The sequence below is a fragment of the Lutjanus erythropterus genome, chromosome 12, assembly GCF_056507025.1.
Source record: "Lutjanus erythropterus isolate fLutEry1 chromosome 12, fLutEry1.hap2, whole genome shotgun sequence".
Taxonomy (NCBI): domain Eukaryota; kingdom Metazoa; phylum Chordata; class Actinopteri; order Lutjaniformes; family Lutjanidae; genus Lutjanus; species Lutjanus erythropterus.
Genome location: NC_139328.1, coordinates 20169772 through 20240849, shown reverse-complemented (window position 1 = coordinate 20240849; position 71078 = coordinate 20169772). Strand labels below are relative to the sequence as shown.

The window sequence follows — 71078 nt, the reverse complement described above, 5'->3', positions numbered from 1 at the left end:
CTTTGTTTGTATACAGACTCTCATTGTTGGATGCGTATGTGGGTATGTTGTTGCTCTATGTAAATGTTCTTGAAACACATAGCCCAAGAGAAATGATCTAGCTATGTGTGAAAAAGAAGTGGCCACACTTCAGGAATTCACTTGCTTGGCATTGTTGTGTAGAACATATTAAGGCTGTCAGGTAGAGTGCATTCAGTGCACTGAAACTAACTTAATTAATGTTGAGATTAAAGTGCAGTTATTTTCCCCATCAACCAATCAACTGGTTGACCAAGATTTTCTTTGGCTGATTACAGCTGTAGAAAAATTCAAATCATGCTGTATATCAGAAGACTTGAAACTAGTGATTGAAATCATAAACTTTACAGGTAACTTCTTACTGAGGTCATAAATCAGTTGAGAAGTAGAATCATTTTCTCATACATTTACATACATTCAGACTTCTTTTTGCAGCCAGTGGAGTCGCCCCCTGCTGAAAGACTGCAGGTTAAAGGCACTTCTGCATTGGCTTCACTTTTCAGACCCAGAGGCTCCGTCCACTTTTTCTTCTATTGTCTACGGTTATGCAATGCAAATTAATGTCTTTGCTTGCCTCAGCAGAGTGAAGTTTTGCTCAACTGCTGAGGTGAAATCACTTGAACCTAGACAATGATAGAGTAGGAATGACAGGAGTTGCAAAGGACAAAGAGGGGGAGGGATTGGTGGGAGGAGATAGGTAGAAAAAAAGCAGATAAAGGAAAAAAAAATGTTCCTCTCATACAAAGGCAGTGACTCTCTCCTTGACTCAGAGTGCTGTCTACTCCCTCGTCTGTGTATGTTAGAAACCCCACCTCCCCTAGTGCTTCTCTCCTCCCCTCCTCCCCTCCTGTCCTCTCTCAGTCTTCAGCCAAGGAATCCCAGGCAGCGTTTAATTGCAGAGTGCAAGGGCTTTAGTTTGGGCTAATGAGCCCAGCACTCTTTCACGCACTCCCTGACAGACAGAGACACGTATGGAGTCCTTTACCGAAGGAGCCTCAGAAGGCGGCTAGAGAAGGAATTCATAAATTCAGGTACTGCAGCCGGAGTATGTGAGAGAATATACCAGAGGCAAGAGACTGAGTAAGAGGTGGAGAAAGAGAGAGGAGAGCGGGAGAGGGGAGGGGAGGGGAGGAAACGGGAAATACACAGCCAGAAAGAGAGAGAGAGAGAGAGAGAGAGAGAGAGAGAGAGAGAGAGAGAGAGAGAGAGAGAGAGAGAGGGAGAGACTAGAAGCCTGCAGCAGCAAATGAGACAGAACAACGAGGCGGGAGAGGTAGAAAGAGAGACAGAGAGGGAGGGAGGTGGAGAGGGGCCCCCGTGTAGGAGAGAGGGCTGGAAGAAGAAGGAGTGGAGAAAAAGTTAGGAGAAGTACAGGAAAGAGGGGAAGAACGGGAAATTAAGAACTACAAGAGTGAAGGAGAAGAAGAAGAAGAGGCAGAAGAAGAAGGGAAACAACAGACAGGAAGGAAGGGGAGGGCAAAGTCTTGGGTAGAGAGGAGGAGGAGAAAAAAAGAGCTGAAGAAAAGTTTTCTTGTGGGAAGACGCAGATGAGGAAAACAGAGCGAGTGAATGACTGGGCCGGAGAGAGCAGGGACGGGAGGAAACCAGTTGTTTTCTAAGGCGTTTTCCACCTCTGGACCTCTTTGGACATGTACACAGAAGGCGCACAAACAACGGGACACCACCGCTTTCTTCAACACATCAACACATCCACCTCCTCCCCCTGCCCCTGCCAGCACTGTGTCCACTATGAGCAACCGCCAGCGTATGGACATCACAGCGGGCCAGCCAGACAGACAGACCACCCATCTCTGAGAGACATCGAGCCTCCTCGGGTTAAAGACGTAGGAGGGCGAGCATTCGTTGGTCATCGCAGCCCACAGAGAAGGCCTGTGTTCGCAGGGCCAGGCCCAAGTGACTTGAGCCAAGTTTGCCCCTGGGAGTTGAACCCTGCCCAGTGGAGCTACCCACTGGAGCCTGGGGTGAGACACTACCCATCTGTCAGGGAACAGTGTGGCTGTGTGGTGCGAGGCGACACCAGAGCGCTCCCCTTCAATGTACCACATCCCCTCCCTCATCTTCAGGTCAAAGGTCAAGGGTACAGGCACAGGAGGACTGTCAGGTATGTCTCCGTGGATGAGGAGGAGGAAGGATGTGGATGCACCCCTGAGAGCTATCATTTGGAGTCCCACAATCCCCACACAGGTCGTCTGCACATGCCAAATGGCCACTGTGGACCAGGGCCTGTGTTCTTTGAGGGAGGGGAGGAAAGAGATAGCCATCAGGACTACCGGGGCAGACTGAAGGGTGGATCAGAGGACGGCTGTAATGGACGTGGAGGCTCTCACAAAGCTTTCTTCCCCACCGAAGTCCCACAAAAACACTTGAACCAAAGCAGACAGAAGGGGCCCCGTGGCGTCCCTCCCCCCGGCATCACTACTGGTCCAGAGGCTTCGAAACCGACAACCAACGATGACCACCAGCGGCAGCAGGGTTCGGTGGAGGTGGTGAAGCAGAAGAGGAGGCAGGATTTGGTGAGGGATCAGATCAGACAAGTGGTGACAGATCTGGAGGACGTGTTGGGGGGTTTGAAGCAAGTTCACGTGGAGATGAAAGAGGTAGGAGGGTCTATTGTAATAGATGTTTACTCTTTGTGTGTGCACATCAGGTATCTGCGTCAGGTGCAGCCTTTTATCAGTGCTCCCCTGGATACTCTGACATTTAACATGATTAACACAAAAGTGCAGATCAGTTTGACACGGGTTGTGCATCTGGGGGTGCATTATCATACGAGTACATCAATATGTGTGTGCATGCTCACTGTATTGTTTGTGACTCTCTCATCATTTCTTACCAAAGCGGTGATTGAGAACGATTTGCACTGACCTTTTGCAGAATGCTGTCGAAATTGGCAGCGTTCCGCCCAGCACATTAAAAAACCTGGCTTGAGACTGTTACTAAATTATGCCTTGCTCTTACAGTATCCATTTTGCATGCGGCTGTAAAATAGCATTGATTCATGGCTGAATGCATATGTGCACAGCCGTTGCTGAAGCAACATTACAAGTATAAAATCCTCATGATTGTGAGTCGAGACAGTTGGAAACAGAAGGACAACAAGATGCACCAGCTTTGATTCGAGTGATAGCTCGGATTGTTGATTGTTGCTTCAGTCAGAGACAAACTCGTGGCTATAAATGTAGTTTGGCAGTGTTGGTAGAAGTGCTCAGATTCTTTACATAATAGTAAAATGTAGAAATACCCAATTCCAACTAAAAATCCTGCATTTAAATACTACTTACTGTACGTAACAGTACAGAAGTGTTATAAAAGTGTCAAAAATGAAAATACTCATTCATGGAAAAAGAAAATACGTGACATCATTAGATTATTGTTACTGATGAATCAATTCACAATCAGCATTTTTCTGTTGTACCTGATTGAGGTGGAGCTAAGTTAAATTTATTTATATAGCAGCCATTCATAACAGAAATTATCTAACGGCACTTTTCATTTAGAGCATGTCTAGACTGTAGTCTTTATAAGATGATACAGGGATGTGACAATGTCTTAAATAATCATAGTCAATGATGACCTACACATGCGCACAAAATTGGCATGGACGGGCAATGAATGCTTTAGCTATGTCTGCACAACTCCAAAACAAATACACTTCAGCAGTCAGTAGCAGTCCTTTTATAAAATGTCAAATAAAATACTACACTATAATGTATTATTACTGCAGATATCATCACAGTCTGTGATATTCAATATATTGTTACATCACTGTTATTTACAGAGACCCAACAATTCCCACCAAGAACAAGCACTAAGGCAACAGATCCAAAGAGAAAAACATTAAAGCATCACAAAATAAATCTGAGTTGTCGTCGGGCCTCAATATAAGCATCGCCTGGTAATCGCCTTTATTATCATATTAAACTGAGTATCTTTGGGTTTTGGAGTTTCAAAACAAGACATTTAAAGACATCACCTTTTAATTTGAGGAACTGGGATGGAAGTTTTTCACTATATATTCTGACATTTTTTAGAGATTATAGCAACATGACAGTTAACTTAAATCGTTGTTGTTGTTTGATAGCTGCCAATAAATAAGACATGTACAGTGGGACACAAACATTGACTTGGGGAAAGTAAGTTTCTGACCTGACCAGACAAGTGAAAATCTTTTTGAATATTGGAATATCTTTTGGAACATTGTCTTTTTTATCAATTTTTTGTGAAATATTGGCGAGCTTTACCATCTGAACTATCTGAGAAGTTTGAACTGTAGAAGAATAAAGTGGAATTCAATGGAAATATGCAAATGAAGTGCTTTTCTTCCCACCACTGCAGTTTGGACAATCGCTGACCCCCTTTATTGTCATTCAGGTGGTCAAGCAGATTGATCGTCTCACAGCCAGTATCGACCTTGGTGAGGAGGCGCCCTGCATCACTCAGAGCTCGTCCACTAACTTTCATGGCTCAGTTCATTCAGGTGACCTCAGGTTGGCCCCGCTGGCCAATCACAAGCCTGCTCCAGTTCAGGCGTCGCAACACGTCGATGAAGACCGCATCATCTTAAGAACTAACTCTCCCTCTCCTGTCTACATGGCGTCAGTTGTCAAAACCAGCCGCTTTATCCCACCCAACCACAGTAAGGACATCAACCATGAGAGGCCGGGTGTGAACGGCCACCCGCCTCACCTGTATACCCCAAGAGACTCCAACCACATCGGCCAAACTCATCCTGAGCCCCACCCACAGAGTCTGGACCCTAAAGTTATTATCGGCAACAGCACCTCCAATTCAAGAACTCAGAAGCCTCCTCTGTACCCTCAAAATGGGCGGTGTGGGAAGGGCCCGTACCCGCCTCCCAAGCCTGTGAGGACCCCTGCCTACTCCGGGAGAGGCCGCCAGAACACCAGCATGGTGTGAAGGAGGGGGGCGGTGGTCTGCCCCGATGCCATGGGGGCCTGAAACATGAGACCCTGCTGCAGCGAGTGGAGGTCAGAGTGGGAGAAGGCAGGGGAACAACTCATGGTACGTTCAGATACAAGAGCACTTGTTTTCTCTTTCTTTTACTGTGTTGATGTTTCCGTCAGCGCTCACAGCTGATGACGTTTGCTGTGTTTACTGGCAGCGTACTTTTCAAAGTCAAGTAAATGAATTGCAGTGTTCCTCCCTACTACAAAAAAGGTTTATGTGTGTGTTTGATGTGTGTCTGTGTGTCTGTGTGTGGGCGGTGGCGGTGAAGGGGGCGTAATGCGTCTGCTTTTGTTGATGTCACATGATTTCCCAGCCTTCACTACACTGCAAAATGTGCCTGTCTTGGCAAGTGGAATGAGAAACGAGTGTTTATTTTTAAGTTTGGTTACACATGTGGTCAGAATCAACCAGGGGATGAAAAAAAAATCACTTGCTGAAGTAAAATTCATCCTTTTTGGGCATTTGAGGAATTTCTGGTCGTACAAAACAAAACGAACCATTAAGTAAGTGAGTCAAGTTTTAGTTAAGCAGCTGAAAAACTCTTGATTTTGATATATTTTCTGACTTTGAAGGAATTTTAGATGTAATGTGGAATTGTGTAAGGTACTTAGCAATGAGTGATAACCAATGAACTGTGTACAGGGCAATAACACAAATTTTAACCAATTAAAAAAGTTTCACTTAAAAAAAAACATTATCAGTTTAAGTGTATGCTATACTTAGAATATTTTCACTGCTTTGCTTTGCTGTCAGACAGCTTTTTCTGCTGGGAAATTCCCATTATATAAGCTACATATCCCTCTCTCCAAACCAACTAAACTCCATAGGTGAAATCAGTAATTTTACCTTGCAGGAAACAGGAGTTGCTAATTTATCACTTTAGTTTGTCTGTGTTATTGTGTGACTTCAGTGATTCCAAACTATCCTTTTAAAACACCAAAGTCACAGAGTAACACAAATTTATTAACAGATTGAAGCAGCGGTAGACCATCAGTAGACCTGTGTTCTGCAAGGTAAAATTACTAATTTTGTCTATGGAGTTTGGTTGGTTTGGAGAGAGCAATATTTGGCTTATATATAATATATATTTCAGAAAAGGATGTTTGACGGCAAGGTAAATCCATGAAAATTCAATTGATATTGAGGTTTTTAGGTGGACCTTTTTATAACTGGCTAAAATATGTTTTGCTGCTGATCCTGTCCACAGCAGCTCATTGCTAAGCTTCGCACTGGTGCCCTTCTGCTCCAAAATTGGGCCATGCTGACTGCCATCTACTGTTGCTAATACACTGACAATCGATAAGTAACTCCACTTCAACTAACTAACTAACCAAATCAAACTATCCCTTTAAAGTCACAAAAAATCTGCTGAACCAAAACCCTTTTATATTTTAAGAGTTGTCTTTTAAAATGTGTAGTAATAATCAATGACTACTTTGATCAGAAATTCCTCAGATCTTCACAAAAAAACATCTTATACAACTTAACTTCAAAAAATCCAAACTATCCCTTTAATCACTTGAATCCGAAGGCAGACAGGAGGACAAAGTGTTAAGACAGACATCTTTTTGCAGTGCAACTTAGTCACCACTTCGAGGGAACTGAGACTTGGCAGGAGCGCAGATGTTTTTGGCTGAGGAAGACCCCACAGCCGCTCGAGTCCAATCATATGACACAAAAGAGGCGTCATTATATTTACAGGATGATCATAGCTCTGACTCAGAATTGGCATGATTTACTGCTCGGGGTTGATGAGGAGGAACTAACCCTTTCTTCTTGTGCCACAGTCAGATGTATCATTACTGACTGTGAACTCGAAGCAGACTTAATAACAAGACGACATCTGTGAAAAAGTCCCTCCAGCAGAGGGGAAAATTAAACACATACAGTGAAGTATTCCTTCCAAGAAGTCCACCTTTACAGACGCTGCAGAGACAGACAGACGTGCATGTTTCTGTACTTCCCTCTTGTGCAGAGTATGCGTAACTGCAATCTATTTTTCTGGCCGCTCCGAGTTGGGCAAGCACAATCTGGTTTTAATCATAAAACCCCTTGGCCACGTGCCAGAACGGAGTGAGGCAAACTCTTGGTATATTTGTGACGTCCATATAAACATAAGCACCGCTGCACAGCCAAGCAGCTCTCCACATTATGCTGCAGGCAGGGAGAGACGTGTCTCCAAGGCTGCAGCTTCAGGTTGAGGTTGGCAGCCAGTGGGATGGGTCAGAAAAGGGCATCAGCTTGAGCTTTAATTTTTATAGGCAGGAAAAAAATGTTTAATCACTTATAAGTGTATTGTAGCTTTTCTGTCCAACTCTGTCCTTTCTTTTCACTTTCAAAGCCTTTCAAAGCACTGGTGCTGATGACATTTTAAAGGCCTGAATCATCTGAATTAGTCACCCAGAGCAGGTTCAATGTTAAAATGGCTAGCACAACAGATTTCCTGCTAAGCAACCCAGCTGTCTACACAGACAGCTTTAACCATTTTCTCATACTTATTGAATTCTTGTGCCTTTGTCACATCTCAGCCCGAGACATATTTTAGCTCAAGTGAAGATCTTAAAATGTTCTTTCATTGTCTCACTGCACTGATTTTAAATTTGTCTTAAATAATCAGCTCTTGAGAGAACAGTGAGATCTAAAAGAAAACCTCAGTTATATTAAATGAGATCTCAGATTTGTCTCTGTGGTCAAACTGTTGCTCTTACTCTTGTTGCTCCAAACACTCATCAAGGAGAAATCTCTGAGACACCTATGAGCTCAGCAAAAGATCCCCTGCTTTTCTTTTAATCCTTTTTTCTCCTCAGGGGTAGTTCAGGAGAAACAGACGAGACATCAGCGAGCTCAAATTAAGAATCTCATTTATTTCTTATAAGACAAAGAAAAGAAACTTGTGAGAAACAAAATTTGCTTTTGGGTCTGTTTAAAATATAACAACTTAAACAAGATTGCAAGATATTGTAAGACACTATAATGTTAATGATTAAAGTAGATATTAGAAATTGTAAATAATGCTACTCTGACATGTGCCTCAACAATTGTTCCCTAGTCTCTACTTAAACATCTTCCCTCATCCCTCAGTCAAACACTTTACTCAGCATCACTTCAGTTGTACCTCCATGTAGCAAGATGAGATTTCAGACTCAGGTTGAGATAATTTCCTGTGAAGTAGTTTGGATGCAGTTAAACTTTTTTTCAGTAGTTTCAGTCGACTAGTTTTATTTTAACAAGATAAATATTTTAGAGTAGTTAAAATGCAGTTTAACTATGGTTCATTGTGAAGAAGCTAACGGTTTGGTAAACTACAGTTTCAAAGTCGTTTCCTCTGCTCTGCTGATCTAACATTCACTCTAAACGTCTTCCATTAAACAAGCCTTTTGTTTTCTGTTCAAATGATTCCCACCGGCTTCCTCTAATGTGGCTGCCAGTCGTCATTGATGAGCACACAAATAACATGAGACAAAAATCTGCACGTTAGCATCAACATTAATAAAAAGTAAAAGAAAGAAGGATGGAGTTACAGTGGGAATATGAAAAATTAAAGAAGGAATGATTAAAATTTTAACACGACTGCACAGCCCAGAGAGAAATAAACATTACCTTCAAGGTCTAAACTAACATCTTCACAAAGCTGTACAAGACACACAAGCAGGTACACACACACACACACACACACACACACATCTGTACCTCTACACCTGATTCTCACTGATATGTTACAACCCTAACCCGTTTTAATCCACAAACAGCACATCATTTATTTTTTACTTTTACTTAAAGTTTATAATTCATATTACAAAACAAAACCCTTTACACAAGACTTCTGTATAATCGAGTGGGAAATAGAAGAGGCAGGTCTAAAAAGATGATTACAAATTTGGATGTTTATATCTGAACAAAGGCTAGTACTGACCATCCTGTAATGCAAACTGGGCAACTGTCCTGTACACCCCCACACAGTGTGTGTTTATTTATTTATATCAACAGAAATGACAATGAGTCCTGTCTCAAAAATCAGTTTGTACTGTGCTTTGATGGTACACATTCCTAAATAAACAAGTCTTTAATCACATTACCACAAACTAATTGGCACACAGCAAACTTGAGGTTGGATAATATTGCTGTGTAGGAGTCGCGCTCGTTTCTGCGGCTCTTGGCAACTTTTAACTGGCATGTGTTTTCATGTCTGTACTCGATGAAAAGGAAACATTACAACAACAACATTGTTACATTCACCATATGCAAGGATAAAACACAGGGTAGCCTATATAAACAAATTCAGCTAACAAAAACAGCTAACATTAGCCACTTCCTAGCTAGCATTGTTAGTGCTAGACTGTACAATAGGAAAGGCGTAAATTAAATCTTCTGTCGATATTTCAGGATAAATTTATGCCTTTCCTACAGTATTGTGTGACACTACCAAACAATGTTATGTAGTAGCTAGGAGTTGGTTAATGTTAGCATTAGCTTTGGCTCATGGTAGCTAATGGGTTAACAGATATGTCAATTTTGTTTGAAATATGGCTTGATATCTCCTCAGGTTAGAATCAGTGAAATTATAACAATTTGTTAGATTTTGTGTGTTTATACGACTTGCTCCCTGGAACGCATCAGTACAACATTTGAGCTTCCAACCCTGAGTGCGACATCAGAGGAAAATGGCTGCTATTTTTTCTCCTGTGATCTGATTGGCTGTGAGTGCCAGTGTAAACTGGCACTTGAAAGTTAAGTAAGTTAATTAAGGTGGTTGTGGGATGAACTGATCAAAAAAAGGACTTTCACCCTGGAGCCTGGTGTTTTTGTGTCTTGTGTGAAGCTAAATGTCACTTTTAACTTTTTTAGGCTTAGTTTACTTGTTAGTTTCAGTCTTCTGTCACAGTTTGGTTAAGTTGAGGAAAGAAAAGGACTTGGGTACATTTAGGCACAAGACTGCTTTGGTAGGTTTAGAAAAAAATCATGGTTTATGCTTTAAAAGAGACCCTTTCACAACATTTTGAAAGGCTCCGTGGCAATCACACTGACACAGTGTTGTAGTAACAAGAACTAGCCAATCACAGTTCAGTAGTTGTAGCCAATCACAGCACAGTTGGGCAGGGTAGGTGGAACAGTCTTGGGGCAAAAAAATAACATGGTGAATACAAAATATCCATCACATTATTTTATGATTTTATACTTTTATTCTAGTAACTCAACGTTTTTTTAAACAGTTTTAACTTTTATAGTGTGTTTTTCACTGTCTACCTCATATTTGTTTATATTATTTGTGTTTTATCCTGTGCTTCTGTTGCAAGTTGCCTTTTGATTGAAAAATGGGGCAGTCATTAAGGGACCACAGCTCATTCTTCACCCTTCTGGTTTAATCCAGCCATGATTAGAAGTATATTTCAATTGCAAAGCCGAGGACTAGCTTAAATGTCCCCACTCTCGAGTACGAAAGATAACATTGACCTTCATAAAAACAGCGTTGCACGAACACACACACACACACACACACACACACACACACGCACTGACCTACAGCTTTTGCCACAGCAAAACTTAATAAAACCTGGTTTATAGTGGTCCTCCACAGGCGAGGCAGCATGACTCACAAGGATACAGACAAACACACTCCTTCACCTTCAGTAGAGATTACCACTCTTTTTCAGTGGTTCCATCGATGAATGAATGATGAAAATCCTTGAGATGAAGCACTGTTTGCTCGTACAGTAGTTTGATTGTGGAGGATTGGTGAGTTTGGGAACATTGAGCTGCTGATTTCTGAATTTAAATGATTTTTTTCCTCCTGTTTTTTTTGTCATGATGTTTCCAGCAGGAGCTGATGCCGCAGAGACAAGCTGTCAGCCGGTGGAAACAGAGCACGGCCTGAAGGTGGGGGTATTTCCAAAGGGAAAACTCCCCCCAAGAGTTGACGCATGACTGTGTACCATGCAAGCGCAGAAGCATGGAGGAGTGAAACCTCTCTGAGGATTTATGGTTTGCTGTTACCAGTGATGTAGTGGCAAATAATGAGAAGAATAAACTGTGAACTGCTGCTCAACAACCACACATAGAAACATAAAAAGATATGTTTTCATGACAATGTTAATTTATTTGTACTATTTTTATTGCAAAGAAATCTATTTTCAGGCAGCTTACACCAGTTTGGATACTACCTAACCTAATGTATGCTACATTAAAATTTATATCCTCTAAACTAATGTACACATATTTTACAAATAAAGAATTTAGGCTGTTTGTCTCATTTCTACATGGTTGTTACAGGATGTAAGAAGAATAATAAATAAAAAGTTGGAAAGCCAGTCCTGAGATTAAAGGGATAGTTCACATTATTTGATGTGGGGTTTATGAGGTACTTTTAAGTGCCAGTTTAAGTATGCTATATTTCGATTCTTTTCATGTAGAGTATTTTCAACACTCAATCTGCTGTCAGACACACTTTTCTGACGGGAAACTGCCATTGTAAAAACAAAATATTACTCTCTCCAAACCAACCAAACTCCATGGGCAAAATCAGCAATTTAACATCTCAGAACACAGGAGCTTCTGGTCTACCACTGTTATGGTTTACTTAGGAGGACCCAAATGCAGAAACAGGAGGCAGAGGGTAGAGTTCAAAAGATATTTAATGCTGCAGACCAAAAACAAAACTTAGAAGAGTGACGAGGGAGAATCCAAAAAACAGGTAGGGAGGAACAAAACCAAAAATCCATAAATCCAAAAACACAGAAAGACACTGACCAACACGGACACGAGACGAGAGAGAGTGAATGAACCAACAAAGGAAGAAGACAAGACACAGGATTAAATACACTAGGAAGGGGAAGGAAAACAAGACACAGGTGAGGGCAGCCAGAGACAGGTGAAAATCATTAGTGAACACAAAGGGCGGGAAAACAGAACAAAGACAGGAAGTAAAAACAGGACACAAGAGGGAGAGCCAAGACTACAAAATAAAACAGGAAGTGTCCAAAATCCAAAACCATGACAACCACTGCCTCAGTCGGTTAACTTGTGTGTGCTATTGTGTGACGTGGTGTTTTAAAATGTTGGTTTAGATTCACCAAAGTCAACAATGATATAAACAAACTAACAAAATTACTGATTTTACCCGTGGAGTTTGGTTGGTTTTGAGAGAACAATATTTGGCATATATAATGGCGGCTTCCTTTTGGAAAAGGCTGCCTGACGATGAAGTGAAGTAAATAGATATAATGTACACTTTAACTGATATTCATTGTTCTAGGTGGTGGTGTTTTTAAGTACCAGAAGTCACACAATAACACAAATAAACTAACAGACTGAGGCAGTGGTAGACCAGCAACTTCCATGTTCTTTAAGGTAAACTTACTGGTCTTACAGTCTGGTGGATTCAGCTCCCTATCAGAAAAGGCAGTCTGATGGCAAGGTAAATCAGTAAGAATATTCTAAATATAGTGTACATGTAAATTGATACTTTTGTATATAGGTGGCTGAGGTACGTTTTGCTGCTGCCCACAGCAGCGTATTTCTGAGCTTCCTACACTGGGACTCCAGAGGGAGACATCAATCAAATGCCTGCACAGTCTGGAGGAAGCAGCAAAATCAGCTGCTTTTTGAATTACGTTTTCTATTAGTTATGAAAGTTTATTTTCACGTTTTGTGGATATCTATCAAGACACTCAACTTTGATATCATATATACATTTTCCAGAGGTTTTAATCACAATGTAAGGTTTAGAATTTGGTAATATCTTATATACTGCAGAATAAAAAATAAAAAATCTGATGGAGTTGACAGAAATCTGGGAGAAAATTTTAAAGGGCATTTGAAAAAAAGTTAGTATTAAAACCCTTTATTACAGCCTTTTTTTGTGGGTGTGACGTAATAATCGTTGCACACCTGGATTTGAAGACGTTCTGCCATTCCTCTCTTCAGATCTGTCAGGTTGGATGGGGCCCAATGATGGAGTTGACATCCATTTTTAGATTACTAAAAACAGATTAGCGTCCATGCTGGTACTCCCATCTGCTTCTCCAAACTGGGGGTGTGCTGACGTCCTGGTAGGTAATACACTGACTATCGATAAATACCATAAAACCTCATATCAAATAATCCAAACTATCCCTTTTAATTGCAATACAATAATTCTTCTCATTCAAATCAATATGACATCTCAGATATCCAACTCTGGAGATGTTACATTGACTGCTCAATGTCCCACATTGGAATAATCTGAAATAAAAGGATTTCATTGCCCCCGACTCTGGAGAATGATTTATGCATTTACTGGGTCTGATGGAAGTTTCCTAAATGGTTGAGAAAGTTTTAGAAATACTTCTCAGGCTGATCTGGAGATGGCAGTATGTGATCTCTCTTGGCCTTATTCTGTCAGGATGCCGGCAGCAGTGTTCCAGGCCAGGCAGGCCAGCGTCTGTGTCTCTGTTTGTTTAAGTCTTGTCTGAGACTTTCACCACTCTGCCCTTACAAGCTCCTGCTACTATCAGAGCTCACCGCTTCACTCTGACAACCAGTTTAATACATCCACCCAACTAAACATCTCTCTCACTCTGTCTGTCTAACTGAAGGAGAGCTGTGGTGACAGATGGAGGAAAACACATGCAAAATGTTAAGAGTCCTGACAAATTTGTCATTTGCTGTCTGCGTGTGTAGCCTACAGCAATTGGCGAGTGAGAGGTGAGGTCACGTAGAGTCGACAAACTGCTGAAGGTTAGATCAATGGCCAAGGTCAAGTGCCAGAAACCATATTACTTGTCAAGAGCACTGACAACATGAAATCTCTCCAAAATGAAACTAAAACATCTTGTTTGCCCGCTGGTGTCTGGCTGCAGTATTGGTCAGGTATATGCAGATGATGGTTTCTATCATTTTACGCAGTTCTTATCACGCTGTTGTATATTAAAGTGTTAATTTCTCTGATGAGGTTTGTTTTAATTAGTTATTTTATTAGTTATTTGATTAATAACTGAAAGAAAGTTGGTTTAATGTCATGATAAACAGCACCATTGATTAGCCCATACGTACAGGCAGGACCTCAGTGCTGCACCTCAAACCCTGATCGCTACTGCACAAACCAAATTATGTCACCAGCGCAAGATGGCAGCTTTCATATCCAGGATATTTTGTTTTCCTTTTTGTACAGTGGAATGAAGTGGCCCATCTTTGTCAATGGTCAAGAGGAACATTCAAAATCAAAAATGTAAATTTTAGGAGGACTGGACATAATTCCAAAATGTCCCTTCGTCTTTTGAATGTCCCTTAGCTGAACACAAACACCAATTGCTCTGTTAATACACACCCTGAAATTTTATTGCCACAGGCAAATTTCCAATGCTGGGAAATGTTGGAAAATCATAAGAGTTTTACCACAGTTTGTGCACACCCCCGCCACCCAAGTCATTAGATGGGCTAGCGTTACGGTTACCAACTGCAGGGAGAATGTGTATTTGCAGAGCGTTTGTTTTTGGGATAGCAGGTTGTCTGACAAATAGGCTTTCAGTCCACAGGACATTTCTTCTACTACTGTTTTGAAATAATGAGCCATAGGAAAAATGGCATGGCACCACTTCTTTGGCCCCATGAACACCTAATTGTATCAGGATTTAAGGATTATTTTAATTATCAATAATCAGTCCATTACTTTTTTGAGTCATCATTTATAGAGTTATATCAGGAAATATATGTGACATCAAATACCTCAAATCAGGACCCTATACAGTAGCTAGCACTGACAGTCCTGCCCCCTACTGTTGCTACATCTGTCAAGCTTTCAAATTTAGCACTGCATCAAAGATGCTCAGTAAACATGACGCATTACAAACTGTGGCAATGGCATGAAATGATATACACTTCCTGTCTCCTACTGTATTATTTACCTGTCTGCATCCTTTGGAAAAGAAAAGACAGATGACTTGTTCCTGTTATTAGGTCGCAGCCTATTGCTGCACAAAGTTTGGAAGTTTTACTGATTACTGATGGACTAAGCTTGTCCACGGCAAAACAATATAACAGAAGAGGACAGTACAAATTTAATTTAATGCCTTATTTTACTGCTTGTTTTTATCCCCTCTATATTGTTATAGAGCATCTTTGAAAGAGATATCTCACAAGAGGTTGTTGCTGAGACACAGGTCTCCAACAAAGTTATTCTATTTCAATGTCAGAATGTTCTTGTTCTTGATATATGGCTTGTGAAAAATAGGCCTACAGTGGTGTGAAAGAATCATTCGTAATCTGTGTTCACATTTACTTCTTCCATTCAGATGAACAGACTCAGGACCTGCCACTTGTCTCCTTAAGGGGCGGGGCGCTAGCAAAACCCATGTGACATAGATACAACAGATGACTCCAATCGTTCCATTTGAACTGGAAATTGGAATTTCCAAGTTCTCAGGAAATTTTAGCTGGCACACTCGCTGAAGTTTCACGTAATTTCTGATTACGATAATCAGACGATCCGCACCAACTCTGATCTTTTTGACTTTTATCTGTTGTGTCTTATTAAATCAGATGTACACACAGTCCTGTCTGACTTCTATCTGTGGACATGCTGCTGCGGTGTGCACAAAATACAGTGTGACGTGTTGTTACCAAGCACAACAAAGATATTCCTGAAGGTGTCCATCTTTGTCTATCTATCTGAACCATCTCTGACTGTTTGTATAGCAGACAGTTAACGGTAACAGATACAGATACACTACTAAAAATTCATTGTGGTTTTTGAAACAATTCTCCCTTGAGTTCAGACATGGGTAGACAAAAGAAGTCTTGTCATTTATAACCAGCAACTCTCGATTTTTGCTGCTTAAATGATAAGCGTTACAAATTTTACACATATTTCCATATTTCCCCCAGGAGGTGAGACCAAAAATGTGAAAGAGAGACAAAATTGTACTTACATTTGGTAGGTGCATAGATACCATATAAATGATGGTGCTCCTTAACTGCTGGATGTATAAATTGATTATTTAAACTATATCAACTTAAAAAGTGATGAGTGTCAATGTGCTCACAGCATGTTTCCAAATCTGTTATTGCAGGTGACAGCTACAACATGATATGCTGTAAGATTGACGATAAATGTTATCATGCTAAAATCTGCAGTATTTTAGTAGTCTCAGGGTGAGGACTGTGTCAGACTGTCTGACACATTATTACATCTTAGACAATGAGTTTGGAGTGTTAGCTTCCCCAAATTTATAAGAAGAAGGACAAAGCTGCTGATATTGCTCTAAACTATGACACTAGTTAGCCGAGCATATTAAGATTTGTAGCTTAAAGCAGATACATGTAGGGCTACCACCTGTCCTGTATAATAAAGGATCGTCCCATATTGAATAATAAAATGCACTGTCCCTTACTGAATGGGATTGAATATTTTTGTGCACACCCTATTCTGATGCATAGTCTATTTACTTGGAATGAACAGAAATAATAAGACCAAAACAGTTTCACATTATATTGTAGAGAAGAATGAAATCTGAATGTTAGACTTGGATGGCGGTATTTATGTAATTATGTCAGCAAGCACCCCCAGATCAAGGCCCATAACCTAGATAAATTAGCAATTAATTTGTTTCTCCACATTTCCCTCACTCTGGAACAGGCTGACCTTTATTTTAATGCGTACATCCATGGGAGTTGTTCTGATAAGTTTGACAGAGAAAAAGGGAACTTATTAGCATGTTGTTAGTCATTCACCATAATGGTCTCTGTGGTCTACCAGGTCATTTGCTATTCTCAGCTTTATTATTGGGTTGCTTCTCTTTGACAGACCCAAAATTTTGCCCATGTCTATGACCTGATGTTTTAATTCCTTAATATAAATGATGCAACAGTGCTTTAGGCTACTCTTATTGACTATATATTCACGGTGAGAGTACCAGAGAGGACTTTGAAATTAACGCATAAAAAGCATAAACTGGTGCATTAAAATTCACCAGAATGCAGGAAATGTAGTGTCTGATGCTCAAAATCTCATGGCGGTAACCCCCAGATGCCCCACTTGTTTTGCTTCCCCCTCGCATGGGATTGCTGGCAAGGTGTCCCTTATTTAACCATATTGAAGGTGGAAGCATAGAGACATGTAAAATGCACAGTTAAATCCAGTTACTGTTTAATCTTTGTTTTGAATAAGCTAATATAAGACACCAACCTCCAAACTCTTTATATGATTCATAGCTCTACACCCCCTCAAGAAATCAGAATTTTGACCTTTGACCTTTGTCAAATTGCTGTCAAAATAAAATACATAAGCTGATGCTGGCACTCTTCCCATTAATTTAAGTGACTTGGTCATGTTCATTCGGTCAAATTTATAGTTTTAAATGCATGGCTTCTTTCTATGTGTGCTTTTTTTAGTTTGCAGATGAATCATGAATTCAGTATTGTACCTCCTAAATCGTGTTTCCTTGCAGGAGCAAAGACTAAATATTTTTATGACTTAGTCATATGTCAGAATATGTTCCTTATTCCAGTTACAGCATCACTCTGCTTGCTATTCATAGGAGATGTCTGTTTTGGCAGTGAGATAAAAGTGTGTTCTTTAAAAGACCTTTCTTTTGACGATTTGACTAAAATCTAACTTTTAAAACAAGTATCTCATGATAACATGCTGTGTGAATACTAAGTTGATGTTGCAAAACCCCCATCCATCCTCAGAGTGATTGCTTAAAGGTCTTTAAGCCTGGATCTCAGATAATGTCTGCTGCACCTAAAGCCTGGTGGACTTTGAGAAAGGCCACGTCTTAGCCTGCTGTCCAAGCCAATGAATCTTGTCAGACTGAAGGCACACTGGCAGAGCTGCAGGAGTAACTCTGCAATGTCAGACAGAGATTCAGCCCAAGAACAACATCATCTCATCTACCCATAACTAATACATGAGTAGGATGCTGTTAATACCACAGGTGCTCTGTCTAGTGGAGTAATGTTTCATGGTCTGTTACATGTCTGGACGGGAAACTACAACTACAGCACACACAACAACAATGGCAGGCTCAGAGGCTGCTGCCTGATCCTGAGCAACGGCAAGGCGCTAAGGGATCCAAGCAGTAAGAAAAATAAGAAGGAGAGTTGCTTCCACTTTTAAACAGCAAAAGTCCAAGTAACAAAACTGCAGAGGTGGCAAAATACACACATTCTTCATTCAAGTAGAGTTACTACTGTTAAAAAACAAAACAAAACAAAACAAAACAAAACAAAACAAAACAAAACAAACAAACAAAAAACAGGTCAAGTTAAAGTACAGTAGCGCTCATTTCTACCAGCTGTTTCGGTTCAAAATTAACTGAACCTCGCATCATTTTAATATCATTTGAAGACTATTAAACTTTAACTATTCCAACATCAAATAAAATGAAAAACAATATATTCATTGAGGCCAAGGATGGGAAATTTCTTGCTTTTCTGAATCTGCTCTGTCATCGTCTGCAGTGTTGCCTGGTTTACCTTAAATCATGTCACCAGTTGACAGATGCACTAGACACCTTTTCTCCCTCTCTTGTCTGTTTCATTTTGTCTGTTGCAGGTGATAGGAACTGATGGATACACCAAGGAATGGAGGGAATGTGTTACTGTCCCATTCATTTGTTGCTGGAAAGGCAGCACGCAATAATCCAAAATAAAAATAATCAGTAATTTCTCTCAAATGCACTGAAGCCTCTGCAAAATCAAATCCACAATAGCCTTATAACTATGTAATTTAGGGCCTCATGTCCATAATAATAAGCACTTACAAGGTATTAGGAATTAGTTTGAAATACTGTCATTTAAGTTTTTGTTCCCTGTCCTGTATTGGGTTTGAATTTGGCGTGCTTGAGCTCAGACATTTATTAGAAAAATTATGCAGTTAATAAGTCAGTTGCTGAGTTGTTCCACTGAAACAGGTGCAACAAAGAGTCTGAGCCAACTTAACAAAGGTGAGCTGAAGCTATTATATAGCTCCAGACTCCTCTGCTGAAAAACAGCAGCTGTAATTATTTATTTATTTATTTATTTTTACTTTGTTTAAAAAAAAAAAAAAACCTTGCAGAAATCAATTTCAGTTTAACCTAAAGATCTTTGTTTAAATTTAGACTTGTTCATTTTTATAAACTAGTCTTCAAACAGGGGCGGCACGGTGGTTGCACGTATTTTCTACAGGCAATTACTGTTGCTAGAAAAATAATTACTCAAGTTAAGTACAAATACCTGAAATCTACTTAAGTACAGTGATTAAGTATTTGTACTTTATAACTTCCCACCTCTGCACAAGTGCAATTCACTTTCTATGATTTAGGGATTGTCAGTTTTCTCTTTCTTGTCAATAGAACTTCAATTTTTAAAAGACAGTCAAACAAGGAATTAATTTGTTGCTACAAAACGACAAAGTTGCTATCAAAACAGTTTTGCTTTGTCCATTTGGGAGAACAAAACAGATCAGTTCAGAGAAAAATTAATACAAGTGTTTGAAGTAAGAGCTTACAGAAAGACAGAACAGTGGATCATCAATCAAAGAATAGCAAATCCTCTGAGCCGTCCCTCCACATACCACCCAAGTCACAATACCACCCAGCTTGAAACAGAATTCATCATCACATGAAGATAACTCCTCTGTGTTTTGTCTCAGCGCACTGTATAGTTTTCTCTCGGTAAATTTACTGCAGTGTGTCTGCTGATTGTGTAAGTGACCCGGGTGAGGAAGTGGCCCAGTGTGTCTGCCCTACATGCCCTTGCTGGTCTATGGCTGACCTCAGCAGTCCTCTTAATGACAGAACTGCTGAGGAATTTCTCTGCTCCGTGCCTAAACCAACCTGTCAAGATGCTCTCTTTAGGCTGAGCAAGTTCCTCTGTTACACTCTCACGTGGCCCCGCTTTGTTGAAATATGACCTGCAAATACCAATCCCTGGCCTTGGTAACCTCTCCGAACACTGTCCACCTACGTGCAGATGCATCCGGAAAATGTCTCTCTTTGCCACAGTATGTTCAGTGTCGGCTGCAGGCAGATGGCAAAAACCCATCCCCTCCTCACCTTACCATCCTATATGCAGGATTGTGTTTGTTAAGGCCAAATGAGAGGTGCCAGCCTGCCTTTTTTTGGCCTCTGCCTGTTCTGTGCTTGTGTAAGGCTAACGAGAGACTGTGTCCAGATGTTGGTGTGAAGCTCCACAGCTGAGCAAACAGTCGCTGTCTTCTCTACAGCATGACATGTTTAAAATGACATACTGGTCCAAAAAGGAGGAGACCAGCTGAGTTCTGAGGAACTCAGCAAGCTGAACACTCAGCATCTGATTGGACAGCTTAAAGTTCAACATCCCTTGAATTTTCATTGGCTCTGAGGATGGCAATTCTGGTTTGGACTTATAAGTGGGCAAAACAAACAATGTCAGTGAAAAAGTACAAAGTAAGTAATAATCAAAATATTAACACCAAATAGCATGAAAAACAAAGAAATCCTGCAGCATCTTTGCTTCCATACAGCGGGTATTGACTTTAGCAGAAGGGATCTTCTTGGTCTGTGTTTATTTGTCATTTTGTACCCATTGAACATTGTTTGGGCAGATGGCAGCCAAAATGGAAGTTCTTCCTTGCTCGGTTTGCCTTAGTGTTTGTTCTTGATGGGAACTATTGGATTTATAAAGAGTATGGTGCCCTGAGATAACTCTGTTATGGTTTGACACTATACAAATAAAATTTACTTGACTTTTTTAAAAACTGTGATAGGAGCATGATGTTAGGGGTAGCAGTATCTGTCAGTTGGTCTGGGCCGACATATCTCAACAATTAGCATTGCTAATTACTTCTGGGGGTCATTCCTATGTTCTTAGGGTCCTGTGTTCCCCAGATTAAATTTTATGTCATTTACAACCCTGAGAATATAGCATGTGAAAATAGATATTCTACCAAAGTTTTTGCAGATACAAATGGTCACATCATTAGGCTGACAGTTTAGTTATTTATTGTCTTTATGTATTGAATGGATCACCATAAAATTAGATATTAATCTTAATATATGCACTGTATATTTATGCCCCCCTCAGGATGAATAGCTACAACTTTGTAATCCATTAACTTTTCATATAGCGCCACCATCAGAACAATTTTGTCCGTTTATAACTAAATAGCAATGATCTTTCAATTAGCTTCAGCTGTACTTTGTTTTTTTATCACTAACTAGCAAATGTTATCATGTTAACATGCTAAAGTAAGCCATGAACATGGTAAAAAAAAATATGTATGCACGTCAATGCTGTGACTGTGATAGGGTGATCATATTTTCAAACCTCCAAACTGCATGAGTGCGTTTATGCATGAACCATAGGATATTTTGTCAGCATGGGGGACAATTATTATAGCACTTAGTGTAATTACAGAGCCTGCCTTTAAATATCATGGAAAGTCAATGAAGTACTTTTGTTGCCTGGAGCTCAAAAGACTGCTTTTCTATTTAACATGACAGATATCCATTAGTATACTGACAGGTTTTGTCAGAAAGAGCCTGTTAGACTCTTAGGCTAGCAACAGCCTTGACATTGACACATTGATTGACACATGTAGACAAATCAGTGATGAATTTAGATGTGTGGTACATTGTTTTTATATTGGATTAGGTAATAATGAACATGTTAAACATCTATATAAGCACTGTAAAAAAAAGGATAATATAACCATTATAGTTGTGGTGAAAACTGGGACAATTTGGTACTGAATGTTGAAAACTGTGACATTTTAGTGTTTTGCAGATATTGTTCAGGACTTGGAACAGCCAGCTTGAAACAGGACAATCCCAGACAAACTGGGATGTCCGGTCACTGAACATGGGGGGGTGTGCTGGCATATTAATGTTAGCACTTTGCTCAAAGCACTCACAGAGCTGCTTGCAGGGCTGTAGACTCTTCGTTGTTTTACTTCTGTTCAGATCTAGACTTAAACCCTCTGGCACAGCGAGCCTTTGCTGAAATAGTCACTGTCTGTAAATATTGTCCTGAAAATCCTAGACAGACAGGAACGGAGTCGACTGAAATGGAGTCGGTGGGATTTTCCAGACATTCTCAATAACATAGACAATCTATTCTGGCAGGGAGGCACCTTGGCGACTTCCAACGTAAACCATTTCAATTGCGCTTAATCTCCCTGGTTCACTGCTTTCTTAAGCTGAGACTAAGCTGTGCTTCATTGTAAATACCCAACATCTGTGCATTAAACAGTGCTTATATTGTCTGGAGTCTGCATGTTTTCCAGCACATCATTCATAATATATATGGCTTGTTTGAGAGAGTGATCTGTCTGAGGTAAAAACATCTTTGACTCAGGTGAAGCACCACACACTGAATACAATTTTTGCAGGTTTTATCTCGTCAATCTTTTGATGTTTGAAACAGTCTAGTGCTTACTTGAAAAACACATTTGTCCTTGGTGAAAACGTCTTTGAACAACTCTCTGGCGAGTTGTGTGTCAGTCCTCCCACTCAGACAAAATGTCCCAGTGCTATTAAAATGCCTGACTTCTTAGAGACAATCCCCAGTGGATGTCAATGAATCCACGATGCGGTGAATTTGAGGCCAGGAGAGACTCTTCTCTTTACATGCTCAGAGGAGGAGACTGTGAGAATAGGCCTCCATTCATCATTGCTCTGGCTGTGTTTTAGAAGATATGGCACGGCTGTATAAGATCCTGCGGATTGTGTTTTCACAGAGGCCTGTCAGCAAACATGCCGGCAGCATCTGCCTGCTGGCCTGTTTGTCTCTCAGACTGCAATCTGCATGCATCAGTCAAAGTAAAGCTCTTCCATTCAACTGGACGAGGGCAAAATACTGATTGATCAAGCTGCTTCTGTCCACCAAGGAAATAGGATACTCTATTTTTAATGGTCCCTGATATCTTTATGAAAAAGCATCATTGTGCAGGTAAAATCCAGACAGAAAGCTTCAGAGATCATTAAAAAAAACTGGAACAATGTTGATATTTTAGAAGATTAAACTGATGCCTGTGGTTATCGTTCAAAAAAGATTCAGGAGGAATTGTTATAATAATAAACTCTTCTCTCCTCATCATCTTTATTGCATTAAATCAAACATACCAACAGAAAATAATAAATTTTAAGCAGTATTACCAGTTTTACATAACAGTTTTACACATTTTTCATTTGATCATACACACAAACACACAGCTGTAAAAACATATTCCAACATTAACCCTTACTATTTAACATAAAATGCAATATCCTCTAACGTGACCACTGAGTGGTTAAAGGATAATCCTGGTGATATTCCGTATTTTTTCTGTCGCCAACAAATTCCATGAAAAGACCAAAACCAGCAATTTATTTATACTGACTGTGTATCCAGGGCCTGATATATCTTATCCCTCTGTGCCATACAGCTCTATTGATGCTCAAAAATTATTGAGCCACATCATTTCAAAAACAGCATAAAGCAGCATTTTAACACATACAACAAGTATTTTAACACCATTTCAGAAATAATCTCCATCTGAAAATGCATAACATGACCACTACTACTCTAGTCTTTGGTTGGTTGCATAGTTGCAGAAAACACTATAAAGAGCAATGGTGAAAATACTAGAGATTAATTTGCTTTGACCGACGACAAGGAGGAGGAGAACTGTTTTTGAAAAATAACTCATAGACAACAAGGGCAGCAATCCCTGTAATTCATTATCCATGTTGAATTAACCGCTGAGGTTGTTTGTTTTCTTCTGAAAAAGGGTTGTGATTGTGGTGTGACGAATTAGGAAAGGACATGTTGTGCCTGATGAGACCCAGTTAGGGTCTTTGGGGTGGCCCCTGACATGCCAAAGCTGTGTGCCTACCACTAAGGAAAATGGGTCAGAGCCTTGTTTCTGGTAAGGCATGTCCTTAAAAAAATGTAAGGGGCATAGATTTGTAAGCACTTGTTCTTGCCACTGTTCAAGCAAATACATTAGGAAATCCCCAGACAATCTTCAGTTGTCTGGTGTTGGAAGACTACTGTTGAAGGGATTTGAAAAAGAGTGAGTTTTAAAAATGTGTTTTAAAACAAACACATATTATAGTGCGGATGTAACGTGCACTGTAGTTTATTTCAAATATATACCATATACTGTACACCATCTAAAAATACTCACTTGCACATGCAAATCTGCAACTGAAATTTTGCAGAAGGCTACAGGGCTCAGCTGCTTTAGAAAATGATTTAGTCTTTATCAGCTGACCTGCTTTTAAAGATTTGTGTAGAAAACAATGGGCTGGGCACTGAGAGTCACAGACAGGGAAGGGGAAGGAAGCATGAAAGTGTTGAGAGACACACTGTTGATTTTGGGCCTAATCCCAATACCGCCTCTAAGCCTTAAACCCTGAACCCTCACTGATTGTAGCTGATATCATCTGGTAGTGCTTGAGTGTGAGAGGCTGCAATGGTTTGAAATGATTTAATGAGAATGGGACAGCACTTTGCAAAATATCAAGTTACCTCGACCATGCCAAAACATTTTCCATACAATTGTGGGTTTGGGACTTTTTATTCTGTTCATTCAATGATTCTATGTTTTTTAAACTTCCTTCAAGGCCAAAACACTTAAGGGACTGACTGCCTGATTTGAGCATCTTCCATGATCTTTCCTTACAGAGTGGACAAGAGGTAATTGTCAAATCGTTGTATTTTTTATACTCTTCTTTTGCAATTTACCCTTCGCTAAGTCCCACCTCCAAACAGCAACTGTCCAATCATAGCTTAGCAACTGTAACTAGAGCTGTCAAGCTTGCCATCTGTCTATATGTTGAAGTGGTGCAGGAGGCCCTGAGAAGAGTGATACTTAATGTTTCATGAGTCTGGACAGTGACATGTTTTTTGAAGTCCCTCAAAGACGTGAAACACAAGAGCACGTGTGGTGAATGGATTAAATTAAAAAAACATAAGCTACAAATGTTAGCATGTCTGGCTAACAAATGCTAGCTTACTAGCTGCAGCAACTTTACCTCCAGCCAAACTTGTTAGATACCACTGCATCTGCATTTGTTCTGTGGGGGTTTGAGGAGGAGGAGGATGCGGGCTGATGCAGAATCAAAGTCGGGTGATGACAATGCATCTCATTCTGGCTCACTGTCTCTGGTCTAAGCAGGGGTTACCTTAGCTCTTATCTCGGCTATCTTCCACAGTTGCAGTCTGGCTGGTCTGGCTGGTCTGGCTGGGTGACCCATCTCAAAGTCTGCTGCACTAATTGACTCCCTGTGCTTCATTTTCCCATGTCAATGAGTGTATTTCTGTCATCTATCATGTAGATATACCTGCCATCTTTCACAATCTGACCACTGTTTGGTGAGATGTGAGCTAGCTTTAGCCTCTCTAGTCTTTTAGCATTAACATTTTATCATATATGCAGCTGTCAGATAACTTTATATTTACACATTGTCAGGGTTCTTGTTTGAAAACGTGTCAGATGGAGACGTTAAAATGTCAGCTGGAGATGGACTTCTTGGCCAACTCAAGGAGTTAGCAGTAGCTTACATCAGCCAGGTACACTTCTGAAATCTGCTTGTGAGTGATTATTTTAGCCAACAAAATCCACCATCATCAGCTAGAAATGGAAAACTGATTTTGTTTATGTCTCTAAGGACTTAAAGACCTCATGTTTCAACAATTACTCTGAATTTCGATGTTAAATCTGCCACTGTTGTCTCTGTAAACTGCAAATTCAGTGTCAGACTGGAAGGTCTGGCAGGCCAGGCAATAGTAACTCGGGAGGGCGGGGCTTAGCAGACTAAACAGGGATGTGTCTCAAAATTGGGCCTTGGTTTTTTTCATGAGATTTTTTGACGATGACAAAAATAAAGATTTAGCCGTCCTTTAAATAACTTTTAATTGTAAAATCTAATGACGTGCACATAACAATAAGACAAAGCAGAAAAAAAACAAGACAAAGACAACACATGGCAACAAAACATTTCAAGCAGTAAACCAGCATTCAAGAAACAAATTTATATGAACTCGTTACTCGTTAAAGCAAAAAACATATCTTTACGTTATGAATCAAAGCACATTTGTAGACATATAATCAAGTTAATTTGATGATGTCACCAGTTTAATGTTCAAAGTCGGTGTAAACTTTTGCATTTATTTCCAGTAAATGCAACACAAGACTACGTAGCACACGGTTGTAATTAAACATTTTACCAATTGCACTTTTTGTTGATGTTGTTGTACAGTACAGGAAGAGATGTTTCCTGTAAAACACCTGCAGATTGCACTTGGAAAGGAAGATTTCAATGTCTGAAAAAGAGAATAAAAAGAGATGAAAATACAGGCATTCACATTGTACATGCACAAGACATCAGTCTATTTTGCCCCTTTTTCTCATATTTTTATATCCTTTATATAACCTATTAATTCTACGTTTATCTCAATAAAGTATATGAATGTTTAAAATGAAAATACAACATGTGCAACAGAAATACTTGTGCAGTACCTTGCTCGTCGACAGTTACGTGTCTGGACATAGGTTCCTGTGTATCTGATATCACATCTCACTACATTGTTGGTGAAGTCTGACTCCCGGACGAGGAAATTGGGATTGACAGTAACCTGAAAACAATCATAAATAAAAAGCTCTTGAGCAGCTCTGCAGGCAGCTTAGTCCAATAATCTCCATGATATAAAATCAGTGTGACACGTGTTACCTTCAAGATGTAGTTTCCTGGACGCACATCAGTGATGTCGATCCACTGACAGTCGATGTTGGCGGCGTAGGTGTCATGGCATCCTGGGCTCAGTCCCTGAGAACACAACCCAACCCCCCCAGTCTGGTTTAAAGCTTTGACTTAGGCTCATCACAAGACTTTGACTAGTATTTTCCTACATGTGCTACAAATGAACCGGATTTGAGTTTTAGTCAAACAAACAGTTATTTGGACCGTGAAGCTGTTACAAGAAACCAGCGCTGAAACCAGAATCACAGAGCCCAGACAACAGATATAATAAATATTCTCATGTCCTCAGGATGTTTTTTTTTTCTCTATTGGCATACACTGAGTCTGAGTTGTAAAAACATTTCTCAGAAACGGATGTGGAGGATTTGCAAAAAAGCAACTCCAAAACAAAAGTGGCTGTGCAAATCAAAGCCTCCCTACATGCACGATTGTTTGACTAAATAAAATAAAAAAAAACTGCACACCAAACATGCTCATCTCCTGTGTCACACGCAAAGTGATCTTATATCTGGGTTTGCTAGTTAGTTGGCCTGCTGACCGTTATTGAAAGAGTGAAAATAAGAGTCCTTCCCTTTTATATTATTCTTGTGTAGATTTAAACAGAATTCCTAATTGGACATTTAAAGGGGCAATTCATCAACTATACATGTCAGAGTCAATTTACTAGACGCAGCGAGTACAACACAACATGTGAAAACACTGTTAAAATGTCTTCTGGGGTTTTGGAGGTTTGACATGTCAGACCTGATCCCTGGAATAATTTCAGCAAAGAATCACAGATTTTTAGCAAAAGGTCTGCATTAAAAACTAGATTTATGGTAAGTGTAATGTGGGTGATGGACCCTGGGCCTCAAGCTCAAGAGTGTCTGACATGAGATTGATCATTTCATATTCAACAGATAGCTAATCCCTAATGGTCTTTTTGTGATATTATGTTGTTTCAATTATTCTTTGACTCTTCTCTCAGCGCTACAACAACATGTTCGGTATGGTCATAGCAGAAAGGATAACTATCCTGTAGGAATGGAAATCAGGTGTTCGATACACTCTGTATATTTGTTAAGATATTAGGACTCTTTATTGATTATATCAAGAAGGAGAGGTGTCAACCTGGGAACTAATAATATTTGAATGTACTATATTGTGCTTTGACCTGCCAGGTTTTCATTTTTCTGGCCTTCGTCTTAGGCCTTCCTTGACCTCATTTGTTCTTGGTATCTTGGAGTCTACTTCTGTAATTATACGGATTGACATGTGTGCATGCTCCTTTTCCATACTTCTTTCTTTACTTATCAGTTGTTAAGGTTACCTACTATGAGCGAATTTGTATTTTCAACATTCTCTGTACAATGCACATTACGAGAAATGTCATTGAGATGGTTGTTCAGGACTGTGATGTGGATGATGATCCTGGATCAAGGTGACTGAGCCTATGGCCCACTCAGGAGAGTATTGCACTATTTATTTGGAGTGTTACAAACTGGGTGTCTCTGTGGCAACATTCCTAGAAGTAATGCTGTATTAAATTATTTATAATGTAATCTCTGCAGATATCTGCATATGAATGCAGACTGCTAAACCGCTGTCAGACGATAGCTGATGGGTTCTGAAATTGCTGCTAATGCAGACCAAAACATTTTCTACTGTTACAGCTTCACAGTAAAAGACTCATACTTGAGAACTGGGCCAAAACTGTATTTTGAGAGGATTTTGCTTTGCTGGGGAAATATATTTTAAAAGATCAAAGTCTTGGCTATTAAACCGTGAAACTTGCCAACCTTCCTAGTGATTTAATTTTTTATTAAAAGTAGACATCAATTCTGTCAGGTGGAAAATTTGATGGAGTTCATGTCTTACACTTCTTCACCAAATGTTACATTTTTCATTTCACAGCACAGTTGAAGTGAGGAGCCTTTTTAAATAAAGTTGCTCAGAGTTCTCTCAGTGCTTGAAATACACATTTTTAAACCATAATTCTTATTTAGCTTTGATTTAGAAGGGCTGTGGTGTTGACATGTTATGGTTGCCAACATCTGTTAGCAATATTATTTAATGAATTTGTTGAAAAATAAAATGTTTACCAGTGCTTGTTCAGTATTCTTGTATTCTTTTTAAACCAGGAAGTGAGACAGGGGTCCTTAGGGTATAGCTAAACTTTTTTTATGCATCATTGAATCATGCTTTTGTAAAAATCTGACACAGCTGACAGAAATCTGGGACACAACCTTAAAGGGCCAACATTTTCTTTCTTTTTTTTTTTTTTTTAAACAAAGATTATTATAACAGCCATAATAGCTATAATATCTATGTTATGTATGTACTGTAAGTACTGTATGTGTTATGTACTGTCTTTTAGATTTTGAAGGCTTTTATCACATTTTTTTTATTGTTTAATGTTGTTAATTCTTTCCTCGGACAAGGGTGCTTTCTGGCACAGAGATTTTTTATATACAAAGTTAAAGTTATTAAGTTTTTTGGTAGGACATTTAACTGGCAAAACACAAGTTGATTTTAATATGACGGAAATGCAATGTGAAGTTAGGCCTGATTGCTATTGTTAATCAAAAAAGCATCTGCAAAACAAAGCAATAGTCATTTTCTGATTTTTTCCACAATGGATTAGTTTGAAATATTACATGGAGTAATGGAATAAGAAAGCAGCCACAGTGAGCTGTTAGAGCTGCAGGCGATGGGCATCTTCAACTTCTCCGCGAGTTAACCAAATCCCTTCAGTTTCACTGAGACCTGTTGTTCACAGACTCATGCTGTGTTCAGCATAAAATCAGATCACAGTTGCTCACAGACTGATGGAAAAAAGCCAATTATTGCCTGACTTCTTTATCTAAATGGCAGTAGTGCCCCCAGAGTTCTGTTGCCTGTAGTATTAAAATGCATCTGCTGTTACCACCACTACCGCTGTTGCCAAATCAACCAGGTCTGAAATATTTGAGACTGCCACTTTAAAGGTTATAGATCATGCACTTTTCATGCTGTATAAATGTATATTACCTGTGTGTGAGCTGTGCAGGCATAGCGCCGCCTGACCCCGGGGTCACAGGCCGTGTCCTCCAGGCAGAAACTGGCCTTGTGTCCTTCAGCCACTTTCCGTTTAGTGACGAAGTCCAGCAGGTCGTAGCTACTGAAGGCGTCCATGCTGTGGTAGTGTCTGATAGAAAAGAATAAAAGCTTAAAGGCTGCAGTTTTATGTTTTGAGTAAATTTTTGTGACATCAGAGCTAAATGGAGCCAGTCATAACATTCAACTTATGTAAGGTCATTTCACTTGGCAGCTGAGTGAACTCACTGGTGACAGCTGTGCCAGTCCCACTGATATCTCGGCCTCACAGGCAGGAAGTCGGAGGTGCCTTGGTTCTTCACTTTCTGAGGGAACCGCAGGAGGATTCTGAAGTCGATGCCTCTCACAGATGGTCTATACGCTGACCTTGGAGGGATCACAGTAGGGGAGACAGGCATAAGCTGCGTTGGAACGTGCTACTGGCTGAACTCCCAGGGCGAGTTTTCTTAAAAGTAACGGAGTGCGAAGGGTTTGTTCCACTGTACTCAATGCTTTTGGGAAAACCAACCCAGAACATTTATGTCTTGGCAGGACATCATGTTGGAGAATCACTGCGCCATAAGAAGATCAAACAGTTTTTGTAACTCCATCAACAGAACAGCTGAAAAGTTATCCTAAAACAACCAAAAACTGAGCTAAAACAAGTCAAATTAACCTTCAACAAGCAGTAAAAACAAAGGAAATAGGTGTGTGTGGGAGTGTGTGTGTGTGTACGTGTGTGTCTGCATGCTGAAGAAATGAATCACTTTTGGCACCACAGATTACCTGGCGAGACAGTTCTCCTCAGCAGCACAGCGGAGCGCGTACATCTGCATGCGCTGGACATAAGTACCTGCTTGGATGGCATACGGGTCTATCACAAGGTCTGGCAGTCCTGTGAGATGAGATTAAAGGGACAATCCAAGTTTTTTTTTTAGTAATTCTGAGATCTTAATGTGGCCAGTTTATTCATTCTGAGAACAATTCGGCAAAATAGACGGAGTCCAGGCTGAAAATGAGAAGAACTGTTTGTGTTTGTTGGCATAACTCAAAATGTTTTACATTCCTGAGCTGTCAGTCTGGGATCCAAAGACCAAAAAAGACTGTTTCCCTTTTGTCATTCATTTTTTCCCTCTCTGTGAGGGAGACATGAGGATGTGCGAACAGGCTCTTAAATATTCATAAAACCAGCTGATTTAAAATGTGTTTTTATATAATGTATGATTATTTAGACTGAATAGATTTAATCCAGATTGATGCACCCAGTGGCCAATGATGTTGGTCTAAGATCATTTAAATCTACGCCAGTTAACCTTAATCCTACCAACTGAGGTATCTGCAGGCCCCAGAGGTACACTTTTTGTCAAGTCAAGTTTTATTTATATAGACTAATGTTACAAATTTCCCTTTGAGGGCTTTACAATCTGTCTAATTTGCAACACCACCTGTCCTTCAGACCCCCAAGCGGGTAAGGAAAAACTGTCATAACTCATGATTTTGTTAATCAGCTTTTCCTTAATTACTTCATACCATTATTTTCTGTTTTAATTTGTTTTTTTTTAATATTAGGGAAGTAGTGATACCAAATAGGGCTGCAACTAAAGATTATTTTCTTTATTTATTTATAAAGAAATGTATTTATTTATTCTCTGTTGGTGGTTGTTTGTCTATAAAAGGTCAGAAAATTGTGAAAAAAATGTTGATTAGCATTTCCCAAAGTGGATTTGATGTCCTCGGATGTCTTGTTTTGCACACAACCCAAAGATATTCAGTTTACTGTCATAGAAAAGTAAAGAAACTAAAATCTATTCACATTTAAGAAGCTGAAATGAGAGAATTTTGATTTTTTTCTTAATAAATTACTCAAACCGATTAATCAATCAACAAATCAGTTGACGATTAATTTAACAATCAATTAATAATTGACAAATTGTTGCAGCTCTAGATAAAAAAACTCAAGATATGATAATACCACAATAAAAAGTCCATGATATGTGTTTATTTGGATATTAATATTAAAGAATCAAAGAAAAATGTTGACTTGAGAAAATGTCTTTTATTAAATAATAAATCTGATGCATACAGCAAATTTTGTTTGTTTACTATTTGTTTTTTTTCCTTTTAACTTAAAGTTCTTCTGCTTTCTTCTTTAATAAAATAAAAGTAGTCAGCCATGACTGTAGCATGTGCAAAAACTTGGCATGAACTGTCTTTGACAATGAATGTTGATTTATGTATGTACAACTGCAAAACAAAAACAATGCAGCTAATCTAAAGCATCACACACTGTCAGGGGGGTGGGAGCACTGTCAGTCACTGTGAAGGAGACAGAAACAGATACAGCAGGCACAGAAATCATCATGTGGTCTGTCTACTTTCATTGTACTCAATATGCAAATTAACTGTAATTTTCCTAAAATGATAATAACTTTTCCTCCTTAAGATGATATTAATCACATGACTAACAATGTTCTGAAATGAATAAACATTTTGCTACGATAGTTGTTTCTTACATTAGATTATTCTTGGTTTTCCATGTATTCCTTGAGAACTCAGTGTATATAACAAAAATATACACGCAACACTTGTTTTTTTTCCTCCCATTTTTCATGAGTTAAGGTAAAAAAAAATTCAAATCCAAGATCCAGTGCACACAAAAAGGTTTATTTCCCTGAAATTCTACTCAGAAACTTGTTAAAATCCATGTTAGTGAGCACTTCTCTTTTGCCAAGATAATCTATCCACCTAACAGGTGTATGTCAGCAACTTTATTTTTTTTCTGCTTCACTTTGCAGTGACTCCTCATTTATGATTTTTTAAAAAAGACCTGAAACAACTTTTAGTAAGGAGTACAGTACTGTGTAAAATAGTACTGTAAATGTACGATAATACTGTATGAATGCAGTCCAAAATTTGTTATTCTAATGTTTAGATTTTTTTCCTCTTGGTTATTTTTATTTCCAGTATTATGGAAATCGTATTTTCTTCTCTCTTGTAAAATGATAACAATAATAATAATAATCATAAAACATGTTTGTAAATTTGTGGCAGTGTAGCTGTCTTTAATTCAAGTGTGAGGTGTTTTTTTCATCCCACCTGTGCATTTTATGTTATTGTATATATATATTCTCTTTTGATTCATTACATGCACAAATAAAGAAAAGTAAAACCTAAACTAAACTAAGAGGCAGAGAGGCAGGTCATGACTTCACCCTCCTTCACCCTAGAGTAGCATTTTATTGTGACCAGTCCAAGGCACACTTGTGCGATTATCCTGCTCTTTAATCAGCATCTCCATATGCCACACGTGTCAGGTGGATGGATTATGTTGGCAAAGAAGACCCACTAATGGATTTTAGAAATAAAGTGAATCAAGTCAGAGAGAAATAAACCTTTTGTGTGCACAGAAAAAGTCTTCAATTTTTACTTTAACTCATGAAAAGTGGTGCTTTTATATTTTGCTGAGTGTAATTGTGAGACTTAACTCACCATTCTGGAAAAATCTGGTTCCATATCCTGTGCCAGGCGGACGGCGCGTGCGGGGCCCTGGCCTCCTTCTTCTGGAATAGCGGTTGTCGAAAATTGAATTTCTGTGGTTTTTGAACGGGTTTCGAGGGTCGTCGCCAACCATGTCCTCTCCATCAGCGGTTACATCATGTGAAACATCCTCACTCAGTGCGGAGAAGGGAGCAGGAGCCTCAGAGTCCCTCTCCACAGTCGCTGGGATGAAGTGATCGATCTGCGCGGGTTGCCTGGAGACGGACGTCGCCTCTGGCCCCGCGCGTAAATGTTGGAACTGCGCGCCAGGGCCTGGTTCTCCTCCTGTTGTGTGCAGAGCATTAGCATCCACGTTGACACCTCTTCTTCTGCCTGGAAAATCTGTAAAACTCCCCGGTGCAGAGATATTGATGGCGTCGGTGTGTCCTGGAAAACCTGCAGCTCCTGATCCATGGGGGAGCTCAGGTCTGGCCCCTGACGCACGGCCACTAAAAGGCGCGTGCTCTCTAACAGGTCCCTGCTCTACATAATCAGTCCTAAAGTGTCTGGACTCAGATCTTCTTTGCGCTCCGGGCATCTGGCTCATGGTGTTATCCATCACGCTGCTCATATAAACCTGCGACTGGCTTCTGGAGGGACCCGGAGCCTGGTACTCCGATCCAGTGCTCATTAAACTGTAAACCTGCCCGTTGTTCTCCCACTGGATCCGGTGCCGCCAGGGGCCAGCTGTGTGCTGCTGCTGATGCTGCTGCTGCTGCTGCCCAGAGATTATGGGAAAAAGTAGTCCTTGGAAAAAGTATAACAATAAAAGTGACCATTTTGCCATGGCAGTAAAACTAGAAGAAAATATAAATCCTCCTGTGAGTGAATGTTAAATCAGATTTTGAGATGAATGTTACTTTGTGGGAAGTGGATGAAAAGCAGGAGCGCGCTCTCAGTTCCAGCTCTCACACAGAACCAGATATCAGTTCTCAGGACGAATGACAAGAGCAGCAGGAGCAGAGGAGGGCCGGAGCCGTTTCTTCTGCTCATTTATCGAATTCAGCCCAGTTTGTTGCGCAAAGCCAAAGTTTCTAGCAAGAAAATTTAACCCTTGCCTAACCGTGGTTCAGTTCTGTTACAAAAGACTTACACAAGGACGTTTGCTGTGTAAACTTTACGCACGGGTGTGAGCTGATGTCATTTGAATGTGACCGTTCAATCTGGTTATTCTCCAGAACCAGTGCGCCCAGTAGAGAGGGGAAAAAAACCCACAGAAGTGTTTTTTTATTTCACTTTCACCATAATCATCCACTGAAAATATAAACTATAGAAATAAAACTTGAATTGTATTAAAATGTCATAAGAAAAACTGAATAAATAGTTTATTTCGTTTTTTCCCTGTGACATATGATCAGTTTATCAACATGAATAAATATCAGAAGGTAGTTTTGAACCAATTCTACAAACTTTATGAAACAACTTTGAAGAGGCTGCTAACAGTAAATGTCTTCATGGCCTCTTGCAGCACCAAACCTCCACCACATGGTGGCAGGCTGCATCTACAGCGTCACCATCCTGCGAATCTGCAGGTCCAGGTCTATTAAGACAAACGTTTTTATTGTCGATCGTACCCTTCCTGAATTAATTTTATTTTTTATTAATTTTATTAATATATTTATGTATTCATTGGCTTATATGTTGTCTTTGAATAAAAGTGCACAAAATGTTTTAATCTACTGCAACATTTCTTTCTCTCTTTCTTTTCTCCATTCTTCAGTAGTAAATTTGTTTTAACTTCCGGTGGCTGGCAGATATAATCCTTCATCATCAGTATATGTTAAAAAAAAAAACACTGACATTGTGGTGGTTGTTAGTAATTTTCTTTTAGTCCACTCAGTACCCACTCACTTTTCAATCAGCCAATTTGCTCGTCATCATTTATTCATCCATTGTCTCTCCCATCCCTTCAAAACAAAAGCACTAACTTTACCAACATTCGTCTGTAAACCAGAGCTCAGTCAAAACAATAAAAGCATTAACTGCAGGCACAGCTCAGGTTCAATGAACTTGAAATTTCGTCAGCAGCAGTTCTTACGTGCAGGTATTACCAATGATTGTAATTAAGGTTTTGTTACATTTAGTGTAGCAGAACTTTTCCACTGAGCCAACACGCAGCAGAACCCAGACTCTGAATTTCACATAACCTTAATTAGTATCATTGGTAACACCTGTGTTTACACGATCGTTTCATGTCGAAATTGCTGCTGGGAAAAAGGTCTGTTTTCATTTGCAGATGTTCTTGGAGATGGGAGAAACTGCGTAAAAGGAACTGGAGGAGGAGGTATTCAGATCTTTTATTTGAGGAAAAGTAGTATTAACACAATGTAAATTATATTCAAATTTAAGTCCCACATTCAAAATCCTACTTAAGTAAAAAAGAAGGCCCTGGTGAATCTTGAAAAAAAAATTTGTCACTTGCAATTGTTACTAAAAATGTATTTTTAAAAGCTTCCAACTTGCAAAACATGTTTTCCTGAAGATGAATACAGAAAGTATTGTGGTTCATACCCAGCTGTTTTTGGTGAGGTCATCTTCCATGGGTGATGCTGTTGGTCATAGGCTCGGTTAAAAATATGTGCATCAATTTGGGAAAATGTGTAAAAGTGAAAGCAAAGTTCGTCACAGTTTTGTTTAGGCACCCTAACTACTTGTTAAGTTTAATAAAGATCATATTTTGGGTTAAAATAAGAATGTCACAATATGTTACGTTACATTATATACTTATATACATATATACATACATATATGTATGCAAAGGACCCCTGTCTCACTTTCTGTTTTAAAAAAGGCGGGAATGCTACTCAAACAATGTCTATTTTTCAACAAATTCATTAAATAACGTTGCTATCAGTTGTGTTTCAACGATAATATGTCAACTCTGTAGCCCTTCAAAATCAAAGCTAAACAAAAATTATGATTTAATTTTTTTTTAATTTTGATTAGTATTTAAAGAACTATGAGTAACTTTAAAAAATAAAACTGCTGCTCACTACGATGCTGCTGTGAAATGAGATGCCATCTATATTTAATAAAAACTTCATTCACTAGGAGGTTTAATGGACAAGAGTTTGATCTTTTAAAATATATTTTCCCAGCATAATTGTAAAGTAAAAATCAAAACCCCCTCAAAATTTGGTTTTGTTGGAATACTAAAGATTATTATTAACATCACTATGACCTCTGACCTATGTCAGATAATGATGATGATGATGTTTGATGACAGATAGTATCAGACACACACTCTGATCTACAGAGGAGTGTAACAGACTTAAGTATTTGTCACCTCTCAGACGAAGTGCCAAATAGGGCATGAGGATGGTGAGCCTGCGTTCTTTTCTATTCTTAGTCACAAAAACCTTCACCCGGTCCAGAGTCCAGCCCCGCCCTGGTCTCTGTCTGCTGCAATCCAGATTTATAAGAGCCGCAGATCCTCGGCACTGGTTTGGCACAAGACTTCCCGAGCAGGACATGTAACCCACAAAATTTAGCCAGTAAGTATTAACGTTGAATTGAGTCTTTCTTGTGTGTCTGACCTGAAAGTAAACAAATCACAACAAATGTTGCCACAAAAACTAATCTTTACTGTAAATTAGGAGTGCTTGGAAATAAAATAAACAGTTTCTGGTTGTTTTATTTATTTTTTTTGTTGGTACACCTACAGCAGCAGAAGCAGCAGATCTTTCCCCGTGTGAAAGACTAATTCTTTTACGCTTTGAATATATCTTATCCCATGAATCTAGGTATCCAGGGCTGCTCACAGCTTTGCTTCTTGTGAGATTTAACGAAGATGATGGTCTTAAAATGGTTTTACCACAAGAAAACTTCCCCACAAGGAATATACCTGTTGTCTTCCCCTGAGGCCTCACACTGCCACTCTGAGGAGTTTACAACTAAATGATAGATCCACAGCCTTTACCACAGATCATGGGGAGACAATACAGGTGAGACGCTGAAACAAATGTGTGAACAGAAATTAAAGTTATTATTACACTCTGTTGTGGACATTTAGTTCCCCCTGAGAGCCGCAGTTGTGTTGATGTTACCGTCTAACTTGAGTTAAAATAGAAATGTCTAATAAATGATAAATTATACGTTATTTGATGACTGCAGATCAGCAGGTTTCTTGTGACACATGTCTTGCTTATCGTTGATTAACCTTTGCCAAAGTCAGTGTGTGTCAGTGCTGCTCACGTTTCAGCTTTGCATCTATCTTCACGTTTATGTCGATCTACACGTGACAAATTAGCGATGACAGCATTTAATATGTGAGCTATTATGAGTTAACCCCTAACCCAGTTTTAAATGTTAATAACGTCTGATGTTATCTTGATCTTTAAACTTTACTGTATGATGTTTTGACTGTTTTTGAGATTTTTTTCCCCTGAACTTTGAAGACAAAATACCTAGACAGTTACAAAAAAGGAACATAAATCACAGCACAAAAGAAATTTTGTCTTTATAAGTGGACAGGCTAAACTTACAGTATGTAGGTCAAGTATGTAGGCATCGGGTCTCCTCGCCCAATCTAAGTCAGAGTATTTAGTTTATTTATCTATAAGAGAATTCTACTGTATTTGTATACCTTAAAACTTTGTTTATTTATTTAATTAATTAATTATTTGTGAGAAACAGCACACATTAATTAAATCTGAAGTGACAAATCAGAATGTATTTAGAATCAGATATATTTTACTATAAGAATAGAAAGTAAGAAGTACATTAAAATATATACATTCTACTAGAATATATAAAGGAGATAATATAACAATAATAATAACAAATATATACAATAAGAAGTGTGTAAAGCCTGCAGGCTCGGTGCAGGGTATTGATTGTCTGAGTGTTGGGACCTCCCTCCTCTTCCTTTTGGCTGTTGGAGAGGTTTAGGAGAGGAGCTGTTTTCTGTTTTGCACCAGATGTTATTTAATCCTCTGTCATGGGTTGTAAGTCACTGCAGACTAATCAGAATCAAGTACCAGAAACTCTGTGGCCTGCTAAAAACTGAATTAATGATAAACACAGAGACAGTTGGGTTTTTTATGTTACCAAAATTTGTCATGCTTTAAGTCTGTATTTAGCCTTCATAAGCACCTTGTTAACATTTAAAGAAATGTACACTATAATGTAGCAAGCACTCAAAAGTATAACAAAATGACAATATAGTAAAACATTGTTGTAATAATATAAAATGTCTCAATCTGAGAAATCGTCATTTCTGAAAAATACTGTACATTAAAGCTACTGGTTAAAGCTATTGGTTTTGGAGCCTCCTGTGGACAAAAATGGTAGTGTTTTTACTGCCATAACCACAAAATATAACATCAAAAATATCTAAAGAAAAAAGTATCCCTGTTTCCTTTTAACTTTCTAACATTATTTATCTGGTAAAATGTAAACAAAGGCTCTTTAAGTCGAGGTGTTTCAATGCTGCATATTTGAACATTAGCAAATCGCAAGAGTTCACAAGAATTTGTAAGTCAAGTTCAAACAATAATGAAAATTGTCAACAATAATTAATAATAATCTGAAATTTGCCATTTCAGAAAGTGGTGGGGACATGTCCCAAGTGTTCCCAGTGTAAATGACACCTATGTATGTAGGTCATATAGAGGCATCAGTACATTGTGTGACTGTTACATAACCAGTAACCTTGTAGTAGCTTTAAGTTTTTGAAACAAAGTTTTATTAATCAGTGTTTTGTTGAGATTATTTACTTGTCTTCTTTAAATAAACTTAAATATTTGAATTTTAGAAACCATCCCAAAATCTGTATTTCAAAATTGTCATAGAAGTAAAAGTAAACAATGATTAATAATTCAATATTTTCACTTTCAACCATTTAATTTTCAAGCACCCAAATAATAACAAACCAGGTTCAGGGTAACTGTAACACGTATGAGTGGTAACACCTTAGAATAAAGCCCACATGTCCTGTAGTTACTCAGACAAATGTCGGCAGATGTACAGATAATTGCTCAGTGCATCATACTTACCTTGTAATAATAGAATAGGTACCCAGTAGATAAAAATAACTATAACATATACTATAATAACTATAATATATATAATATATTTTTTGTAAAACCCTGAGTTGTTACCCCCTTATTCCATCTTGATACCCAGTACCTACATACACAGTAGGTACCAGGAGGTACTATCTTATATAAAAAAAAAAAAACTTTAACTCAGGAGTAATTATACTGTATGTTGCAGGCTGTAATCTAAAGCATTACAAATTTAATGAGTTGAGTGAACTCACAGCAGTACATTACTTTAACTCCAAATGCTTCAAGTCAGAATAACCCATGTTTTTAAGTTCTGAAGAGGTCTGAAAATACAAAGTAGACATTTTAATTTGATTTAACCTGAGAGTTTTATATTTACTTTTTATATTTACGTTAATTCCTGTATGATATTTAACAGTGCAGTATAAATGACCCCTGTGTATGTAGGTCATATACAGGTATCGGTATATGAGTTAAAAACTCCTTATAGTAGGTTTAGCAAACACTTATAGCTGCTTACAATTATGTTAGTGTGTGTTATATCCTGTTTACTATGCATATAATCTATATTATTTTATATTATATACTAATTAATACTAAAAATGAATTCAGTTGTTCACATATGTTTAGTCACAGCCATAAATATTGCTGTCGTTCAGTTAGTGTCATAACCACAACTGTTCACATGCCTCAGGGGTCCTCACTCACTCATACAGGGGGGGTCTGGATGGCATGTGACAGCCGCTCATCTCCCATGTCCCTGCCTCTCCGCCCAAATATGGACGTCCCAGCTGTACTTCTGGGGTTGCCATGACAGTGGGTGACGTGGGAGCACATGCCAAACTGCAAGCTTCTCATTTTACCCACCCCGGCGGCGGCATGTGGGGACTGGCCCCTGAGTCAGAGTGGGCTGTGGAGTGTGGAGTAGGCGTGTAGGTCAGTAATTGGCTGCGCACTTGTTAAATATATTCCTCAGGCACTTAGCCTAAATATAAAGTGAGCGAGCTGCTCCCCTCTGCTCCAGGCCAACTGGTGGCATGTAAAGATTCTCAGAAACGCATCACAAGACCCTGATACCCTCCACCAGCACCCCTGTTGGGGCGCTGCAAGGTCTTGGGACAGAGCTGGCTGGGATGCAGTGTTAGCCGATATATATATGACACTAAGGACTGATTTCTAATACATGCTCAGACTATTAAACCTTGATATCTTAGTCATCACTGCAGCTCAGATACAAGTCATTTGTTTAATGTTTCTTGCTGTGTAATCAGCTGTAGATAGAGAATATTACCCTCAAGGTTACCTTATAATTTACTGGGTTTTTGATATTGAATTATCAATAAAAGTGAAAATTTACTGTTCTGCTTTTCCCCTCATTTCTGTGCAGACAGTGTTGGTTGAGTGTAGAGCGATGGGGATGACTCCTGAAAGGACATCTGATCTTTTGGAGAGTAGAAACTTTTCACTTAATGCCTTGATTAAATTGATGCCAGTAATTAAAAGAATAAAGCTAACCAAGTGGATGTTCGGAAAGAGATTTTACTCCTTTGTTCTGAAAAGCTACAGACTAGAAGATGGAAAGGTTATTTCATGTTGGTGGATGTGTTAGCACAGCATGAACGCATAATAAGTCAGACAGACAGTCAGGGATTAAGATACATTCAGTATATTCTTTATATTATTATTATTATTATTGAAAATAATAGAAACATAACATCAGCACACTTACACACTATTCTACTTCTCTTCCAGAGTTAAATCTTTTAAAGCAGACCTATTCATTTGGTGGCACATGGGCTGAATACAACCCTTTAACCATGTCAGTCTGGTCCCTTGACCATTTATAAATAGAACAAATAAATAATTTCTCCGAATTAGTTTTTAAATGTATTCCATTTTTATCAATGTTTCACACTGTATTGATGCAGTCATACAGAAATAACATCAGTTCAAGTTCATCATGATCTCTTGCAAAGGAGCTAACAACAGTTAGCACTAGCAGCTCACTGCTGCTGCAGTTGAGAGGTGTCAAATGCCGTTGCAAAATGTCCCTCTCAGCACTTAAAAAAAATGAGAAGTATATCTTGAAAACCAACAGATGTGTTTATTAAAACTATACGCTACTTCTAATTTAATGGCTGTTTACATTGTTTGATCATTAGAAGATCATCACTGGTTATGTTGGTTGTTAAACACAGAGAAACTTATTTTCAAAAGTTTAAAAAGTCAGGCTGTTTAAGTAGAGGGAATTTAGGGACGTCAAATTGATTGAAAAGAGATGTTAAATGCAGCATTGTGTAATTAAAACAGCAAGTTACTTCTGTTACAAAGGTGCATTGTTTTCTCCTGTACTTTTGTACAGAATGTGCCTTTTTACATTATTTTACACATTTTTAATTCCTAACTTTACAGGTCAGACAGAGGAAACATAAATGTCCAGCCCTTGGCTCTTTACTTTTTTCCAAATCTTGCCCCTCTGTAAAAGAAACTGAATAAGCCTGGGAAAGTATGGATGATATATACTTTTTATCCATTTGTCAGAGGTGGGTGGCACCTCCTCATCACTGCCTGATTTAAGCAGTTTCTTATCAGTAATATTTCACAGTCAGAACAGATAGATCATGCAGATATCTTCATTTAGTGCTTTGCAGATGAAGGTTGGGTCCTGATAAGTGTTCTTCATCAACTGAAAAGGACCTTTTTTTTCCTTTGTTACTCATTATTACACTTCATCCATATCTTAAGCGATTTTTCTTATAATCGTTTAACAATGTTGTTACATGTTTCTCTCATTAAACTTACACTGACACCCAAAACCAATTGAGGATGCCTAGAGATCTGATCTTTATGTACTTTTTAGGTCATGGACATACTAATTCTGTTTATATTTTCTATATCAACAGCTGAAAAAGTAATCATTATCAAAGTTATAAATGTAATTTTAAAGGGACAGCCCACTCCCAAATCAAATATACATATTTTCCCCTTTAATGCTAATTTTCCATCAATGTCCGTTTTGGTGTGAGCTGCAGAGTTTTGTAGATATCAGTTAAAGAGATGTCTGCCTTCTCTACAACATAATGAAACTAGATGACACTCTGATGGTTTGAGGTGCTCAAAGCACCAAAAATACATCTGAAAAACTCACCAGCAGTGTCTCTTTCCAGAAGTCATGACCCAGTTACTGAAGATAATCCATAGACCTTTTTGTGAGTAGTTTATAAAGTATTTTCTAGTAAGTGTTATCTAATTCCATTATAACACTGTAAGAGAGAAAATATGTATTTTTGACTTTGGATGGAACTGTCCCTTTAAAGAAAAAAAAAATATACCCTCATTCATGTGTAAGGTGTGGCATGTGTCCAGTTCCAGCAACCCAGGTGGATCATAAAAAGTAAAGTTCCTTTAAAAACATTATATAAAACACAACAATTAGTAACAAACATTACAAAGTGCTCTTGTTTGTTTTCTTTTTCTTCAATATTATAGATGCTCAAATCTTATTTCTACATTTGTGGCGTCACTTTTATTTGTCCTTCTTCCTTTTTCCATCCTGTAAACTATAATAGTTCAACTTTTGTCTTTTGAGGAAAACTTGGTGATTCATCTTGAAAGCACCTTTAGTGAGGTTAGAAATCTAATCTGGCTGATAGCAGATAGCATTCATGTTATCAGTCATCGTCACTGTGTGCACAAATGTTTGTGTTGTAAAACGTGAGGTTTATGATCCTGAACCTGACCTTCATGGGAACCACGTGGGTGTGTGTGTGTGTGTGTGAAATGAATAAATAAGCACAGGAAACATGGAGTGGATTCAGTCAGTTTCATTCAATTGCGAGACACAAATCCTTCCTCCCAGTGGGCATTTTATACTTTGACATTGAACAAGGTCAGAGTTGAGATCTGTCGCTGATGTTAAACACTGGGCAGTCCAGAGGTGGCTTATCTTTTAGAAAAAGGTTACACAGGATTATACAAAACACAACACTTCTGCCGTTATTAGTTCTTAATAAGTTACAGGATTAGCTATTTACAAATCAGGCTAGAAGTACAGAACTGGTGTTACACATTGATGATAAAATGATATTTACAAGTCTATACACATATCCGCTGTTATCCCCGTCATGCTGCAGACAGAAAGAGAGGAGAAAAGTTACTCACACTGAATATGATAATTGGCAATGATGATAATGCATTTTTTAATATCTTATTTACCTATAAGTTGTTCAGCAGGGAGTTCTGAATACTTTCATATGCTGCATTATAGATATCTTCCTTTGATGTCATCCCATCAAGGTACTCTGCCCAGAAAAAGACAAATTCAGTTATTTCTAAGAGTTGGCAGTTAAATTTGAAGGCAAGAGGGAAATATTTTGTTTTTATTTTGATGTTATGGATGTGAATATTTTGTTTCATAGGTGAGGAATCGGCTTAACGTACCTATTCTGTCACAGTTGTTCTCCATCTCCTTCCTGTGTTTCAAGTACATGGGCCAGACGTGCCCATCGAACAGGCCTGGGGGGTCGGGGACTGTGTATGTCCTTGTACTGCAGAAACATGATCAATCAGGTTACATTATAGCCTGTGATATCTCATCTAACACTTAAGTGTAATTAGTCAAAGTCACTCCAAGAGTTTGTTACCTTCTCCTCCTTTTGCACTCCTCATGAGGAATGGAAATGTAGAAACATTTGTCATAGACTTCGATGAGAGGCCTGCAGAGGAGAATTCAGATTAGTGAAAAGCTCCAGAGATCAAGAAGCCTGCGGGCAAATTTTAGAGCTTGTTGAGAAAAATGAGTACGCTGACAGGATGACCCACTTGTAGTTGTAGATGAGGAAGCCCTCCACGATGAGAATATGGATGCCTTTCTCATCTGAGTCGGCTTCCTCGGCTTCAGGTGACAGGCTGACGCCGTGCGAGCGGGCGAACTTGACCGGGTTCTCCTGCCAGCCCTTCACAGTGTTGACCATAGCCTCCATGTCGAGGGCGGTGATCACTGATACAGAACAGGGAGAGACGAAAAAAAACAGGCTTCACCACACATGCAACAAATGCTCCTCACCAATGTGCTTTAACACACATTAGTCACGGTTAGTGAATGTCTGAAGCATTCACAGAATAGATGATAGAAAAATCACAAAGTTTAGGATTGATTGGTTACCAAAACTAAAGAAATGTGTAGGAAAGAAAAAGTTACATTACTGCATGGTTTTCCTACGTGAAATCCATTCTTACCATCCCACTGTCTAAAGCCGTCCTCCCCGACTTCTATTTGATCGGGTTTCTGAAATAACAGTCACCAATAAAACATTGCTGCAACCTAGTAATCAGCCGGACCTGATCGCACCTGGACAGGACAAGTCAAGGACTCGTCTCCACCAAAAGTAGCGCGCAGCGACTTTCGGGAGCAGTTTAAATATTTTTCCCAATGATGCGCTTGCAAATTATCGCTTAGGCTTTTAAAATGTTTTAAAACTATGATGATAATATTCACTCTTGCCGCATTATGAAAGATGGAACTTCTAACTTGTGTAGCAAACTAACTCCTTTTCTTTTAAGGGGAAAAAACAAATCTTGCACGGTTTTGAAATGACCATTTTTTGCAGTCATGCGGTCCTAGACGACACACTTGATGTATTTCTATAGCAGTAAAACATACACAAAGTTAAAAATGACTGGTAATCGGTGGTCCAACAGCTTTACTGACCCTGAATGCAGCACAAAAAGATGCATTTTTGTGGTAGAGATGAAATCTTCTGGCTTCTTTTAAAAAGCCAAATGAGGTTAATGGGCATGCAATAAGTTGGTTGCGGAATTTGCAACATGATTGGACAAAGTCTGACTTTAAGTGGGGACGCTCAGCCCTTTCATTGGCTGTCCAGGAGACAATCAGCCAGATGTATTACTAGGCTACTGAGATGACAGGACATCTTCAGGTCAGACTGGAGGGTTATTTATGAGCACAAAATGTCCTCAAGGACAAATTTAACATAGAAAATAAAATATATCAAAAATAATACTTACATCAACTCAACATTAAAACATTAGCACAGTTACTGTAGCTTTAAACAAAATATTTAGTAATTTAAAAGTTCAAAGTCCAAAAGAATGGTGGTTTTAATGTACTTACCTTGAAAAAGTCATCCTGATGCACCACACAGCAGTTAGGTAATGTCTTTAGTAGTCTATTTGTTAATGTGGTCTTCCCACCGTTGGTCACTCTGAAATTGAAACACATTTCATGCCACACAAATGAGTTACACTCCAGGATTTTACTTATTATAATTCCCAGACAAATAAATAAATACTTAAAATGAGACTTACCCTCCAATGCCAATGATGAACTTCATTTTTTTTCTGTGTATTGGTCACCTCTGGAATTCAGTAAATATAAGAAGGGAACCCAGCCAAATCAAACACACCACCAAAGGCTTCCTCTAGAAAAAAAAACCTTTCCTTCTCCTGCCCCACAGATGTTCCCCCCTTTTACTACTTCATTGATAGACAATCTCTCTGACGGGCATATAAAGGATTTAGCTGCAGCGTCACAGCCACTCAAGCCAATCGGCCCCCCTTTGCTGCAGCCAATGAGCCGCCACTGTGCAGGCTGCAGCGCCAATGGGAGGAGTAGGAGCCTCACATTTGCATGAAAGTAGAACCAAAATCTTCCACCTGCTGTCAGGGGTCAGTGGACACAGGCCAAGCAAATGCACGACAGATCCTACATCTACACCAAGAATTCTTGGAAGATAATAAAGAAACAGTGAGAGGGCTAAGTTGTGAAACACAGAATTAATTCTCTTATTAGAAACAAGACACAGAGCTACTGTAGAGTGGTGATACTGACAGATTAGAGGTCAAAAAACCTTAATTCATTCTTAATTTAAAATAAACTTGATTTTTAAACTCTAAAAACTACTACTACTAGTAGCTACTATGACTAAAAACTTAAAAAAATTAAGATGTATTTAAAGAGCAGACCCTCTAAAAACACTTTAGATATGAAAAAGCAAGGTGTGATTTAAGAGCAGTACAGCACTATAAAAAGTCTTCAGATTAAAATTAGTAAAATAGAGGCACCCTTGTAGCTCAGTTGGTAGAGCATGTGCCCCATGTACCAAGACTGTCAGTCCTCTGCAGTGGACACCGGTTCACCTCATACCTGCAGCCCATTTACTGCATGTCATCTTCTCTCTCTCTATCCAGTTTCCCGTCATATCTTCAGCTGTCCCTATCAAAGATAACTTTGATCTTAAAAACTCTTTAGATTAAAATATAAGGCATGATTTAAGTGCAGTCTAAAAATTCTGAGGATTAAAAAGTGCAGACACTCTAAAATCTCTTTGGATTGTGTAAATAAAGGGCTGACAGTTTTAGAAGTTAAAAACTTTTAAGACTGGTGGTTTGAGTGCAGACACCATTTATCATAGGGGACATCTTGTTCTAGAAAAGGTACTGTGTGGAGAGGAAACAAGGGCTGTAAATTGTACAACCATTAAAATGTACTGCAATACATGCCAGAGTATAAAAGTCCCATCCTGTTCCTGAAACATCTGTATCACAGCTCAGAGAATAATTATTTGGGTTTTTCAGAGGGAAAACTTTCCATGCTTAGACAGCTCTGGGTGGGTGAAAAGCAGAAGCACTATATTTAGTCGGCTGTTGTGTGTCTGCCTGCTGCATCACACATATTTCTGATGCAACCAGCTGGAGTACATGGCCGCCAGCCATGTGACCACAGTGTCTCAGGTCATGACTATACATCTGATAACACAGGTCTATTTCTTTGAACTTAGGCGCCCAATGATTATCAGCCCCCCAACACACACCCCTCCAAATGTGTGCAGTCAAACCTCGTGTTTGAACAAATGCATTACAGCCACTCTTCGTCCGAGAGTGTGAAAGAGTTGAACTTTGAGTCTCAAGTTATCAAGGCACATTGTTTCATGTTCAGGGCTTCATGTTACCCTCGCACGACAGTCCCAAAGGAAAAGTGACGCCTATTCATGTGATGATAATATTTATTTTACCCCTCATATCACAGTGATTAGCAGCTTTGATGTGTTGCATTCTAGTAAGAATTTGGGATTACAAAACTGTCCCATATAGACTGAGGTATTCTGTAGGGCACCAAACCATGTGGTCGACCATGTGAAGCATGTGGTACACATACTTTTTCCCTCTCAGACTGAGAGGACACACAAACCTTTACTTCAACGGCAGTTCAGTGAATAATTGTATAACATTTTTTTGGTCACAGTTAGAATATGATCATAATATTTCCCCTCCAACATATTAAATATTTTAAAGACTATTCCCTGGAACAAATCCACAGGTATAATGTCAAATTACCTACATTTTCCTGCTTAAAGGTCCAGTGTGTAAGATTTGGGGGATTTATTTGCAGATATGGCAGACATTGAATATAATATTTATAAGTATGTTTTCATTAGCTTACAGTGAGCAGCATGGGTCCTCATCCACAGGGTCTGTCATGTTGCACCGCTATGTTTCTACAGTACAAACAAGCACTGGCTCTAAAGAGGGCCTTTCTGCAAGCTCACTGCTACAAGCACTTAATCCTGCACACTGGTCCTTTAAAGGCGCACACTGACATTTTGGAAAATACACTTGCAGAGACTTAATATAACAAGAATGATGCCACTCTCATGTCTGGACTTTCATAGTGGCATTGCAACATTGTAAATTACATCTTGACAGCACAATATGATGTTTTGTCAGTGAAACAATGTGACAGCAGAGTTAACATATGTAGGCTTCTCTAGTCATCAGTGCAACTGCACTAACAGCACAGAGTCATCACTCATGATAAAACCACATATTTAAGAGCTGCTGTTAGTTGAAAGCAGTTACCTGTATATTTTGCCATGCTACAGAAACTGTCTGAGTCCAAATTTTCCTGCCAAAACAATATCAACACAGACAAATTACTACAGGAAACCATATAAAATATTATGGGAAAACATCGGGAAAGAGGTGAGGTCTAATGTGGAAAAAAAAAAGAAATCCCAATGCTCCTCAGCCCAGCCAGGCTGTCTGATCTGTTATCACTACTTCCAGTCTTTATGCTAAGCTAGTATGATGCTTAACATAAAAACGTGAGAGTGGTTTAGATCTTCTCATCTAACTTTAATGTCTGAACCACTCTGCATAATAGATGATAAAAGTTCATGTTCAAAATGTTGAGGGATCTGCAAGAGAAACAGCAGTTATTATTATAGGTTAAGTATTGCTCTAATACCTTGTGATCACAGTAACATGACATTTAAAAATAAAGAAAGGTCACTTCAGTGGATCATTATATCCAAATGACCCCTATGAAGAACAGAATGGGACCATCAGGTGACACAAAGGACATCCACTGACATGGCCAACACATAAATCATGATTATGTCCCTTAATACAGTAACTCATCATGAACTGTCTGTCAAAAGCATTCCAGACCAAAGTGGGGCGCAGTTAGAGGCAATAAAAAAGATGAAAATATACGCTGTAATGTACAGGAGAAAGGCTGCTCTGTATCAGAGGTCAATGGTGGATATAAGAAGTGACAAAATCTTGTTTCAGTTCACTCATTTATTATTTTTTTTTACAAACAGTAAATGGCACATGTTCATAAATAACACCTTTATCAATTAATTTGACTCTTTAAATATATTTCATTTCATTTGTAACAATGTATGACTTCCTTCTTGTAAAAGTACCTCTGGAAACACGATGGCAGATGACTTAAAAACTGACAAAAATAGATATAACAGAGACAAAAGGATATAAACAAGCATGCCACCTGCATATCAAACTCTGGAAAACTGTAACACACATTTGCATCAGTAACATCTACTGTACTGTAGCTCTAAGAAGAACAATATCATTGCACATTATTTTACGGCCATGAAACCAAACAATACCCATGCCATTCATATCAAAATCCAAACATTTGTGCAAACGCCTTTCTCAAAAATATATATACAAGTATGTACACTTGGAAATGGACGCTCATTCTAGCTTGAGTTTTCATTCAAGTCATAATTTTGTCATGTATATAGTCATGCTGTAGATAAAGCTCACCTTGACATGCAGGGAGCTTTTTGTTATGTATCTTGTAATGCTTTGGTTTAAATTAACCTTTAGTTCGAAGCAAGCATGATGCTGAAGATGATGTTTTGAGAAATGATTGTCTTGCAGTTAATGGATCCAGTCAGGAGATTTGATCCTGTGCGATAAATGTTTGATGGTGGTCCAAGCTGGTTCTCATTTTAATGAATGAAAGTTCCCCATTGGTTCTTTGAATTAAAACTCTGTAAAGCAAATAAAGACAGTTTAATTCTCTGTCTACGTCACCTTTATCCTGACAGTCTGAACTGACATTTGCACACACATGTATCTGTATTTGTACACTTGTATCTCCACAAACACAACATTTCTAACGTAATCCTTAAATTTGTCAGCAGGCATGCACAAAATCTAAACTAAACGCAACTTGACACATATCAGGTTTGCCTACTTATTTCCCCCCCTGCGTCTTTCCTTGGCATTTGGTTAAGAGTTGGTGCCTGTGTCCATTCCTGGGATGCCAGTCCTCTGGCTGATAGCTCCTTTGATATATGGAGACTGATAGCAGCACAGACGGAGGGGGGTAAAAGTTTCTAAAATAACCCACCTCGCCCACCCTAATGCACCCCGGCCTGCTGTGGCGGGTATTTCCCCCAATTTCAAGACAGGCTGTGTGTCGCGGATCAATTTTGCAGTCCCCGGTTGTACATGTACAACTCATTAAAAATAGAATTGACTGAATGAGTGTGGGCAGACTTAAGGAGATGAGCAGCTGTGCTTTATGTAACAAGAGGGGAATATGATGTTTGAGGATCAGCTAGCATTTCTTGCAGCCACATGCAGTCTTATTTTAAAGAACTGAAACATGACTTAGCAAAAGAGAAAATGAGCTGCACTTGATGAGTGACAGTATTCAAGCGGCAGTAGATTTTGTGCTTCAGTCCGTAGTTCATTGCTCTCAGAGAAGGACAGGGTTCAGAGCTAGGGAGATGATTGTTTACACACTTTTATTACTTTTTATTTATCTAATATTTTGAGGTGGTTTGCATCTTCAACAGAGTGCTTCAGCTCACTGCTCTGGCTAACTATCCATAAGTGAGATGTACTGCAACTAAGGCTGTGTTGTACCTACAAGGATTCATTTTTAAACCCAACTTAATCACCGCTTAACTTAAAAGATAGTAACTTTTAAACAAGCTTAAATTCAAACCTTATTTTAAACCTCAATTTAGTTTAGACTCTAGACTTAGATTAAATTCAATTCTGTTGCACCAAAACTTCAAACTCCAATTTAAAATGTCAACCAGTATTAACTTTACTCTACACTTGAGGAGATTTAACTTTTAAAATGTCAGTTAGTGTCATTAACAAGCATTTTTTTTGTTGTCCAACCAACAGCCCAAAACTCCCAAATATTTTATCACTATAATATAAGACAAAGAGAATTGAACTGAGTTGTACATCTTTTTTCAGAGGGGATTTAAGTTGAAAGTACAACTGTAACTGAGATCTGAGTCACCCTCTCGTTCCCTCCACTCGTGGTCTTACTTGACTCGGTCTGATACTGTAAATTGGATCTCGGAGCCCCTGAACTGAGAGCTGACCCTTTGGACTTTTGGCCAGTGACCCAACGCTCCGACAGGCCATCGTCCAACATTCGGCTGATTTACTGTATCGCTTCTGTTCTGCGAACATAAGCATGCGTGTGTGCACAGAAGAGAACGTTTCCCTGTATGTCAGAGATTAGTTACAGGGGGCTGACATTACAAACCAGCCTGGATCAAGTTGATGGAAAGGCAGTTAAGTCAGAGAACCCTCACCTTAATGTCAGATGTCACGGCCAACCTCTGCGATCATGGACTTTGGCCTGGAAGTGACAGATTTGAGTAAAGCCATAAGTAAATATAAATGTTTTGCTTGGTCATGTAGCCCATATTAGGCTCTGCTGCCGAGACATATTCATGTAGCTGACACAGATTATTTTACAGGATATTTTACTTGATATCAGTGAATGGAGCTGCCTTATTTTAGTATCTTAACTCACTGAATGAAATAACTGAACAGTTATAGTGGCAAGTGAGAGTGAAATGGTTCCAGTCTACTAAATAAGACATAAGACATTTTTCCAAAATTGGCAGTGGACTGTATGTACTGCAAAATGAAGTCACCTTTCTTTAGGCAGTGTTGAGTTGGTCTGCTGCTGCTCTTGCTCAAGTCTGTAAGCAAGAGAGGCAAATATTCATAAATAGTGCTTGGATACAGGAAAAGAGCGTTAATTACATGTACTGTTCACATATAATGACTTGACAATTTACCACTCACCTTTCCCTCTGTGCTCGTATCTTCTCATCATCATACCTTTAAAAAAAATAAGAACAGAAGTCTTACACATTACATCAACATGCTTTTCACCAGTGGTACAAAGAAGCTAAAAGTCAACTGCAGTATGAGCCAAGGATTATTCTTGCTGATTAAGTATTCATCCAGCTAAAACTGTTGAACTCCAAGTTACAGCCAACTACGGATATTAATTTTATATGAATACTGATATGAACTTTTACATTTCAGAACTCTTCTGTCTAATGTATGCTGTATTTGACTTGGCTCTTATGTGACTGATGCATCTGCCCAAGCACCTACAAATAAAAACAATACATTTAAATACATGCAACCAATCACACATATTAAGTGTTAATGAGTTAAACACAGTTTGGCTCGAGTGTAGTTCTGTCACTGTACTGTGAATGTTCTTTCTAGCTCTTGTTACTGTAACATAAGCTGTGACAGATTCGAGTGTCTCAACACTGTCCCCTCCTGGCTCCTGGTACTTACTGCAAAACACACTCAGGGATCTGCACATGCTCCATGGGGATGATCTGACCAAGTTCCTCGAGGGTGTGAACGTACCGGATCTTATCCATGAACTTCACACTGCAGAACATATCATCAACATGCAAATTATTGTCAGAAATGATCCTGTCTGTCTGTCTGTCTGAAATCAGTAACAGATATTTGGAACTGATATATATTTGCACTAAAAATGATTTTTTTTATTGTTGAAATTTAGAAAAATACATACTTTCTTTCATTGTTGAATTGCCTTTAATCATATGTTTAATTAAAACAAAAATTTTCAACATTATCTTTAAACAAAAAGTGCAGTTATTTCATATTATATGCACAACCAATACTTTGCTCCTGTGATTTGTTATTCTTGGTCGGGTCACCGTGGGGGTGGGGTGGAGAGTTGTTGCTTTATTTTTATGTTTGTTCATCAATAACTTTGAACTATTAAGCACTTTTGAATTAATTATTATTAGACAAAATAGCTCCCCAAAGTAAAAATAAATAAAACAAATAAAGCATATGTTAAATTAAAACAGAACTTTTCAACGTTATTATAACTTTTTCTATTGGCAATCAGATAAGAACAAAACTGATTCTGATTGTTTTTTAGATTTGTTTGGAGGAAAGCTTCTCAGCCAATGTGCAACTCAGAGGACAGACTGATGGGACTAAACTGCACCTCACCTGATGAAAGGTCTTGAGATGGCGAGGACGGTCCGGATGAACCATGTTGGGTGAGCAATGATGAGACACTTTAGATTCTTCCTCAGTCTGTAGGACACAGTCACATTTAATGTGTTAGTTCACATAATCATGTTAATCATGCTGACTGGGTAATGCACCATTCATGTGGAAACCTAATGGAATACTTGGGTATTATAATCCGAGCCTCTGTTTCCAAAATCCATGACCTGAATGCCCCAGATTTATTGAGGAAAGTAAGAGATGACATACAGAGATGGTCTGTTTCTCCAATGCCATTTTATTACATTTTCCCTCATAAAATAGATATGTGGGTCAGATATAAGGAAAATAAGAATGTAGTAATATCAGTTGGAAGATAAAAACCCCAGCCTGTTTTTGCTTGAGCAGTTGGTTGGAAAAGTAAGAGTAAGCGTAAGAGCTGCCGTCACAATAAGAGACCTTGATTGGGGTTTAGAGGGATTGTGGGATACAGCGATATCATATATCATATATATCATATTATATCATATATTGATTTCCTTACTGGATTACATGTAATGGTGTATAATATGATGAGCTACAGCATGAAGATTCTTAAGGATCTTTTGTTAATAAAAATGTGCATGTGTCTAATGTATATGAAATACAAGGAAAATAGTAAAATAATAAAAGGACAGAAACTAAATATAGACAAAAAAAAAGACAAAAAATTAAAATTGCATTCTAACCTTGTTTATCTTTAACATCAACAGCTTTAGTTTTACATCCTTTACTCAATTGCGTTTTTCCCAAACTGTTCTGATAGCTTGTTAGTCTTACTTTCTGTCAATCATCTGGTAACATCTCTTGAGCCAGCTGATGCCGGGCATCTTCCTGCGAGGAGTTGCTCCATTCAAGTAAATAATCATGTAATCTTCTGCCACCAGCAGCTCCAGGCTGCTCACAACGTATCTGAGGACAGAACAAACAAGCTCAGATCTGACTGTGCAGGAACATAAAAGATTAAAACACTTACAGAATCCCTGTGCTAAGAAGTGGATCAAATCCAGATGTATGCCTCACAAAGTAAAATTCTTGAAGTTAAATTAATGTTGTTTCATCTTTCATTTCCAGTGTTTAATGTTGTTAATCATTTCAAACAAGATTTGACATGTACATTGCATAGAAACAGTTTCTTTAGTCATGTCCTTTGATCAATTACACAGCGAAGAAGAACAAAGTAGAAGAATGAAAGCCTCATAATACAGCATGCAGCTATAAAAGAGTCTCTTAGAAGAGCAGACTGGATCTTACAGGAAGAGGTTCTCCATGATGTATGTGTAGTCTTCACAGCTGCTGTCAGGGAGGTAGCAGGCTGCAAACACAATGATGGCATTCAGGCCCTCACCATAATAACCTGAAAGAGGAGTGAGACAGAGGTATGACGTGAGGCAGGCCATCAATACCGTGACATGAGACTAGATATCGACTTAGATTTTATTGGATGAGTGTTGTCTTTTCTTGGTTTTAAAGGCCGCATTACAGTAAAAAATGTTATTTTCTGATTTTACCAGACTGTTCTGGTTTTTCTGTTATTTCTCTTTAACCACTTAGTCATTATAACCACATTACTGATGATTATTTGTAAAAAATCTAATTGTGAATAATATTTTGTGAAACCACCAATAGTCATCCCTACCATGTTGTCACAAAATTGATGAATATTGATTTCAGGGTATTTGGTAAAAATAATCATATCGGAATATTTGATTTTGTCCATATCATCTGGCTCTTGTATGAGACTAGCAATTTCTTTTACCGACGACATTATGGATGTTTTATGTTTATCACTTGCTCCCATATGTTTTATCACTTTCAAAGTAGCCTGACAACTTTTCTTGTTAATGTTTGCTTTCATGAGTTTTGTCTTTTTGTAATGAAAATTGTGCATGCTTTTTGTGTGGTTGCTGTCAGTGGGTGGCTGTCGACTTTTCTTTTTTTTTAAGGCTTTTATATCAATCTGTAGCTTCACAGTAGTGTTCCTTACGTATTTGCTGAAGTATGTACGTTTTAGTGTCAAAATGCTATTTTTCCAAGCACTGCTACAAACATTTTCAACTACCCTACATGTTTTGCACATTTCCTGTTCCAACACACTTGATTCAAATGAACGGTCATTTTCAGGCCTCTGCAGAGCCTCGATAAGGAACTGATCATTTAAATCAGTTATGCTGGAAGAGGGAAACATCCAAAACATGCAGGGCAGTGTGCCTCAGGGCTGAGAAACATGTAAACATTTGTCGTATCATATATAATGTGTATTAACTGGCTGCACCTTGTATTGCCTTATACTGACAGGTGTTTCTATTATTTTGTCCATTTTATCCACAAATTATATCAATAAGGGTAGACCAAATAATAGTAACACCAAATTACATCTTCTAAAATGATCATTAACTTCAATCAGCATCCCTCTACAACAGTTTAAACAAACTAAACTTCATGAAGTGAGGATTTACTGAAGGTCTGGTGTATTAGACTGCATTAGTTTTAGCTACCTCCATGTGTGACCACCCTCAGGTACGGTCTGATGACCTGCATATCAATCCGCTGCTCCTGGTCACCGATGATCACTGTCCTCCACAGACGACCAGATGCATCTCTCTCCTCTTCACTTTCACCTGGGAGACGCTTGGCAGTAGCCACCGGAGTGTCATCTACACACAAGGTGACACAAAAAAGTCTCTTTCCACGCTAGCTTTAACATTTTTGAAATCATGTGAAGTTAATATCAGGCCAATAAAATCAAAGCAGAACTTTTGCAATGCAATACATCTGTTTCCCAGACTTTTCACAGTCCTGTACCCCTTCAGATGTTCAACGTCCAACTATGTACCCCCCACTCCCACCCACCAACTCTTATACAACTTTTTTCTTCATATTTGTATGTGTCCTCCAACATACTTACATATATATCTTATAAATAAAATCCACTCGAAACTGTGATATACTTAACACAGGTTAATGCACATAAATCAGCAATGTTTGGCTGAATTTGAGGGGGTTTCAGCCTTAAATTGTTTTCTAAACAGTCTGAAATTTGAAAGTTTGGGAACAAGGGCTATGGGAAGGCTTAAATCAGTGTTCCTTCAAATTTTCCATTTCAAAATTCCCTTCTTTTTCAGACTCAAATTTTCAGACCTGTGTGTTGATTTTCAAGACCATATTTGATATCTCAGTACAAATAGCCAGATCTTTATTATGTAAATAAACTGCTTTTTAAATCCAACCGTCAACATGTATGTTACACTCTGACTATGGATACTATTATCTTCCCAAATAACTGCCAGAAGACTGGAGCACCTAGCATTTAAATGATGATGCTACGCTGTAGCTCATACATTAATGTGCGCACACAATTTGGCTGCACTGGCTCCAAATGCCATGAAATACACACTGATGATCTATGATCAATTTATCAGTAGAAATTATGAATTTTATATTTCAGAAAACAGAACAGGGGCAATAGTCAGGCCTAGGAATGAGTAAAATCAGCTGCAATCAAATGTAACATACTACCCCTTGACCTTCAGACCATCTATGTTTCTAAAAATGTCAATATCGTCTGACCTTCCCACTCCAGCTCGTTGCCGTTGTTGATGAACTCCAGTGAGTCCGTCTCATCAGGAGTCTCGATGTCGTCTACGTTGATGTCCAGGTCATCAGGCGTTTCCAGGAAGTCATCAGAGAGCACTGACCCCTCGCTCTGATCCAGGGAAAGGTTCATGTCGGGGGCGACCAGAGTGCGACGCTTACGCTGGGCCATGGACTCACCCACATTCAGAGTGGTGGGGGGATCTGGCAGGTGGCAGGACAGGAAAGTTTAGACAGAATAAAGTAAAAAATTTATATTTTATGCTGTGCATTTATTCCACTTACTGGTTCTGTTGTCAGTGAGGCCACATGAAGCATCAACGTCTCCATCCTCTGGTAGTGGCCTGCAGAGAAAGACATGGACGTATAGAATAAATACAGTGAGCACAGAAACAGTAAAAATTAGGGATCTAACAATGTATCAAATATTTCAATTAAAAAAATGTCTCAATATTGACCGGGTTATGATTCAGTACATGGTTAATTATTTTACATAACTGAAGCATTCATTGCCAAAGACAGACATGCCATTTTTTTTTGCATATACTCTGGACAAGATTTTTTTTTATCCTGGTAATATCATACCTTGTGTTTTTCTTACATGCCTAGTATGAATGAAAATGAAATGAAATGAAAAAAGGACATAAACAGGAAGTATACTTTCAGCCTGGCTTATTTTCCTGCTACCGACTTAATGATTGTTTTGCTCTTTTTATAATTGCTAGTTATATGCATTAACATTTAAAATAAATAAAATAAAAGACTGAAATAAACTACAAAGTATGAGCAGTCATTCCTATCATTTTTACCCTTGCCCTTTTGTTTTGGCGTGTCTCTATTGTGATTTAACTGCAGTGTGTCCTTGGAAACAATATGTTGTTTGAGGTAGCATCACCAGTAATTACCATCTCCCCTCTGACATTATAATAAGACAGCTGAACCCCTCAGTGCTGGGGGACAAGAGGGCTAGATTATAGTAGATAGCACACACACATACACAGACGAAGTAAGACACAGACGTTAACACAGACATGCATGCATAGACAAACACACCCTGAAACAGCTACAAGTATGGGCTAGTTGCTGGAGCTGCTGGAATAATTGCTGTTATTATATTGTCAGTAGCTTTGTAGACGTACGTTTAAGGTGGCAGGAACAGATATTTAACAGTGGATTAAAGAGATGGGAGGAGAAAAACAATTTGCAGTGCAAAAGCATTCGTAAACGTTTCTCTACACAGTAGGACTCAGGTTTAAACTGCCGGCAACTATACATATATACAAATATATGTATATTACTTTGAGTGCTTATAAAGAACAAGACAACAGTAAATCAGGGGAGAAATAAAAGAAAAAAACAAAAAAAAACATGAGTCAGCAAATTATACCATTATTATATCATTGTATATTATAAATACCAAGATGACTAGCAGCAGATAGATATCAAACATGGCGAATATTGTGTGATACAGTGTATAAAATGTGCTGTGGATACACTGGATGCCCTTGAATAATCAGTTTCCTCTGTCCATTTTTCACAAACACATTTCCGCTGTGCTAGAAATGATTCCTGCCAGTAAAAGCGTGTGGGTGGCCGAATATTTTCCCAAAGCTGAACAACTGTGCTGTGTTTGACTTCTATTCTTTTTTTCTCCTCCATGTTCACTGACATGCTACAAGCTCATCACGTAACACATAACGAGTACATCAAGGAAAGAACACACCTGCTGCCTTTCAGCTTTCAACACACGTGACGTGCATCCCATCCGAGCTGGGCCTGTTTGTCAAAGCCTGTACACAAATCAGACAAACTGTACACACAAACACAAACACACACACACAAGCTGCCTTTCTCTCTACTTCTCTCTCTCTCCCTGTCTCTCTCTGTCTTACACACACACACACACACACACACACACACACACACACACACACACTGACTTATGATTACCTGGGGAAGTCCTCATCCTGCCACTCGTCCTTCACCTCCATGCTGTCCATCCGTAAAGTGGCTTCTGCTGTACCCATCCTCTGCCAGGGAGGACAGGCTTCAGCTCGCTGTGGTTGACAATCAGATGAAAACAATGTCATTCACTGGGAAGCCAACAGTTACAACGTTGTTAAAACACCCAGTCCTTGTAGCTGCCTTAAAGGGGCACTCCACCCACTTTTCACAGCCTTGATGATTTGATCAGGATTATCTGAAGTTTTTCTGAAGACTTCAAACATCTGACAGAAAGCCAGCGTTACAAAGTCAAGGTGTGGAGTTGGTGAAATATGTGGGTGTTCACCAGGCAGGGAGTGTTTGATGAAAGACACTGTCCACTTGCATTGTGGGAAATGGATGATTCACTGATTCTGGAGCTTGAGCTATTACAAACAATAGAGTGCAGCTACATGATGAAAGTGAAATGCTAAATTGCTTTAGTTACCCATAAACAGATAACAGCCAACTTATCCACAACAGGGATAGAGGTTTATCGTTTTAATTGTCCGCTAGCCACAAATCCACTAAATTTGGTGGCCAAAGTACATTTTTGGTAGCCCAAATGTAAACTTGCGTAAAATCAATACAGAAAAGGCAATTTAATGCAACTCACTACTTTCCTTAACTGTGACACACATGTTGCCCCTTTTCCCAGCAACTGTGAGTTTCCCAAAGGCATAAAAAATCAATCTAGACTTGTTGTTTAGTTGCACTATTAACTCAAAGATGCCAACATTTCTATTCGCCCAAATAGTTTACTACAAGAACAGACATTACCACAAAACCAGATTTGCCAGTAATGGTTATACTGTGGTACACAGGGCAAGGACTAACTTGTGGAAAAAAAATACAGAGCCATCACAAACTGGAATAATTAACCTTTTTAATTATTTTCACAATTTTATTGTTATACAGATGACAGACTGAGCAGGAGATATAACTCTGTCAGTAATAGAGTTATACTGCCGTGTAACTAATATTTATGTTTCACTTCATATGAGCAGCGTAATTCTCATTCTGTTTAAGAATGTTAATTGTTCAGATAATGATTCAAAAAGAAAATGTTTGACACGGACCACTGATTGCAATGTGATCAGCTAATGGGGATCCTTTAAATAAACAAATAACGTTGGCATGGTGAAGTGTTGGTGAAGGCTTGCAGTTCGGGGATCAATTTGGTGGGCACAGGGGGCCACCTACATGGAATATTTCATAGCCACAGAGTAACTTTTTGTGGCCACAGATAATGTTGAACTCTACATAACATGTTGTTTTTAGGAGCTGTAATTAAGTGGTCTGAGTGCAGCCGGGAAACATAATTGGCTGTAATAAAGAATCCAACCAACAATCTTTCAAACTTTCAACTTTGGTCATTTCTAACTAATATGACACGTTGCAAATGTTAGATCTGATTGATGCAGTGTCTAAAAACAGTAGTGCTATTTTGCCATGGGTAATTAATGTTTAAATGATAAATAAAATTGGCTACTAAGTCTCAGTGGGTTTTCTTTGCCTACATCCCTGGGGAAAGAGACAAAAATAACAACACACCACATTGCTCACACAGACCCTCAGGGTGATACAAGCAAATCATACGAGCTGCCATAAAGCAGATGGTTATCTGATCTTCCACATTATGCATATCCAAATCAGAAACGACAGAAGTCTCCATCTAACACTGCATGTCTTTTCTTAGTTTGTGACGTGGAGCTTTTGAGTGCCTCGTGTTTGGGTCTGTTGTTGCAGGCTGCATCAGTCATGCACAGAGTGAACATCATGTGCGAGTCTTGTGTCAGAAATGTGCGCATGGGGGGAGGAGTGTCCTTCCTACATCACTGTCCCAGGCAGAGTTCATGCTATGGCAGACGTTACCACAGTCCATTTGTCCACTGGGACGGCACTGATGTGCTATAGCGAGACACATCAGAGCCTATATGGGAAAAAAGAGGCTAAAAGGCACAGTCCTCAGGCTACATGCTGCTGTGTTATGATTGGATTTTAAATGAGAGGAAAATGTGTTTAACCCATGAAAAAGTTGCAGTGTTTGATGTGGGCTTGATGAGGAACTCCTTGAATGTCATTTTAATAAAGTTCCTTCTGGTTAAATCACACTTTGAGTCCCGTTCCTCTGTTCTCACACTCTAATCTTAAAAAAAACCTTTCTGAAACAGACTGATCATTTTTCCTGCTGAATTACGAATGAAAGAGGGGCGTGAGTAGCTGAAAATGAAGTGGAAATTCACACAGCAGATCCACGCGTGTTGTGGTTTGTCATGTGTGTAAATGTCTCTTGCCAAGGCTCAGCTGCTCATACATTAAACAGCTGATTGATGGAGACAAAGTAAAGCTCCAGTAGAACGTGTTTGGTGGGGATTTGAGCCCAGATGGCAGAGCAGCCTTCATTTCCCAAACACTATCTTGTGAGCCGTTGACTGTGTTGTGACCTATCAAACCAAACACCTAATAATCTGTCACAGAATTAGAAAACAGACAACTGAAAATGCTCAAAAAACAGTAACAACATAGATGTTGTTTTTGTTAAATATTTTTCTACAGTAAGCAAAATGCAAGTGAAATAGAAGGGGTTTCACTTGAATGAAGATCACAGTATTCTTTCCTCCTCTGCCTTATGAAATCTTTTACACGGTTTACAGCTTTGAAATAAGCATCACTGGAGCCCCTGTTCATAAAGGGCAAGATAAGTCGAGTACAGCATTTCCAAACTTGTCTGATTTACAGACAAGATGACAGTGATGTAAAAATCTTTTGAAGCCCCAGATGTTTGGCTTCAAATCTTAAGTATTTCTTTGTAAATAAGGGAGGAATAATTATAATAATAATAAGGAACAATAATTTTTTGTCAGTGTGTGTGTGTGTTAAAAGTCCATCTATACACAAGTCTTGATAATGCATCATTTACACAATTGTTAATAACATTGCAGCAATATACCTCATTAATTAATTTTTAAGAGACTATCACAGCTACTTTAGAAGAAGTAGCTTGACAGACGAGCAAAAACACATTTATATATAGTTCAGCAGTACAGTGGAACAATATGCAGAGAACTTCAGACAGCATGTTAAAAGTGGCCTTAAAATATGGTTAGAAAGCACAGTGTAGCATAATTATGCAATTTTAATTCTTAGCTTTTAATGACAAAGAAATTAAGAGCGTGTTGACATAGCCTCTCTGCTGCCTGCTAGAAGTGCACAGAGGCATCATTACTTGCATCTGTATCTGTTCAACTAACAAAATTATGTCTCTGTATCTGTACTGAATAGAAGGGAGTAGGCTAGGTAGACTTTAGAAACTGAGTTTATCTACCTCTTTCGATAGAGACACAGTTTACTCACCTATTTTAAAATCAGCTGTGTCAACCAGTGAGTGGAAATGTGCATCCCTATTGCTTGCTGTGTATTTATATATTGATTGTATTGTCTAAACTTTTGTTGTTGTTTTTGTTTTATTTTGTGATATGTTCATTTTATATTAGAGGACCGCAATGAAAATAAGCACATAAGCTTTTTTGTGTTTTCATCCTCATTCAGATCAAATAAATTCAATCACTTGATTAGTTCAAAAACATCAGCTGATCTGCTGAATGGCTGTGATCTGATAGGGGCCAGACAGCCCACCAAATGTCATCAGATTCTGATTCAAATGTTGCTAAATGTAAATGTGACCATAAATATCTCATGTTCTTATGTTAACAAAATGATTGATACATCACATTTCAGGGCATTAAAGTGTGTGTGAGAGGAGGAGGATGAGATGCTATTCTGTCACGACTACCATCCTTTCTTTATCTGACAAATGGGAAGAGACACTCAGTAATTTGAATCACAGAAGTAGAATGGAACCACGTCACTGACTGGGAATCTGCTCTGAGAAAAACAGTACATCCTGCAAAACCAGAAAAACAAAGGCAGAGTACTCACATACTGTAATTAGGAGGACTCTCTCTTCCCGGTTTTGCTTTCAGATGCTCCTCTTTCTTGTCTTCCTCCAACTCCTTAAATCTGCCTGAGCAGAGTGAGGGAGTGTCACCTCTGTTTACATCTGCAGGTGGGACATCGGTGTGCTCAGGGCACAGGCAACCGGATGATTCTTGCTGTTTACTGAGGCTGCAATTGGAGGCCCGGTGAGAAATCGTGTTCTCCTGTAAAGAGGAGAAAGGTTGGGAGACTCATCACACAGCAAACGCCATCCTTCTCTCATCTTTTCTGTCTCCTCTGCCAGTCAGACCTCATGCTTCTTTTTTAACAAAAGATAATCCTCGGCCTGCGCTTTTAGCTTGCCTCATGATGATCACTCTCCATCCCTTTCTCCTATTTACTTCTGCCTGCCTCTACTGAATCCCCCCCTCCTCCTCCCTCCACCAACATTAATGCTCCCACCCCAGGCTCTAATCCTGCTGTGATGATGTCACCCGTATGGGAGCCGTTGTGTTATGGTTGTTATGTAATCACACCTGCCTACCTTCTCTTTTCTTCTCTTCAGATGCTGCGGATCAGGATCAGCTGTTCGTCTGATCCTCACGTTCAGTCCATCCTGCATCCATGATTTAACTGTTTTTATCCTCCTGCGAGCTAGAAAAGATGGACGATTCTACTTCACCGCTGTTCCCTGGCAACAGCATCTTCATGCCTCACATACACAGTCTCTCTCTCTCTTGCTTTTTCTCACCATCTCTTTTAAGCTCTCTCTCTCTTCACCAAACCCCTCCTCCACATGAAGTCCCCTCCTTTTTCTCTTGCTCGCTGGCTGTGATGCTCACACCCCCTCCTTCCCCTTTGTCCCTCCCTTTCTGTGCTGCTCTCCTCACAGCTGCACTGAGCTCTGGGGGATGTCAGTGGCATCTCTCTGACATTGCACTCATCGCCCAGAGGGAGCAGACACAGTTTCCTATTATTCTCCTGCCATTGGCTGTTTGGTAGAATAATGCATTTCGGGTGTGTTTACAGTTTTCTATTAATAACGCTACTTTGCACAGCTCTGACATACTGCAACGTGCCCGGACTTGTGACTAAAAGCATTTGTTTTGCAATAGATCTGATGCAGTTGAGACATGCTGAATTTAGAGCGGATAGCTTTGAGTGTTTAAGAGTGTTTGTTTTAATGGCTAATTGTAATAGATTTAATATACTGTCTTATAATATTTCCAAAAAAATGTTTGCTTAACTGACTTTGAGTACTTGGCTTCATAGTCACATTAAATGTTTTCTTTTCTGTTTTCAGCTTTTTTTTTTTCTTTTTTTTTTTTTTGAGGAAACAAACATGTTTCAGACCCACATGGTATTGGGTTTACTTACATAAATAGCAACATCATTAATTATTAAACAGTTCTCTATATGTGTATATATATATATATATATATATATATATATATATATATATATATATATATATATATATATATGCATTGCCCATGTGCAGCTAGGTTACTGAGATATTTTTTGTCTTATGTGTTGACTTTCCTGCCACAAGATATTCCCTATGACAGAAATAGATGAAGTGTGTTTCTCGACTCGTCACGTTTCAGGGTTGGATTGACCTCTTGATAACCTCATGTAAATCCTGTGTTATATTTTAGATGGCTATTATATTTAGCTTCCTGACTTAACTCTTTCCATAAGGTTGACTATTCAGTAATAGTACTAATATTATGGAATTTGATACACTGAACAAAAATAAAGGTGAGACTTGTTTTTGCTCCATTTTTCATGAGTTGATGTAAAACATCTAAAGTTTACAAAAGGTTTATTTCTCTGAAATTTTGATCATAAATTTGTTTTTGTTTTTTTGTTGCTTTGCCAAGATAATCCATCTGCCTGACAGGTGTGGCATATAGAGATTAATATATATATATATATATATATATATATATAAATATAAAGGGAAAAAAACAACCTAACCTGAGGCCTCCTTTGCAAATCTCATTTGCCACAATCTACAAAGCATACTGTGACGTACCACTACAAAAGAAAACATATCTCACAGGAATTTTGGCAAGATGGAAGTGAAAGGTATCATCATAAGCTACTACAAGGGGTTTTTAACTGGTTATGAAACAGAGTCAATACCAATGCCTCTATATGACCTATAAAAGCAAACAAGACCATCTTAGAACACTGGCTATTAGTTTATAGTTATTCTCAATGCCTGCCACTGGGTTGGATCCTCTTTGAAATTGATAAGACAAGTCTTTCCAGGTAAAGTTACAGTGAGTAGTACGTTAGCCAGTAAAGAGGAAGCAGGATGAGATTTTTATTTAGATGATTTTATTTTTGATGTTTTGTGGTTATGGCAGAGGAAACATCATCACTTTTGTCCACAGAAGCCTCCAAAATCAACACAATATAAAAGGTCATTGTAGTTGCTTTAAGTAATAACATACTGCATTTCCAAATGCTGTCATCCTATAATAATCATAATCAATTTCATTTAAACATTTTAAAGTTTAAATGGACTAGAAGAGTGCCTGCCCCCTTCCTTAACTCTGTTCTACATCTGCTGGTCACAAGGGTTTTCCCCAGTGTTTTCTGAAGACCTAATCATGTTCCTGGTGATGGTCCATATTTTAAGCTAAATGAATATTGACAACTACTGTATGCAGGGTAGTAAAATGCAACTCATTAATTTAACAAAGACAAAAAAACAAATGTTATCATTCAGCAATAGCAGATCACATGAATCTTAGCCTTTAGAAATAGATGCAGTCAAGCCTGATGAAGCTCATGTCTGGACAGATGCTGCACTACACCGACTCCAAAACAGTCACCCAGCACATTGGTGGTAGTCCTTAGACGATCCCTGTCAACAAACACACAACAAGATCTTTAGATTATAGTAGTAATTTGTGAGTGTAACCACAAGTTACAGGTGAAGTCAGTAATAATATTGACTGGATTACAGTGTTCTAATTTTGTAATCCTCTCCATTTCATCCAGACCGTATAAAATATGCAGTTTCTACACTTCAATACCTTCATATTTTTTGACTTGTAATGACCCTCACTGATGTAATGTACTCACAAACCTGTAACCACAACAGCACGCCTATCCCCAAACTTCATCATAACTCTTCACTTTACAAAAATGCTCTCACTCTCACTCTCAAAATCTGAAACTGACATTGGCTCCATGCACACTTACAGAATCCAATCGAAAATCAAGAGCAGCGATATGTCTTCGGTGGGAAGTCCAACTGACGTCAGTATAATCACCATGGAGACCATTCCAGCTTGTGGGATGCCTGGTGCACCAGTGCTTACAGCTGTCACAAGCAAACTGAACAGGAGAAACAGTGAAGGTTATGACATGTAATCAGTCTGCAGCCAGCAGAATCGAAACTGACCTGCAACATGATCCAAACAGCACAACTATGCACCGTCAAAATAAATAAATGTGCACTTAAAGTGCTTATTTCTGCCACTGACAGGCACAGATTGTTATTATGAGTGTCTGACAACATTCTAGAAATGAAAGCTACAGATGATACAACTACAAAGAAAAACAACTAAAAAGAATAAGATCCTTTTGTTCAAACAGAAACAGTCGCTGTATCTCTCAAAGCCACCAGACAGATACAGATATAGCAGTTTTATCATGGTAAAACACAAGATGGTTTTAGTGTGTTTAATTTTGTATCTGTCAAGGTTGAGTGAAGTTGATGATAATAAAATTTCTGTTTCTGTAAAAGGACTATAGTGGTGAGCCATCTCGTTGCTGATGCTTGAATTCAACCTGAAGCAAATTCAACAAATGCACTACTACTATTTCCTGTGTGTATACATGTATGTATATATGTATTTATTTTATTTTATATTTTTCTCCCTATTTAATGCTGAATTTAATTACTCATCTGTGTTGTATTTTATGTTTATGAAGGAACTACAACTCTAATTCTGTTGCACAACCCTGTGATGTATCATAATAAATGTTCTTGAATCCTTGATTCTGGTTGAACAAAATACATCTTACTCTTTAACAAAAAGGTCTGTCTCTGTCGGGATCCTTTCCATATCGTTGTCAGATACTTACAATAACAATCTGAACCTGCCAGTGGCAAAAACTTTTAGTAGGCATATTAAACAGTACAAACTGTCCATACGATAACATGTCGGGTCAATGCAGGGACCAATTGTTGTCCCCATTAGTTACTTAGACACAAAATATGGGAAAATAGGGTTCAGGATGAAAATACCTGAGTTACCCTTTATGACTTGACTGACTGTAAGGTAAGCAAAGTGTTTTTTGAGCGCACCTGAGGACAATGATTTGAGCAAGGTTAAATTCCATATTATTAACCTGGGAAATGAATAAAGCAGCTACAACTTCATAGAGTGCTGCACCATCCATGTTCATTGTGGCCCCAATAGGGAGCATGAAGCGAGTCACTTGTTTGTCCATGTTGTGATTTTCCTCCATACAGTGGAGGGTAACAGGCAGGGTTGCAGAACTGTGAACAAAACCACACAGCATATAAAGGAAGCTGAAAATCCCATAAATGTGTCAACAAGTTGTTGTTTACTATTAACGCTTTGGCTCACCTTGATGAAGTCCCAAAGGCAGTGGTGAGAGGCTGGAGTACACCATTCATGAATGTGAAGGGATTCTTACGTGTGATAATGAAATAGATGAGGGGCAGGGTGAAGAAGCTGTGGATCAGCAGGCCAGTGATCACAGTGACATTATACAAGGCGACTCCGCGACCTATCTCTGCAGTGTCTGTCATCCTTACAATCTGTCCTGTCAGCAGGAAGAGGGTTCCCACCGGAGCATACCTGTCATATAGAGGTGAGACACAGAAGAGGAGACGCTTAATGTAGAGGAAGTCAGTGCACATTTTAATATTTTCTCAAAAGATTTCAGAGCTAGCATGATAGAGCACCACACTGTAAGTCCACACAGGTTATCATCTAGACAGCAAATCGCAAGCGATTAAACAAACAAAATAAAATAACAGACAGATGAAACAGAACATTTAATCAGCACTATAATTTACAGTGAGCACCACAGACCACTGACCTGTACTGTGGGTTAACAATTTAAGAAAAACTCATCATCCAATAAAATCATCCTTAATTTAAATTAATTGTACATGGTAAATTTCTTTATGCTTAGGTCTTGGCTGGTTACGATTATTTTACTGAAGAAGGAAGCAGAAGCACTTTAAGTTAAAAGGAGAAACGTGGCCTTGTAGGTCACTTGGTAGAGCATTCGTCTCATGTACAGAGGTTGTGAGCTCTCTGCAGCGGCCATGGATGTTACTCCTGCCTGCATAATCTTTGCTGCATCTCATCCTCTTCCCCTCTCCCCCCCTTTTGCTGTCCTATCAATTAAAAGATTAAGAGCCCCCCAAAATATTTTACTTTGGGACAGCCTCCTGTGCTTACCAGATGACTATGCTAACTAGTTGCATGATGGCTTTATTCAGGTTGCTAAAGAAGTCCCTCAGAGGTTTGCCCTCAGCTCCCATACTGCCCAGGATGAGGCCAAGAGCAACAGAGAAAACCAGTAGACCCAATATATTGACTCCTTCTGTGGTGCCTTGCACTGGCATTCTTTCCTCTATAGGGGTCCAGGAAAAGTTGTTGGGAGTAGGTGATGTACCTGTAATGACAGCGCAACAACAATGAAGACGACCAGACAGATGACATACTGGAAGTAGCAGCTGGGTCAAACAAGCATTTGGTTCAAATCACAGGAAGAGTGAGAAAAAAAGGATTCTCACTCTCTTCACTGGTCTCAGTCATGTTGATGACACCAACACCACTGGAATAAACTGTTTTATACTAGTTGAAAAGAAGAAACACATGTTAGTTGTTGGTAGGTATGAAACAGTGACAGTACAAATATAAAAACAAAGTCATAGCCTTTTTCAGATCTTACCCTTTTGAAACAAGCTTCCACCAGATTTGAGGGAATCATGTTTCTAGAAATCGAAAACACAGTTAAGATGTCTTAACCGATGCCAACTGCACTGTTACCTGTTGCCTGTAATTTAAACTGAAGAATCTCATTCAGTGTCCTAAAATTCTGGTACCTGATGATATCTAGAAAGGAATCCACAGGCTGCACAGATGCCACATCACCACTAGAGGATGCTGTGGTAGTCCTGGATGATTTCCCAGGTCGGATAATAACAGCCAGGGTAATGCCAGTGAATACAGCAGTAACTGTGGTGGCTGTGTAAAAGATGAGTGCTCTCAGCCCAATTTTCCCACAAGCCTTCCTATCAAGAGATGACATCCCTGAGAAAAATAAGATGTGACTGTAATCACTCTTTGTATAATGAGAAATTAAACTAAAACTTAAGCTCATCAGAAGTTTAAGGACTTGTTATGTAAAAAGAATCAGATATTTATTGAATGCTAATTGAAAACTTAATGGTAAAGCACTGAAAAAAAGAAAAACAATGACTGGTTGCTCTGTATACTACCACAGATGAACAATGCGACACATGCTACTGGAAAATGAGGGGGAAAAGTAAGTTTTTCTTTGCACAGGCTTTCATGTTTTCGTGTTGCGTGTATATGGGTCGTGTGATTGCCTCCCACAGGCTGTTGGTTGGTTGTTTGCTCAAGGACCTGACACAGACCTACAGTGGTTGAAACATGTTGCCATTTTAAATGTTTTAGCCACTACAATGAGCCTTTTCATTTTTTCCCCTTGTTGTTTCAACTTACTTTTTGGAGTGTCTAGATTGCCTTCCTGTTTATACTTCCTCGTTTGAAGCATATTAGTCATACAAAATTTTTTTCTGAAGAAACTAAGGCTGTAATGTTGCAGCCACACAAATTGAGTGGCAAACAAGGCTTGAGCAGAGTCACTTTCATTTTGTGCAAAAGGCAAAAGCAGTCATGCTGTCCAAACCAAAGCAAGCTATTCAGTAAGATAACTTTTCAAGAATTCAGGCCCCTGTCTGAACCCTAACACACAAACCCCTTTCACTGGTTATTAAGCTTAGGAAAGTCGCCTCCAGGTAGTAGTTTGGCCATTAATTGTGCTTATAATTACCAGGAAGCTATTACAGTGAGTAATGTGAGCCACACTATTTCTCTGATTGACTGAAAATCATATCTGAAATTAAGTTTAACCAAACTGAGGTGTGGATCTAACCTGTAGTCAGACTGGAAATGATGAGAGGAAGCACCAGCATCTGCAGGACTCTCATCAGCAGTTCTCCAGGAAAGGTCAAGTATTTTATATTCCTGGCTGACATATTCATGTGCCTCAGAGCAAAGCCCAGGCCAGACCCTAAGAGAAACATTAACCCGAGTCAGCAAATCAGTGTCCCATCAAAGGCTGAGTTCAAAATAACAAATACGGAGCAGCCAATACACAAAGCAGTTACGTATTAATACAAAGCAAGCAATTTAATGGTAGATTAATCACAGAATAAAACACAGTTTTCAGGTTTTATGGGAGAATGGACTACAGTGTGTTTGGAAACCACTTACCTATTGCAACAGCAACCACTGTAAGTAAAACAAAAGCATTTCTCCTGAAAAAAGCCGTAACACAAGATCTGTTCTGGAATGAACATACATGACTGGAGGATTTATTACACTTGTGTTGTTTCTGGGTTTCCTGGGGTTCTGTAACCTCTACTGAGTGCAACTCAGACAGGTCATTAGAACTAGGCAGCAGCTCTTGCATCGTTAGTCCCTACAACCAGAATAGACATTAATTATTAATATACAATATAAAAGCAGGTTTATATATGTGTATGCACACACACACACACACACACACACACACACACACACACACTTTACATATAGTATAGTTAAAACAAGCGAGAGACCAGCAGCTAAAGTGATATCCATATGACATGCTAACCAAACTGTTTCTACCTGGCTTCTGGAGAGTGTCGGGCTTGAGGCAACTTGAAAGGCAACACTTCACTTGCTGGAACCCGAAAATGCCGAAAATGTCCACCCCCGACAGGAGACTTTATTCCCTGCCCAGGACTCCTGATAAAGTCCAGCTGGACAGTAGTCTGTCTAACTGAGGAAGATTTCATTTTAATGATTAAACACTTGGCACCCAGAGAACAATGCTGGTTATCCTAACTATCCATGACATGAGTGGAAAAAAAAACACGCTCTAAGGCTGGAGGAGGAAAAAATAAAATCTGGCATATATTTGAAGAGCACATGAATAAACATAAACCAAGTTCATGCAAGCAAGATTGCAAATAAAATAAAACTGATCGAAAACAACTGAACAATTATATAGAATCAATCCTGTAGATAAACTTTGCTCAAGTGTAAACTGCTGATTAAGGCTCTCGATACTTTAGAATATAGAAAAGATTAAATTAAGAACCTTTAAATGAAAAAACACCTTAATGCATGAAAACACCTTCGTACAGGGGTTGTCTGGGGAGGAGCAAGGAAAGGAAAAAACAGAAATGATATGTAGAGCATACAGTAAACAGCTCTTCTGTAATTAGGTGATCTTTTGTCGTATTAGTTCTGTGTTCGGTACAAAGGTTTTAGGTCAGAGAGGAGTTAAGTCCACAGCGTCCCTAAAATACTGGGTCTTAGGGGGA

The 71078-nt window shown here is 38.8% G+C and overlaps 5 protein-coding genes and 1 long non-coding RNA gene across 8 annotated transcripts; 2 read left to right on the top strand and 4 right to left on the bottom strand.

Moving 5' to 3' along the window:
- The first annotated feature begins 1256 nt into the window (after positions 1 to 1256).
- LOC146317914 (uncharacterized) lies at positions 1257 to 11256 on the top strand. Of its 2 annotated transcripts, none has more exons than XM_084733081.1 (3): positions 1257 to 2636; positions 4411 to 5061; positions 10826 to 11256. In XM_084733081.1, the coding sequence occupies exons 1-2, from the start codon at positions 1668 to 1670 to the stop codon at positions 4954 to 4956; spliced, it is 1515 nt and encodes a 504-aa protein (XP_084589207.1). In that variant the 5' UTR covers positions 1257 to 1667; the 3' UTR covers positions 4957 to 5061; positions 10826 to 11256. The 2 variants fall into 2 exon arrangements, with proteins under 2 accessions (XP_084589207.1, XP_084589206.1); XM_084733080.1 differs by having other exon boundaries at positions 1258 to 2636; positions 10823 to 11256.
- A 14570-nt stretch (positions 11257 to 25826) lies between these two features.
- On the bottom strand, positions 25827 to 34299 carry LOC146317913 (protein-lysine 6-oxidase-like). The gene is made up of 7 exons (XM_084732738.1): positions 33234 to 34299; positions 30531 to 30639; positions 29994 to 30131; positions 29700 to 29856; positions 26661 to 26756; positions 26450 to 26565; positions 25827 to 26253 (listed from the first exon to the last, which is right to left on the bottom strand). The coding sequence occupies exons 1-7, from the start codon at positions 34066 to 34068 to the stop codon at positions 26247 to 26249; spliced, it is 1458 nt and encodes a 485-aa protein (XP_084588864.1). The 5' UTR covers positions 34069 to 34299; the 3' UTR covers positions 25827 to 26246.
- Positions 34300 to 37133: 2834 nt separating this feature from the next.
- LOC146317911 (uncharacterized) lies at positions 37134 to 55595 on the top strand. 2 transcript variants are annotated; one of them, XR_014771707.1, is made up of 3 exons: positions 37134 to 37225; positions 52836 to 52947; positions 55457 to 55595. It is a non-coding gene; the product is annotated as an uncharacterized LOC146317911 (long non-coding RNA). The 2 variants fall into 2 exon arrangements; XR_014771708.1 differs by having other exon boundaries at positions 37135 to 37225; positions 52841 to 52947.
- On the bottom strand, positions 43099 to 45799 carry LOC146317912 (nicotinamide riboside kinase 2-like). The gene is made up of 8 exons (XM_084733213.1): positions 45617 to 45799; positions 45423 to 45513; positions 44528 to 44576; positions 44111 to 44288; positions 43933 to 44004; positions 43730 to 43836; positions 43505 to 43590; positions 43099 to 43416 (listed from the first exon to the last, which is right to left on the bottom strand). The coding sequence occupies exons 1-7, from the start codon at positions 45640 to 45642 to the stop codon at positions 43505 to 43507; spliced, it is 609 nt and encodes a 202-aa protein (XP_084589339.1). The 5' UTR covers positions 45643 to 45799; the 3' UTR covers positions 43099 to 43416.
- LOC146317910 (caytaxin-like) lies at positions 48872 to 63203 on the bottom strand. The gene is made up of 14 exons (XM_084733212.1): positions 62997 to 63203; positions 62456 to 62676; positions 58481 to 58587; positions 56816 to 56874; positions 56507 to 56734; positions 55435 to 55593; positions 54191 to 54293; positions 53717 to 53848; positions 52898 to 52984; positions 52199 to 52297; positions 51689 to 51724; positions 51535 to 51582; positions 51187 to 51233; positions 48872 to 49611 (listed from the first exon to the last, which is right to left on the bottom strand). Exons 3-13 carry the CDS (start codon positions 58555 to 58557, stop codon positions 51194 to 51196), a joined length of 1068 nt encoding a protein of 355 aa, XP_084589338.1. The 5' UTR covers positions 58558 to 58587; positions 62456 to 62676; positions 62997 to 63203; the 3' UTR covers positions 48872 to 49611; positions 51187 to 51193.
- Positions 63204 to 64790: 1587 nt separating this feature from the next.
- On the bottom strand, positions 64791 to 70516 carry LOC146317909 (excitatory amino acid transporter 1-like). The gene is made up of 11 exons (XM_084731592.1): positions 70378 to 70516; positions 69982 to 70189; positions 69641 to 69778; positions 68565 to 68772; positions 68411 to 68453; positions 68253 to 68313; positions 67915 to 68131; positions 67069 to 67302; positions 66783 to 66977; positions 65672 to 65806; positions 64791 to 65330 (listed from the first exon to the last, which is right to left on the bottom strand). Exons 2-11 carry the CDS (start codon positions 70178 to 70180, stop codon positions 65237 to 65239), a joined length of 1524 nt encoding a protein of 507 aa, XP_084587718.1. The 5' UTR covers positions 70181 to 70189; positions 70378 to 70516; the 3' UTR covers positions 64791 to 65236.
- Positions 70517 to 71078: the final 562 nt, after the last annotated feature.

Excerpts from the sequence above, each read along its gene's own strand:
- LOC146317914 (XM_084733081.1), top strand. The coding sequence starts at position 1,668 with ATGTACACAGAAGGCGCACAAACAACGGGACACCACCGCTTTCTTCAA. Across the intron at positions 2,637-4,410 it reads TTCACGTGGAGATGAAAGAG|GTGGTCAAGCAGATTGATCG; the intron begins GTAGGAGGGTCT and ends ATTGTCATTCAG.
- LOC146317913 (XM_084732738.1), bottom strand. The coding sequence starts at position 34,068 with ATGGCAAAATGGTCACTTTTATTGTTATACTTTTTCCAAGGACTACTT. Across the intron at positions 30,132-30,530 it reads GAGGAGAACTGTCTCGCCAG|GTCAGCGTATAGACCATCTG; the intron begins GTAATCTGTGGT and ends GATCCCTCCAAG. Across the intron at positions 29,857-29,993 it reads GACTGGCACAGCTGTCACCA|ACACTACCACAGCATGGACG; the intron begins GTGAGTTCACTC and ends CTTTTCTATCAG.
- LOC146317912 (XM_084733213.1), bottom strand. The coding sequence starts at position 45,642 with ATGAAGTTCATCATTGGCATTGGAGG. Across the intron at positions 44,005-44,110 it reads TTCCTCATCTACAACTACAA|GCCTCTCATCGAAGTCTATG; the intron begins GTGGGTCATCCT and ends TCTCCTCTGCAG. Across the intron at positions 43,837-43,932 it reads GAGTGCAAAAGGAGGAGAAG|TACAAGGACATACACAGTCC; the intron begins GTAACAAACTCT and ends ATGTTTCTGCAG.
- LOC146317910 (XM_084733212.1), bottom strand. The coding sequence starts at position 58,557 with ATGGGTACAGCAGAAGCCACTTTACGGATGGACAGCATGGAGGTGAAG. Across the intron at positions 56,735-56,815 it reads CCTCACTGACAACAGAACCA|ATCCCCCCACCACTCTGAAT; the intron begins GTAAGTGGAATA and ends GCCACCTGCCAG. Across the intron at positions 55,594-56,506 it reads CAACGAGCTGGAGTGGGAAG|ATGACACTCCGGTGGCTACT; the intron begins GTCAGACGATAT and ends CCTTGTGTGTAG.
- LOC146317909 (XM_084731592.1), bottom strand. The coding sequence starts at position 70,180 with ATGCAAGAGCTGCTGCCTAGTTCTAATGACCTGTCTGAGTTGCACTCA. Across the intron at positions 68,773-69,640 it reads CATTTCCAGTCTGACTACAG|GGATGTCATCTCTTGATAGG; the intron begins GTTAGATCCACA and ends TATTTTTCTCAG. Across the intron at positions 67,303-67,914 it reads CTAGTTAGCATAGTCATCTG|GTATGCTCCGGTGGGAACCC; the intron begins GTAAGCACAGGA and ends TCTATATGACAG.